Below are 72,089 nucleotides of genomic sequence, written 5' to 3' on the forward strand. Positions count from 1 at the left end.
CCATTTTGGGGGTGATACTCACACTATTGGCCTATACGCAGACGACGTCCTCGTTACCCTAGTGGATACGGAGACTGCCCAGGGGGATTTTGCAAAAGCTTCTTGTTTCAAAGTAAATATCACGAAATCTGTCCTTGTCACTGCAGGGGCCGACACGCCTTAAAAACCGGAATCCCATACAATGGTCTAAAGGGACTGTCCCAGACTTGGAAAATCTTCTAGCGCCCACGCTACAGGCCACCGCATTGGTAAACTAAGACAAATTACACACACAAATCCGCTCAGATCTGCAGCGTTGGAAGCACTACCCTATTTCCTGGTTAGGGCGCATCGCAGCTATCAAAATGACTGTCCTACCCAAAATTCTCTGCATCTTTCAGACTCTCCCCCTGCAGCCACCTACTGGCTGGCAGCACAGCGTGTAGTCAGAACGCTCCCTCTTCATCTGGCAGGGCCGCAAACCAAGAATGAAGAGGATGGTCAGCTCTCTGCTGACTAACGAGGGGGGACTGGGGATCCAGACCTCACACTCTACTTCAAAGCCGCACAATTGCGGCATCTGGTTGAATGGATTCGCACTAAATCAGAGAAGCAATGGCTATTCCAGTATAACCCTGGGCGTAGTGTGCGGAGTGGGGCTCCGCGGAGCTACGCGAAGTGGGCGCACAACTACGCCCACCCGCGCACTCCGCGTAGCCCCACTCCGCGCCGCCCGCCTCCCTCAAGCCCTCCCTAAATACATAAATAAATGTAGAAAAAGCTTTTTAAAACACTTACCTTGTCTGCCGCGTCCCCGGGGCTCCCTCTCGCCGTTCCGCCGTTTGCGCCGCCACCGAATCGGATCCTAATGCGCATGCGCGGGCGGCCGCGCATGCGCGGCCGCCCGCGCATGCGCATTAGGATCCGAAATGGCGGCGCGCATCGCGGGACGGCGAGAGGGAGCCCCGGGGACGCGGCAGACAAGGTAAGTGTTTTAAAAAGCTTTTTATCCATTTATTTATGTATTTAGGGAGGGCGGGAGGGAGGAAGGTGGCGGCCGGCTACGCTCCGTCTGCGGAGCGCGCGTAGTGCCGCCTGGCTACGCCGCCTACGCAAAATGCGTAGGAGGCGGCACTCCGTGCACTCCGTGCACGGAGCGTAGCTGGCCGCCCAGGCTTATTCCAGTACTGAGCAGTGGCAGGCACTTCCCTTATAAAGGTCCCTTTCCTTAAAAAATCGCAGAAACCACCTAATCTTTAAGCCTCTCACATCACCCGTACCACTTTAACCACATAAGACCAGACCAGTAGACGATATGGACTGACTACCTTCCCCTCTCCCCTTACACCACTCTTCGACAACCCAGACTTCAGCCCAGGGGTAGGTGAGAAGTCCTTTCCACTATGGAGAGCCACTGAGCGCCGTGCACTGGGCCATTTATTCGACGTTGATAGCATCATCTCCTTCACCCAGCTTTGATCCGATTATGGCCTTCCCGAATCCGAACGGCTGCGCTACTTGCAGATAAGACACTGGCATTACACCCGGACATCAGGCAGCAGGTACACAGACATCTCACTCCTTATGAACGGTGGCTGGTCACACGGTCTTCAAATTAGCATCCTATTGGTACTACACCCCTGAACGGCTGCACCAGATGGACCCTAAGCACAACTCAGACTGATGGAGAGGGTGTGGGAAATAGGGAACGTTGGTCCATCTTCTTTGGGACTGTGAGCACTTACAACATTACTGGTCTCAAATCCTCGATGAAATCAACAAACACCTCGACACGGAGCTCCCCAGGTTCCCAGCTTACAACCTCTTAGGCGTCCTGAACCCACTCACATACCCCCTAAAGTCCAGAAGAGGGTGACAGATAGCAAATGCCTTGGGTACAGCCACACAGAACATACTAACACATTGGAAGACTATGAGGATCTCGACCCACACAGGTTGGCTGCAGCGGCTGTGGCACATACTAGAGATTGAAAAGATCTCATTCGTGCTAGCAGGGAAAGGCTTGACGTTTAGCGAGCTCTGGCAGCCATTCTTGACTCTCCTGGTCCTAGAATTTTGAGAACTAACATGCCCTGGATATTTGAACCTGCTGCGCCTTACCTCTCCAGATACACCCACTGGAGGGTTTGAACTGTTACCGGCTAAACAACCACAAGTACCAGCATGCACCAGCACCTTAAACCCATTGTGGTGTTCACCAGGGGGCAAAAAATATGATAAAGTGCAATCAACCATGTGAGCGTTACCTGGATGCACTGTTTGCCAAGGCTTACCTTTGAAAAAGGTAAAAGGATGACCGAAACGCGTCAGGACTGCCTGCGCTGCTGGTGAATAAATCAATGCCTGCATCGTGGCATGTGCAGCTCCATCTTTCCGTGAGGGGATACATTATGTCACATATATATATATATATATATATATATATATATATATATATATATATATATATATATATATATATATATATATATTACCTACTGGCGGTCGCCAGTAGGTATATATAGTTAGGATTTTTTCTCTATGGGTTTTTTGAAAATTCTATGTCTAATAACTTTGGCGTTTGTGGACGGAATTGGCTGAAATTTTCAGGAAAATGGCACATTTTGTTTCTGAGCAGCCCTTGAAAATTTGGGGGGGGTTCGTCCAGTGGGGGCCGAGAAAAAAGGGGGGTCCCAAAACGTGTTTTTAACATTGAGTTTTCCATAGGGCGGTTGGCCTCACTTTTAGCCCGAACGGCTGAATGGATTTGCACGAAACTTGGCAAAATTGTAGGGACTGGTAGCCCGATGTGCCTTTTGTAGGTCTCAATATATGTGCTCCAGTGGATTTTGAGAAATTAACGTTTAAAAAAAGATATATATCTGTAACAGCGGACCGGGCAGCGCACTGGTTCGCGGCCTTTTCGCGCAACGGAGCTTTGTGAAGCGAAGCTGATTGGTTCTCCGGCGTCTGTCAACATTCCAAACAGTCCGTAGCGGCCGCCATCTTGTCTCTCGGTAGGATCGAGAGACAAGAGGAGGTCAAAACAAAGGGGGAAATAACTATAAGGGGGCATAGTAGATCCTCGCTGACCCCCTAGGTTTGATGTGGAGGTTTTAAAAGGGCCCCGCGGGGCAAAAAAAAATAATAATAATAATAATCGAACGGCTGAATGGATTTGCACGAAACTTGGCAAAATTGTAGGGACTGGTAGCCCGATGTGCCTTTGCTAGGTCTCAATATATGTGCTTCAGTGGATTTTGAGAAATTAACGTTCAAAAAAAGATATATATCTGTAACAGCGCACCGCTTCGCGTACTTTTCGCGTTACGGAGCTTTGCGAAGCGAAGCTGATTGGCTCTCCGGTGTCTGTAAACATTCCAAACAGTACGTAGCGGCCGCCATCTTGTCTCTCGGTAGGATCGAGAGACAAGAGGAGGCCAAAGCGAAGGGGCAAATGACCATAAGGGGGCATAGTAGATCCTCGCTGACCCCCTAGGTTTGATGTGGAGGTTTTAAAAGGGCCCCGCGGGGCAAAAAAAAAAATAATAATAATAATCGAACGGCTGAATGGATTTGCACGAAACTTGGTAAAATATTAGGGACTGGTAGCCCGATGTGCCTTTGCTATGTCTCAATATATGTGCTTCAGTGCATTTTGAGAAATTAACGTTCAAAAACAAGATATATATCTGTAACAGCGCTCCGCTTCGCGGAGATAAAATTATATCTGTATTACCTAGCTGTTGCTAACACCAGTTAGCGACGGCTAGTAGGAGATAGCGACCATCTTGGGTCCCACTTTGCATGTGAGTGATATTTATCACTAATGACATGCAAAGTGGGCATGCCAAGATGTTAGCGACTGGAAACAGTCGCTAACATCGCTATCTCCTATTATCAACTTTTGGAAATATTCGAGATAAGCGCGAATATCTCCAAAAAGTAACAGCTGCCCTGAGCAGTTCTTAGCCATGTTATCCAATGGGAGGTGGATAACATGGCTAAGAGCATTAGCTCGGTAATGCATGAATATCGCTGAGTTTTCAGCGATATTAATGCATTGCGGTCGTTTTTTATCGTATTTCCGATAAACCTTGATAATAGCAAGGTTTATCTGCGATAATTTCTGACGGTAAAAAAATCGTTGCTAAGCATCGTTAGGGATAAATATCGCTTAACTTTGGTAATATGCCCCAACGTCTGTTAACGTTCGATTCGAAGGAAATCAGGAATTGTTGAAAAACATTGTGTGCGCCATCTTGTCTTTTTTCAAATGCCACACTTTTGTCGTGCACGGCAGCCATTTTAGATGCCTTGACCAGACCCACTCTGTGCACGCTGTCGATCCTTAGCATGGCTCCCCACCCTCGCAAGCATCTCCCCCAGGCAGTGGTCACCCCCGCTCTCTGTCTTATGCATGGGTAATAAACCTCCCCCATCTGCGCTGCTCTTCCCTGAGAATCACACCCTGTGCCCGCCCGACACCTCCCTTTCGCCCTATTCACTACCGCACCCTCTGACACTCCTTTTCCTCTGTGTCCGATTGTCCAGGCCGGTCCTAGGCTATCAGCTAGCCCTGCAGATGTAGTTTATGGCCACAGCTGTAAAGAATCACCCCTCTTCAAAGGAGTTATAGTAGATCAAGGCCCACACTCGATGAGATCCGTCACAGCAGAAGCGTTGCTATTATCTGAAAACCATCCTGTATTGTGATTGGGGAGGGGACCGAGCCTGAAGCGGAAGATTCCAGGGATGACTGTTTGTACATCAAAGTTTTTACAATTATGTGTCACATTAAAAATATATAGCACTCCGACAAAGTAGTAAGATTATAAAACTTTAATAATTTATAAATATATACAAGAAAACAAAAATAGTAATAACATATAAACATTTTTAGAGAAAAACAACGAAGTAGCGGTCGGCTGTGCGAATAGTCCCAACGCAGCACAACGTCCAGATTTCCGGCGTGGGGCGTCGCGGGGGGTGGGTCATCAGTAGCAAACTGTTGTGCGAATAGTTCCAAGGCAGCAGAACGCGCCGAAATCTAGATGACACGAAAGTGATGTCTAGTAAGTTGCCACCCAGCAAATAACGGCGTGGGGCGTCGCGGGGGGTGGGTCATCAGTAGCAAACTGTTGTGCGAATAGTTCCAAGGCAGCAGAACGATGGCACCAAGGTGATGTCCAGTAAGTTGCCGCACTGGTTTTGGTATCCTACAATGCTGCTCCGAATAACGGCGTGGAGCGCCCCGGGGGAGGCGGCGTGAACGGGCCTCTCCAGGTGGAGTCTCATCTGTTTTAGTGGGGCGCCCCTTTACCGTTTCAGTTGCCATTCCGTCCGCTTTTGGTCCACTGTGTCAAAATCCGCCATTCAGCTGAGTTGCGCCCACTCTTGCGGTGCAGCGATAGGCGGCTGCCACAGGACTCTCAAAATGGCGGCAGGCTCTTTCCTTTTTGGGCGTGGTCCACTGAAATGGCCCTGGGACACCTTGGAAATCGGACGCTTGTCTGCTAGGTCTTGGACCCCATTCTCGAAAGCGTCCCCTCCGCCTTGAGAATTCATCAAAAGTTTTGGGGGCCCCGACTCCTGCAGGCTTCTGGTGGGGAGCGGCTGCCATGATTGCTCGCGGAATGACCACGACGGAGCTACGAGATGGTGGTGCTCTCATGCTGACGCCAGTTTCAGTCTGAAACATCCAGAAACAAGGTGGGGCTTTCATCGTTTGGGAAAAAAAAAAAAGTTTTCATCCTATGAAAAGTGTTGTTTTTAGGTCACATGATCATGCCTTCCATCATTAGGAAACCAAAAGTAAAATGAACCAATGAAAAGTTTTATAAACAAGTCACATGACCTGTTATGCGGCATAGGGTATAAAATGCGGAGAAAATACGTTGGCACGTGAGGCGGCGTCAGTAGCGGACCGATGTGCGAATAGGCCGAAGGCAATACAACGCGCCAAGATCCGGATGGCACCGAGGTGGTGTCCAGCAAGTTGCAGCACTGGTGTGGCCATACTACAATGCTGAAAGTCGGCGTGGGGCGCCCCGTTGGCCTGTGAGTTTGCGTCAGTAGCGGACCGATGTGCGAATAGGCCGAAGGCAGCACAACGCGCCAAGATCCGGATGGCACCGAGGTGGTGTCTAGTAAGTTGCCGCACTGGTGTGGCCATCCAACAATGCTGAAAGTCGGCGTGGGGCGCCCCGTTGGCCTGTGAGTTTGCGTCAGTAGCGGACCGATGTGCGAATAGGCCGAAGGCAGCACAACGCGCCAAGATCCGGATGGCACCGAGGTGGTGTCTAGTAAGTTGCCGCACTGGTGTGGCCATCCTACAATGCTGAAAGTCGGCGTGGGGCGCCCCGTTGGCCTGTGAGATGGCGTCAGTAGCGGACCGATGTGTGAATGGGGCCGAAGGCAGCGCAACAATATTTTCTACTATATTTCCGGAGTAGAAGACACCACAAGGCGCTGAGATGCCAAGATCCGGATGGCACCGAGGTGGTGTCTAGCAAGTTGTGGCACTGGTGTGGCCATCGTACAATGGTAAAAGTCGGCGTGGGGCGCCCTGTTGGCCTGTGAGATGGTGTCAGTAGCGGACTGATGTGTGAATGGGGCCAAAGGCAGCGCAACAATATTTTCTACTATATTTTCGGAGTAGAAGACACCACAAGGCGCTGAGATGCCAAGATCCGGATGGCACCGAGGTGATGTGTAAGTTGCGGACCGATGTGCGAATGGGGCCAAAGGCAGCTCAACAAAATTTTCTGAAGAGAATACACCACAAGGCGCTGAGATGCCAAGATCCGGATGGCACCGAGGTGATGTCTAAGTTGCGGACCGATGTGCGAATGGGGCCAAAGGTAGCGTAACAAAATTTTCTGTATGGAAGATACCACTAGGCGTTGAGATGCCAAGATTCGGATGGCACCGAGGTGATGTCTAGCAAGTTGTGCCACTGGTGTGGCCATCGTACAATGGTAAAAGTCGGCGTGGGGCGCCCTATTGGCCTGTGAGATGGTGTCAGTAGCGGACTGATGTGCGAATGGGGCCAAAGGCAGCGCAACAATATTTTCTGACTGACACCACAAGGCGCTGAGATGCCAAGATCCGGATGGCATCGAGGTGATGTCTAAGTTGCGGACTGATGTGCGAATGGGGCCAAAGGCAGCGTAACAATATTTTCTGTATGGAAGATACCACTAGGCGTTGAGATGCCAAGATTCGGATGGCACCGAGGTGATGTCTAGCAAGTTGGTGTGGTCATCCTACAATGCTGAAACTCGGCGTGGGTCACCCCATTAGCCTGTGAGATGGCGTCAGTAGCGGACCGATGTGCGAATAGGCCGAAGGCAGCACAACGCGCCAAGATCCGGATGTCACCGTGGTGGTTTCATAGTTGAGAGGCACTTCATCTGCAGTGGGGCGCCGAGATCCGGATGGCACCGAGGTGATGTCTAGCAAGTTGCTGTACTTGTGTGGTCATCCTACAATGCTGAAACTCGGCGTGGGTCGCCCCATTAGCCTGTGAGATAGCTGTTCTTTGGATTTGGGCCTGGTCCACTAAAATGGCCCTGGGACACCTAAGAACTCGAACGCTCGATTTTTTTTTCCTTTCCTGTACATGCAAAAAAAGGTAAATGCCCGGTATGTTACACGCTTCATCTGCCACGATGAACTCTCCAGAGGAACCGAAAAAATATATAGTTGTGGTAACTATACCATGCATCGTCATATGGAGAGGTGGCACCAATTAATTATAGTGCTGCATAAAAGAGAGATTTGGAGGAGAACCCCTGACCTGCTAGTACATTCATTAAAGAAGTGGCACTGAGAGCTTCAGAGGCAAGGGAAACGGTCCCAAATATTTAGAAGAACTTTGGAAAGATTAAAATGACATGTTTAGATTGTGGTAAATTAATTTCATGTGGGCAGATGAGTGTTACTCTAATAAATACAGCATATGAACATCATCATAGTCGATGGTTGGTAGAGACATTTTGACTATATCCTGGACCTGCCCGTCCTCGCCCAAAATGGCGCCGGAATAAATGGGACTCGTAACTCCTTGTTGTGTACTGGTTGCACAACCTTGATATCACGAGATACGTATGCAGTTTTGAAGCACATGGCAGGCGGGGACGAGAATTGATTGAATATTTCGACATCCCTATTGATATTAAGTTCTGATGTGTTATTGATTACTGTACTGTTGAAAATTCGAATTAACGTCACCCATGGTACTTGCCCGCAAATGTATATCTAGATAATTTTATTGTAACTGGCCCTGTCGTATTTTAATTATAAAATGTACGTCCACCGATTCCGTAGCTGTTAGACACCTTAGTTTTTGCAACCTAATGGCCCGCCCGTTACGTTCCTCTACAGTGTAAATGTCTATTCATCATATACGATTACAGTTTGCTCCGTGGCAGGCCCACGTGGTTATAGGCTTGTATTTGTATAATGAAATTTTCACAATAAAGGTTTTTAAAAGAAAACATGGTAGTAGTGTATACATTGGTAAAGTTTTTAATAATAGTCACTGTTTTAGAATCAGTAAAAGGCAAGTGAAATAAAGCAGACCAATTACATGAAGGGTAAAAGGTATAATACGAAGGAACGCAGTAAAGATAAATGGTCAAGGGCTGTTGTGTTTTCTATTCCTGCAACATAAAGTGATCGATAAGAATCTCATATTCAGGCGTATCGGCGACTAAGACAGCAGGTCGACCCTCTTTTGCTCAACGGCTCCGTCATGGGACGAAGAAACGCTCTTTTTCTCGAAAAAAGAATATATTTTACTTGCAGGACAGTTGTAAAATTTCCGGGAAAGTACATTAGCCTGGAACATTATAACATATATTTAAGAGAAAATAATGTTCGGAAGTAATTAAAAGCGTAATTTTTAGGTGATATGACCAAGGCTTTCATCATTAGAATAAGAAAAGTAAAATGAACCAATGAAAAGTTTTATTAACAAGTCACATGACTTGTTATGCTTACGTTACGCGCTGCGCGCCCCGGATGACTTCCGGATGCGCTAACGCGGCGCGTCATATGACGCATTACGCGACAACGCAGGTCCAGAATATAGTCAAAATGTCTCCACCAACCAGCGGTCGAAACACAACCCCTTTCAGCAGGCTAAATAGTTCTGTTAAATGACAACAGAAGGGACAGGCAACAAGAACCATCAGTCAAAGAGGGGAGGGCTAGTTCTTCTCTACCGGGTTACATTGGGGCGCTACCGGAACTGATCGAATTGGTAGTCTACAGTGTTTCTGGATGTTTCAGACCGAAGCTGGGGTTAGCATGAGAGCAGCACCATTTCGTAGCTCCGTTGTGGCCATTCCGCAACCAATCATGGCAGCCGCTCTTTATCGTTATTTTGGGCGGGGTGGGTGGCGGAGCCGAGCTGTTTTGCAGCCATCATTGTGTGGAGTTCAGTTCATCTCACTAGTTTTGTATTTGTCATGAGGGGTTGTTCCTAATGTTTCTATTTTAGCGAGGTCAAAAAGAGATCCCATTAGTGGCCTACTGATTTTGCTCGATTCCTTTTCTTTTTTTTTACACGATTTTTCGTTATCTGCAAAGACTAAACAGAGTATTGCGACTCTGTGTTTGTTTGTAAATAGAGAATGAACCAAAGAGAACTAATTCTAAAACAGTAAATACTTGGATAACAATCAATCAAATGGAGAGAGAAGCAGGCACGACGGATTACAACGGGGGCAAAGGCCTGCGTTAACTACCTTTCACTATCTGCAAAGAGAGAGTACTCCTAATAGAAATGAGGGGGGGGGGCACCATTCAAAGCAGATCAGTGTGCATAAACACGAAAATGTTTTCACTTACCACGTACTTGACATTCGACAGCTTATGATATTTGCTATTAAAAAACCATTGAAATTCACTTAAAAAACCATAGGTTATAGACCATATATAGTTAGGAATTAGCATTTACAAAACCTTGAAAATTCACTGAAAAAACCATAGGTTATAGACCATATATAGTTAGGAATTAGCATTTAAAAAACCTTATTTTACTCACACAAAACCATTGAAATTCCATATATAGTTAGTTGCACTAACTATATATTGCGCACCCGCAATCCACTGCTGATCATGTCACATATTACATCATTCATGACATGGTCAGTGACATCACTGATGACATCACTGATGACATCTCAAATGACATCACTGATGACATCACTGATGACATCTCATTTGACATCAATGACCACATCACTGATGATATCATTCATGTGACAATACAATGCATCTCCTCACATTTTAATATAACCTCTGTTTCACCCAGTGTTAAATACAGAGTATAATTTTTGAAACCATTGACACACCAATACTAGTTACTACATACGTACTCACTGATTCCTACGTCTACACACACATTCACTCATTCACCCATACAATCATTCATACATACAATCACTCATCTTTACAACACTATCATATGCACTCATACACCTATACAGACACTCACACTCTGCCACTCATCCATGGAGTTACTCACACACCTAGTCAGTCCTGTAAAGAATCAATCACACTTCCATTTTCTTGTCTATACAGTTAAACATAGAGCACCTTACATTTTCAAACATATAGTAACACATACTTACTTTCTTATACAATCATTGATACAAGTACACATTGATCTGCACAGAGTCACACACCTCCCAGCCAGCCACACACACACTCAGTCTCCCATACAAATACTTGGACAATCAATCAATAACCCATATAGTTAATCATATAGCTACTGATCAACACATGCAGTAGTTTACAGAACAACAGACATAATGATGCACAAATTAAGACAGTTTAGTCACTAACCCATGCACTCAGTGAGACACATTTAATCACTCACTCATACATTCAGTCATGCACCTACTAAATCCTTCGTCCAGACAGTTATACATCTACTCATTCTTCAATATCTAAAACATATTTAAACTTTACAGAAACACACAGTCACTGGATGATGTCATCAGTGATGTCATCAGTGATGTCATTTGAGATGTCATCAGTGATGTCATCAGTGATGTCACTGACCATGTCATGAATGATGTAATATGTGACATGATCAGCAGTGGATTGCGGGTGCGCAATATATAGTTAGTGCAACTAACTATATATGGAATTTCAATGGTTTTGTGTGAGTAAAATAAGGTTTTTTAAATGCTAATTCCTAACTATATATGGTCTATAACCTATGGTTTTTTCAGTGAATTTTCAAGGTTTTGTAAATGCTAATTCCTAACTATATATGGTCTATAACCTATGGTTTTTTAAGTGAATATATATATATATATATATATTCGTATATGTACATACATTTAAACATGTTAAATACACATTTAGGCTCATATATTGCTTTAAACAGTGCCTGCATGGGGAAAGGTTGTTTATATTGTTTTTTCTTTGTTGCCACTCAGCAGGGGAAGCAATCAACAGCTGGTGGTGGGAGCCAGGACAAATAGAGGTGAGGCACAGGCCCAACCTGCCAAACCCCCCTCAAGAGTCACCAGTGCTCTAATATCAATTCATTAAATCTGATTTTGGGAATTCTGGTCTTAAATGTAACCTTTTGCTATTGTAATGGCATTTTATAATTTATAAACATTTTATGAATTATACGCCTGCAGCCATGACATTCAGAGCACAATGCTGATTAGAGGAAAACCAGCAATATAACTTGTGCAGACAGTGCTCCACAACTCCATACCAGCCATTAGATTAAACTTAACCTTTGGTGTATTATTTCATTCCATGACACATGTTTTGCAGGAGGATTAACCATGCTAAGTTTCCAAAAAGGCCTCCATGTTAAAGTATTTCTACTGTTCACAATCAAGACCTAAGGACTTCATTATGAGTTGCTTGGAATTTACTACTGGAAATACAACCAGTATCAGGTGCTACTGATAGCAGGGCTTTTGGTAACTCAGAGTGCCAGTATTTCCATGGAATTACAAGTTGATCCCTAATAGTCCATATGGCATGGGCAATAACAAGCTGAATTGGTTTTACCACATCTATTTCCAGATGTAAATCCATAACATGGTCAGACTTACAGGCATATTTATTTAAAAATGGATAGGAGCCCAGATATCCATGAACTGTTACTGCATGTGGAGACACTGGGTACAGTAATACTGCACCACTTGTTAGCCTGTTGAGGCTGTTTAAGCCCAGAGTGGGATTACATAAGACCTGTGGGCAAACATTTTTAGTGCAAGGAGCCAAGAGCAAACAATTCAATGTATTTTTCATATTGCAAAACTATTGGCCACCGCACATAGACTAGATGAAAGCCTAAATCTGAGGTTTTATTTTGTATGGGAAACTAGGCATCTATGTGTATCATTCCCTCATAAAGCCGCAGGGCTATCAGACAATGGGCACACTGTGAGTCAATCCGTTGGTTCAATCTTCAGAGGCGACAAGTGCCATGGTTGAGAGGCGGAGCGGAAGGGCGGCAGGAGGGGGCACAATAACAATGGACCACCAAATAAAAATAAGAAGAAGAACTTACCTTACCTCAGCCAGCCACATCACGCTCCCTCCTACTCCTCTGCAGACAGGATACTGAAATTCCTGTAGCCAATCCTAACAGTGTTCTCACAGCATGAAAGCAGCACCAGAATTAGCCTTAGCGCCCTCGATTTGCTCTCATAGGGAGACTGGAGACGGTGTCTGTCTGGAGACACCTTCACTGTGTATGGCGATTTGGCCGGCCTGAGACGGTTGGGCAAACTGTCATGTGCAATGAAGGTAGTGCAGCTACCACTCCCTCTCAATGCCTGCCACGCCCCAGGTCCCACCCCTAAGACTCATCACACTGAAGAAAAATAAAACGATAATAAAACAGGTTTAAAACCTGTTTTATTATTGTTTGTTTTACACATTTTTGCGAGGGTGCTGGCAGGGGGGAGCGATGCTTCTCCGCCATAGCAGAGGAACTACCGCTGCCATTCTTGCAATCTGTGAATAAATATAAAAGTAAATGAGAAATGTCTTGCAAAATGAAACAAAAAGTTTAAAAAACAGTTTTACTTTTTTTTCCCTTTCGCTAGTCATTTTGGGGCGTATGTATGACGCCAGTTGTGTCGTGCTTGCACAACGCAATGTGGTACATGCAGAGCGCAACTCAAAAATTAGATTTATGACACCACGCAAGGTCACCTTGTGTGGCTCTGAGTGGCTTCACAGATCTCAACTAAATCAACATGGCACAAATCGCTGTGTTGCCTTGCTCTGTGCTAGGGATGTGTTCCATGGGAGTTGCATGGGTGTTTACACGCAACTCCCATGGTTTTTTGTGCTTTCCTAGATTCGCAAGAACTGGTAAACCTGGGAATGCGCCACAAAGATACGCAATCCTAGGAGAGGTGTAACGAGGAGACATTTCTTTCTTTCTCCCCGGTACTTGCTCTTTCGATGTGTGCCGCATTCTGGAAGCACACATTTAGAGGAATATGCCTCTCAGGATTGTCTTGTTGCAAAAAGACGCCCCTTCCTGCACAAAGCAATCTTGCATGCAACACAGGCACTTTTCCACTATAGTGCAAGGGTACCTTAGTTGGGGCTAGGCAGTCAAAACGGCACCAGCAAGGGGAAAAGGTAGGAATGCGCCATATTTATTTAATTACAGCACATTCCTGCCCTTTCCCTGTCACGCAGTACAGAGCAGCAAGGACACTTGCTGCTCCGCACCGTGTTACAAATCTCATAAATATGCCCCTACATTTCTAAGACTGACGCAGATTTAAACATAAAGGGGCATATTATCAAGGACGGGCGATACATTATCGCCGCTTTTATCGGCAGGAAACTGCCGATAAAGCGGCGATAATGGGCTTGATAATATGCTCTAAGGAATTCCTATCGAAGCCCATGTTAGATGTCTTCACATCTAACATGGGCTTCGATAGGAATTCATAGAGCATATTATCAAGCCCATTATCGCCGCTCTATCGGGAGTTTCCTGCCGATAAAAGCGGCGATAATGTATCGCCCGTCCTTGATAATATGCCCCAAATTTCGGTATCTCACAATGATCGCTGCTCTAGTGTTCATGTAGTTCACTCTTGGCCCCAGATTGAGCCTCTTTTAAATACGTTTTTTTCAGCCAGGTGAGCAAACGGGTTACACCTGCGCTGGAGGTTTTAAGTGAAAGAGCTGCATGTGTCAACTTCCTAAAGAATGATTGGCACAAACATCACCGGTGTATGCTGCAGAATTTCCTTTTTTTTTACTTCACATTTTAAAAGGAATGCCGCTTTTCCACCAAACTTAAGAGCTACGCATTTTATTTTTATTTTTCATAGTGGAATTTCTAAACCTACTTCCCTGCACAGGTGTTGCAGCCTGCCTTTCTAAACAAGAAGGGACTATTTTAAAATTGTTTGCACTGTCATATTTGTAGGTGTAATACGCAGGCTAAATGTTAAAGCCATTATTGATAAATGTTAAAGTCAGCACAAGTGAAAAAGATAAATTATTTGTTTCAATATGAATATCAACTATTAGCATCTTACACCTCATCTTTGCAACAAAAAAACCCAAAGCCAATAATGCAAGCTTTGAAATGTTGCTAGGTGGACTAACACGAAAATATTTTTGTACTTATTAATATTGGAACCACTTCACAAAGCTAAGTCTACTCACACATGAATGTATTCCTGTGCCTGGGTATAAATCTCTGCCTAGCTGCAGATCCGTAGCTCTGGGCAGAGATTTACACCTAATAGTCAGCATGGGTATCCTATCCTCACCTCTTCAGAAGAGGGTGTGCGGAAATATACAACTCAAAATATAAACATAACGTTGGTATCAGTAAATTTACAAGCATATTTTAGAAATAAATCAGTAAAATGTTGTTCGACATAGAAAAGGCGGAGTTGTCCACCTACGCTATATACTAGAACTACAAAGTGAAAAGAACAGGTAAAGAGGCATCACAGAAGGAAAATTATACACACCTGCCAATCATTACAAGTGAGACCACATGTATGCAGCCCACACATGAATGTCAATTCACCAAAAACCCAGGGCTAGCGGAAGTGACATTTCACGCCACTTGATTTTTACGTTCACTCACACACACATGCATACACATACATTCACACAGACTGTCTCTCACATAAACACACTCTCCCTGCGCACATGCACCCAACATGCATTTAAAAGCATTTTTTTACTTGCCTCTGCTACCAGGGAGGATCATAATCGTGCTTTATTTTTATTTACACTAATAGCAAATAATATATTGTAGTTCACTATTAGTGTAATAACCCCTTCGCTGCTTCTGACGGCCAACGGCCATCGCGCCCACTACCACCATCATGCTGCGCATGTCCATTGGCTGTTGCGGCCCTGCCCACTGTGCTAAATTGCCGCACCACAGCTGAATTGCCGCCGCGGTTAAGCGGACAAAAGAATTGACTACAACAAGGAGGATGGAGCCCCAACCGATTTCCATAAGGACGAGCTACCACTGTGTTCCTGGCACTAATTTTGCTACCTCTGAGGCCAGAGATCGCAAGTATAGTGCCTGGAATTGCAAGGGGCAATCAAGGGGTCACAGTTACAACCCCTGTTGACCCCTAAATGATGGCCATAAGCCCACATCTTGGAATCTGCCTTCTTTCCTTTGTGCAACGGGAAGTTGTGGTAGATGATATCTGCTACTTTATGTTTTGAGTCATTGTGCCAGAGTGTGTATGTGTGTTTGTTTGGAACAGGCATCATGTTATAATGTGTCCTTCGGCATTTGTGAAAAATAGTGGTAGATGTGAGCAGAGTCATGTATTTTAAAGTCAATTAACAATTTACATATCAGTATTTTTTTAAATATCTGTGTGTATTATGTTTACAGTTTTAACAATGGGATTTGAATAGGTGTCTGTTATATCTAAAATGAAATCAACATTTTAATATTTCATTTTATTTCATTAATGTTTTAATATTTTCTAACATATGTATTTTGTAGTTTGACTAGGTGTCTGCAATATGTAAAGTTTTAAATATTTTTTTTCCTTTCATGTTTCTTAAGTGTAGGTGTTTGTGCTGTTAGTGGTATTCTCTGCCTCCTTTGATTTCTGTGGGAGTCTCTTGCTGTACCAGTGAATGTCCCCTCATGAATACAAAGGCAGTAGGCATTTTCTAGGAGTTCTGTTGTTGATTGGTTCCCATAGCACATATAGAGATGGGGACAGGTGTCTTTTCTTTTCAGCAGGCTCTCATCCTTCCATTGGCATCAAACAGGGGAGCACATTGCCATGTTCGACCTTTCAACCTTTAATTACTGCCAAGGTTTCCATTTTAACCCGTAATTTAGGGATGGGACTATAAATTAGTACTACGAAAGACATACGTTTAGTGAGCAGTGGGTACAATGTCTGCATTTCAGACAGTGGATATTTCTGCCCTCTGCCTGCATTGACACTTGCTTGTGCATATATAGTTCAGGTACTGTCATGAGAGAAGGTGTTCCAAGCGAAGATTGTAATTCATTTCTGTGTAAAAGATAAATGCATTGGAATATGCGCATGTGACACGTCCCAGCATGCCCTGGAGGGGCAAGATCTGTGCATATGTCAATTCATGCAGATGCAGCCCATTCCCAGTAGCGGCGGTGTTGTGGACGAGTGGGAGGGAGGGAGGACATAGGGGACGCCGGTGGGCAAAAAATTAAAAATAATAATAATACATAAAAAACATACCTGGAGCCAACCACGTCGTGCTATTTTGCTCCTCTTCTCGTGGGCACAGGTTCCCAGTTTACCCTATGGCCAATCCTGAAGCTGCTCTCATGCATGAGAGCAGCTTCAGGATTGGCCTGAGTGCCCTCAATTTGTGCTCACAGATGGACTGGAAGTCTGCGTCTGCTCTCGCAAACCTAGCAACGCAGCTGGGTTGGAGAAAGCTTCAATGCTCATGATGATTTGTCCGGCCTGAGACCAGGGCTAGACTGGGAACACAAACTGGCCATGTCAATTAAGTTGGGTGGGGAGTGGTGCCGATGGGAAGCACTGCTGCTGCTGCTTTTGGTACAGTGGGCCGACATTGCAGCACAGCTGCAAAACCACCCCCCAAGAACAGCTTCCAACGGTCAAAAACTGCCCCCCACCCTTCCAGCCCACCGGGGAAATGCCTGGTGCCTGCTGCGGCCCGTCCGGCCCTGCCTCAGATGGGCAGCCAAACCGCCATGCGCCATGAAGGCAGTGCACTACCACTCCTCTTTTCATCCTCCTGGCCTCACCCTCAAGGCTCGGCAGGAAAGAAAAAATAAAACACGCGTTTACTATTGTTTTATTTTTCCTTCCCCAACGTTTTTGGCAGGTGATAAGATTGAGATAAGACATTTGTGAATCAGCCCTAAGTGTTCAAAGAAGAGCTCCCAGAAGATGAAAGGTGTCCAATTTTTTAATCTGACATTTTGTGCACACCAGTGAGAGCGAGTCTCAACTGGGAGGGAGACCACTTGGTTCTTTACCAATTTGCTTTTGAGATTGAGTCAGATCGTAGAGTGGGGCAGCAGGGAAACCTCTAACACACTGCCTGCTGCAGTGCTTCTATCCTGCGTCTACTTTTCTCCAGAGGCACATCTCTAATGTACACAAGCTCAGCACATGTAAACTCATCCCTTAACCTGCTAAAGTACACTTTCAGCTCAAGAGGCCTAGAGGGGTTTCCTGGACAGATTTTACAACCTGAGCATTTCTCTGCATTCCTGAATCCTGTCCATCATTTTATCATCCTTTATATGTCCTTATATGTCCTAGATGTTTTGTTTTGATGAAACAAATTCGCCTGTTCTTGCTTTTTAGGTACTTTAGTTTTACACATTCTTGTTATTTTTAAATAATAATCCCTGGGGTTGCATTATTTTATACCCCTATAGGTTGACTTGTGTCAGGTCAGGTCAAAATAGCTTTATTTAGAGAACACATATCTTAAAAGCTGCACATTTCATATAAAATTGTGTCGTTTTTGTCCTGCTATCAGAAAATAGCGAACGTGAACAAAGAACTGTTATACTCTGTGTGTAGGGAATCTCAAACTGGTCTTGGTATATATCCCACATAGGGGTTAGGAAAATCCCACCTAGCACCCCTTCTGAATGAAGGTGATGAATAATCTTTCAAAGATCACTCTACTGAAAAATGCAGATCATATAGCAACCTTCATGCGAAATATTACATTAACAATTGAAACTTGCAATGCATGCCACTCATAAAGATCAACACAAGAGCGATTCATACCTGCCCTAAATATGAACAGTCATGACTTCATAGAACCACAAAGAAAATGAGTCAAATCAAACTCCTTCACCAACAAAATCACTTGTACGACTGAAGGAAGCATCTAATGCACCGCTATAAATTATGTTTAAAATAAATTCACCTCTAAATAAACAAGGCCACAACTCCAGTTCTCCTAAGAAATACAAACAGCCATGAAAACAATTCTGCACATCATTGCAGACACTATCTACAACAATGTACATAATAACTTACAACTACGCTTGACATTTCATTAGATAAGAACACAATGGAACATTCAATTTGAATCCTAACTAGATTCACTTGCAATATTATCAACACAATAGTACCGCCTTCAAATCATAAATCTCAAAGGACCACATCTCCAAATCATTTCTACCTTTATCAGTGTTTCAGGTCTCAACACAACTATTTATCCCTTTCTAATATAATCTTGCATCACACAATGTTAAAACAACGAGGGTTGTGTACATTTTATCTTCCACTAGTGGTTGCGAAAAGATGACAACTTTATAACTTTATGCAGTTGCAAAGCTGGTGTATTTCACATAACATTGCTGCCATCTGCAATGTAGGGTCGGATTGGCCATAGCTGGCACCGGGCATTTCACTGGTGGACCGCCAGGGTGGGGGCCGGTTTTAGACCCCTGAGTTTTTGTCACCTCCAACAACCCCCAACAGCGGTTTCGGTTCTCTGCTAAAATATACAATGAAAATGTTTTTGTTGTACAATCTTCCTATTAAATGTGTTTTTTGCAGGTATTTTCGTTCCCAAAACATATTATCATGTATTTTTCTTGATTTCACATAGTTGCTGAAGTTTAAGAAGTGGTTCATGGTAAAATTAGCCACCTTTGACCACTCCTACAAAAAGACACGTCGGTGACCTTGACCAAATACAACTGAGAACTTATTTCCCACATCTTTTCCAACTGGAACCAAAATCTTCTTGCCAAAGCCACAGAGGCCTCCTAAATGAATGTAAAGGACATTATTTCTCAACTACCATGAGCAATTGGATCACTCCATGCCTGAAGAACACTAATCCTATATGGCTTTGGCAGCTGCCAAAGCAGTGGCTTGATTCATACCCTTACCAATTGTGTGACATTTATTTTAAAAGGTCATCATACTTCTAAGCATAGTTCACACTATTCTTTTAGGTTATACTAGCACCTGCAATGCCCCTATCCCCGTTAATATGTATGTAGCTACTTCTGTGATACATGTTTGAGTCTCTCAGAATCGGAAATACATTTCCCACTTATATCATTGAAACTCAGTGGTTTCTGATCATGGGAAATGAGCCTACAATCATGCCTCGTGTGGCTCATAGGTCCATCCTGAAAAATCTATCTCCCACAAAGAAAAGTATTAAATAACCCTAAAATCCCAATTTAGCTTGCTGGAAGTGATTAATACCGAAATTATTGTGTATGTGTAGTAGTGACTAAAATACATAAACCAAAAGACCGGTTATTAATTATCTGTTTTAGTGTTTGATATATTGGAGCTTCGAGGTTGTATACTTCTCTCATAGTTGCTGGAATTAATAATGAACAACTATGTTTCTCGAGCTGAAGAATATTTTAATTAACTTATGTAAAATAGCCAAGCTTAGCTTAAGCTTCAAATGGAACCCTACACAAATAAAACAGAGCAGAAGGCACAGCTTTGATGATTTTGTGTGCCTGTGCTAGGCAGCTGACAATTGATTTTCATCAGCAATTTGTTTAGGATTATGGCCCATAGCCTTTCTGTCTTCAGTCCTGTATGGGGCATCTGCTGTAGTGAAATCAGAAAGTGCTGGGAGGCCTTAAAAGTGAAAAAGTCTAAATTAGATGACAGCGGGTGAAGATGGAATGCAGACAAAAGCTTCATCCTAAGGCTATGTCCTCTGCTATGTTAGATTTATAGTGCTGCAACCACTCTCTCATAGCAAGAAAATATCACATAATGTTGAGATTCAGTCTATGTGCACTGTGTGTATATTTGTGGGATAGGACACCCAGTGTAGGCAGACTAATTCTGTCCAGCAACCTGAAGAGATTAAATATATCTATGGAGGACAAGAACTTATCTGACTGCTGTGCTGGGCCTGGTTTCTGTATTGACTGCTGGGAGGAAATTAAATCACATGGTACAACATCAGTGTTGAGCCACTGTGCCTTCTGGGGAATTTAAATCCTGAAAGCCTGTCTGCTTGCTTTGCCAGAAAGTGCTGCAGCCCATTTTGACTCATACCGAGTAAACAGAGTTGTAACTAGAAAAACGTTGGTGACCAGCAAAAGTTGTGTTGGGAGACTGAACTGTTGCAAACATCTGCAACCTGAAGAACATGCTACACAAGTGGATAGAAGCTGATGAAGTGCTCCACCAAAGGCTGCCCGATTGCAGGATCCCAATTAACTAGAGCCATGGTAAGACTTTGAAAAGATTTTCTGGCGGAGGAAACCTCTGCAATGACTTTATACAAATGTAATGAGATCACTGGCACTAACCAAGAAGGTTAATTGACCTGACAGTTGCCTTTTGTAGGTCAAGACTCAAAATCAGAGGCTTATAGAGGACCGTGATGAACAAGTAGTATCCGTCTGCAAAGGTCTGCACTAAGTATTTGCAAAAGGTGTGAACTAAGGTGCTTTGCAAACCTATCTGAACTTGTGGATGCTTCACTTTATGTAGCCACTGTCATTGACCCATTGGATCATTCTAAACTCCAGAAACGTTTCGAAAGCCCCAAGATAAATGTCTCAAGCAATTGGAACTTGGCCCACCTTTGAGCTTTTTCAGCCACATGTCCGTCATTCACCTGCCTGCTAAGGTTCCATGATCCCAAGAATAGTTCTGTGACTCCGCAGAATCCCCACAACATGGCTCCTAATGTGGGGCATCAACGTGAGGGAGTGCACACTGTTGGAAATTCAACTGCAGCTGCAGTGGTTGCAGTGTATTCTTGTATTAGGTTCCTCTGGGTTTGGCCACTGCGCTCGGCTGATGCTCACACTGTTATAAAAGATTTGCATGACTTTGTCGGAACATATACCCTGTGTTGCTTTCCATTCTGACAAGGGTCCGGCTTTTGCCTCTAAGGCTTAATGTGATTTGATGATGTCCATGGGAGTGCAGGTGCATTTCTCGTCTCCAATCCATATAGGCCTGCGGGCAATTCTGTTGTGGAGCGGATGAACCGTGACTTAAAGCAATCTTTAACAGCAGGTGTATTAGGAACAGGGTGTGGCTGGTTAACTAACCTTTATGGGGTTCAAAGTGTTCGTAATAACCTCCCAAGAAGATCCCAGCATGGACGAACCTAGTACTAAATGCTCTTTGGCATCAAGAGGTTTTTCCAGACCTTGATGGTCTGGATGTTGTGGTGGCTGACTCAACCATTGACGTAGATGATCACTGTGCTGCTTACAGGATCTACAAAAGTGTCACAGCGCTCTGGCTAAAACGCATTTGCCCTCTACTTCGCCATCAGATGCAGCTGTTTTGATTGCTGTTTGTGTCTGGCTTCCTAAAGTTGGATATCTGGTTCATGAAAAGGTGGTGATCAAGAAAAAATTTGATTCCTCCAACGGTGCTCCTGTTCCAGTACTTGGTCTTCAGGTTCCAAACTGTGATTTTACCTCCACTACCAAGACAATCGCTATGTTTCCATTGGACATGCCAGTTATACCATATGGCCAATAGTCAATAGTATCAACCAAATAATTAATATATAAACTAACACACATAAAGATGATTAAAAAAACTCTATTTTTTACAACTATATTTAAAATGATATTTACAACAATATTCTTGAAAGCAATATTAGTTACCTAAAAAAATCAATATTCTTGACAATATTTCTGTATCTTGATGCTGTTGTGTCACTTTATTTTTTCCTGATATTTCTGCATCCGATCTAAATGTGCACCATTAGCATTTCTTTGACAATATTTACATTTCCATAAATCATTACTGCAATTGATTTGCCAATCACTTTTTTAGTGATTTTCTTCCATTATACTATATCGTTTGAATCAATTAGTCATTTTTTGCCATTCTTGAAACATTTTTCTTATTAAACCTTTATCTTTTTACTATTTTCTTTTAGACATTTAGGGCCAGATGTAGGAAGCCAATTTGCGATAGCAAACGCTGATATTTGCAGAATTTCAGCATTTGCGATCGCAAATTTGCAGTGTGCAATGTAGCCCACAAAAACCCCCTCGCAAAATAAGGATCGCAACATTTGCGATTCCCTAGTTTGCGATTGCATTTAAGGAATGGCAAATTGTGATTCCTTAAATACAATGTAAGAAGCACAAAATAAAGTGCGATTTGGCCTTAAGGAAATGCAAATTACCACCAACTTCAAGTTGGTGGTAGTTTGTGAATTCCTTTAAATAGGCACTTTTTTGCTTTTTTAAAAGTGCCATGTGGCACACATTCATGCCCTTAGGAAATGTATGTGTGCCACATGTTCACACATGCATATTTCAGGGGTGCAACAGGGTGTCCCTCTGGAACCCTTGAACCCTTGAAATTACGTACACAACTTGCGAGTAACTATTGGGTACTCGCAAATTGCTTGCACAATTCCCATTCATTCCTATGGGCATCTAGGCCCATAGGAATGAATGGGAAGGTATTCCTTGATTGCAAATCACAATTTGCAATTCTCAATTAAGGAATATTAAGAAATCGCAACAAATATTAAGATTCATACCTACATGGCAATTTTCGAGTCCTTAATAGCGATTCCCTAAAAATTGCGATAAAGGACTCGCAAAACTGCTTTAACCTACATCTGACCCATAAACTCTTTCGTTTGTTGACTGTACTGTTATTTCGTTGGTTTGTTAAACATAACACTTGACACAGTTTACCTGCAGATTGCCTTTTTGCTTAAGCCAAGCTGCTAAAAGACGATATAAGGCTACCTTTTAAAAATATATATTTACCTTTATGTGTCTTCTGATTGATCAGCTCACAAGAATAATACGGCTCATGCTGTAACAGCCTAACCATAAAGCTCCCTACAGTACTACATTTTGATTTCTTGCTTACATAAAACTAGGCATTCACTAAAATGTCAACAACATCATAGTCACAGATCCTAGGTATTAAAGAAGAAAATCACACAGGGGAGAGGAGTTGGCCTAATAGCTAGGGCGGCCGACCTAGAACCTGCGGAACTGGGTTTGAGTCTTGGCAATGAGACTGAACATCCTGTGATTCTGGGCAAATCACTTAATCTCCCCGTGACTAACAAAAAAATGAATGTGTCCTCAGGTAATGCAACTGGTGCTATGTAAAGCACTCTAATACCCGATTCAGGTCAAGTTTGCGCTATATTAAACTATATAAAATAAAATTAAAAAAATTCCTGGACGTTTCTAAATTCATGTTTGAAAACTATCACTTTTAAAAACAAATACTTCTGAATGCACTGCTATAATCTGCTTTACTAAGGTGAAACAGGTGAAAGGGCCTGGCCCATTAGATCTAGACCTTTTGTAGAGACATACTCCGATGGTTGTTTTTCACAGCATGAAAGTGTAAAAGGGAGAAAAGTTGTTAACAGATAGTAAAATAGCCAATAATTCTCTCAGATGCATAAGAACCCACGGACAACTAAGTGACGTTAGTTCGTTTATTATAAAGCCAAAAATAACTGCACATAAAGACACCTCAGCACAAGGATATAGAAATACAAAGGAATTAGCATAAAGCCAAATCTCCGCATCCAATTTAGGCTGTGCGGCATGAGCAAAACTGATAGTTCCAGAAGTAGGATACAAAAAGTTAGGAAGCATGAGTGCAAATTTCCCTGATTTGAGATTGAGGGTTGATAATGGAAAAGGATTAAATCTATCCCTACTCTAACACTAAGGTGATATCCCTACATAAACATTTTCAAGAGGAAGGAGGAAAGGTGTCAGTGAGTGGAGTCTTCCTAGAAGCCCCTCCACCATCAATGGGTCAAGTAGCGTAAAGCCACCATCACAAAGAAAGAGCTTGTTCTGGGATGCTCTCTCTCTGAAGACAAGAAAGAAGTGGGGTACTTTCCCTAGGTTCACAAACAGTTATCCACTAGTAACATTCCCATCATGCACCTCGAATCCCGGCAGTCATTCTGGGGGCAGCCCTGAAGGTACTTTTCCACGATATTGACTGTGTACCTGGCTCGCAACAATTTGACCTCTGTTTCCAGGCTTTCTCGTATGTGAATCCCAAATGTGCTTCCTTTATCGACCCAAGTCACATGATTGTAACTTCTTCTCTCCTTGCCTAACTAGTAAAACAAAGGCATTATTCTGCCTAAAAAAACGCGTCTTCACCTGCAACACAATGCGCAAGAAAGAACAGATTCCACAGCACGCAAACAATTCAAACTATTAAAGCAAGAGTTTTCAGGGACACTTGCATTTGAGGCCTACAATTTCGGCAAATATAAGAATGGAACATGTAAGCTTTACAAAATCATTGGGCAGTAAACAGGAAAGCAATCTGAAAGCAAAACTCAACAGGGGCAGAGTCTTTATTTTTTATTATTCCTACCCTACCTATGATGGAAATGGTAAGCTTACTTCATCTATCTAACATTTTATGATTTTAAAAAAGCAGACGGAAATAATTCAGAGTATATAAATCCTTGCACCTCTCTGATACCATAATTCCTAATTAGAGCATTGGAATGTTGGGAGCTCCATTGAAAACAATGAAGTGCTCCAGGCTTCTGATGACTGGTAGAAACCCTGAGCTCCAGCATTCCAATGTTGTCCTTCACAGCTATTCTTATGATATGCTGCCTTTAGATATTGAGGTAATGAGTTTGTACCAGTCATTAAAAGGAATATCTCAGTTTTACAGACATTGACCACAGTAACCAGATAACATGGAGAAGTGAGAGAATATCCTAAATACTTGGTCAAATAAAAAATACCTTCAGTGGGTTGTTGTTATATTTTGAGTCTGACAGCACATCGATGCTAGCCTGCTGAGTTGCTGAGTAGTCCTGCATTGGTCCCAGTTCCTGAACCTGCTCCTGCCTACTCAGGTGTGGCTGGAGCTGAATATCATTCATACCCCTAATGGTGGGATTACATTTCTCCACCTCTGTATTAAGTATTGCATTATTTTCCTTTGCAAAGACCAGGAAGATGTTCCCCTGAGTTAATTCATCAAGGCTCCTTAAACCCATAAGGCTTATAAGTGAGGCCCTGCTGTCAGCAGCAGACAGCTTTGATGAAGATAAGGGGAGTGCTTAATTTTTTTCTACCAAGAGTATCCTTTGCCGTGATACCAGCATCATCTGTGGTGTCCGGGTTATTTAATTTAGCAACTTCCAAAGCTCCTAGAGTCTTCTGGCAACTTGTAAGTGTGCCCCTGCATATGCCCATGTAAACTGTCAACAATTGGCCTTCATGGGCTTCCTCCCAGCAACATTATAACTTTTTTTGAGGCCACAGTTGAATGAGAGAAGGCCTGATTGTTCCCACAAATCCCATTTGTCACTTCTCTTTCTCCAAATGTCCATCGCAATTTGTGGTAGAGACAAAGGAGATATATCCGTACTATCGGCATTAGTGGCTTTAGCGCCGGCAGGATATCCAGAGCCTTAGTTTGGTACCCCCTCCATTATAGATTTTTGGAGCTGGAGCAATGCTTTTGGTTTGGACAAAGTAGAAAAAACATCTTTCCTTAGCATTAATGGTTTAGCACTTTTCTTTTGATGGAGCAGCCAGAAACCTTCTTTATCAGGCTCACACTTAGCTTGATCCTATGCATTTGTAACTTGGGAAGAATGCTTCCTTAAGAACACTGCAAAGTTTGATATACAGCTAGTTACAGGGGAAGTGGAGGGTGGAAAGAAGGAGTCAGAGTCACTTACCTTACTGTCAGATGGTTGCATTTGCAGTTCTCCTCCATTAGCCGGAGCAGCCACCCTATTACATACCAATTGAACAGTTTGGCTTAGCTTCCTGATTTGCAGATCTTAGGATCTTGAATAATGTTTATTGAAGTTCTTTGCCTGCCTTACCTGCATTACCCTAACTCTAAGCTCCCTGGTAGACCAGCCTGGCAGGCCATGATTACAGTGCCCTCTTGCTTCACTTCACTGCCACGACTAATCTGTCGATGGAGGGGGAGTAATAGACACTCTGTCTCTTCCTACAAAGAGCAGAAGCAAGCTCAAATTCACAGAGAGAATTAACATAATAATACTAATAAGTAAAAATGGTCCGGAGCATGGCCAAAGACTATAAATTAGGCCAAGTACAGAAACAAGCTCGTGGTGGGCAGCAATAGCAGAACACACAGCCATGGAAAGAGCAGCTTCTGATGGGTTTATGCTCAGCTAGGTTTATGCTCAGCACAGCTTAGCTTTGACTCTCTGCACCCTCCCTCTCAAAGTACCAAGAAGATATCAATCACCAGAGTGCCAGAGGTCATGGAGGTACATCCGTCCTTTTACCGGTGGGACTATTGTGTAGAGCATGGCATCAGGGCACACATGGGCTCAGCTGCAAGTATGTGGTATTTCCCATACATGTGGCCATACTCACTGTTGGGGTAGTGCTACATTACCTCATAGCTGTCAAAGTTTCTGATTGCTATGTGTGACATGTCCATAATTTCAGTGTAATTATGAGTGACATTTAAATGACTATGAGTGACACTTTCTCACAAGCAAAATCAAGCAACGAAGATGTGTGAAACATATAAATATCAGAAATTACACCCATGTGAGCAAGGAGAAACAGTGTTAAAGTTGCCAGGTGTCAGTAACAATAAATAGAGCCAGGGTTAGGGCACAGGCAGAAAATTTAACATCCAACCTGCCACCGCATAGTTGGAGACCTGTAGCCTGCACCAACCGGGCCTCAGTAGCTCCTCCCTGCCAAATAATCAGTCAAATTAATGGCATCATTCATGACACACAGCATCTGTCCAGGTGGCTCTCTGGCAGTCCCACGTGGGACCCGACAACAGGATGTGAGAGGTCCCAGCATGGAGTCTGATCAGAGCTGTCTGATAGGTGTGCTTTCAGGCCGCAACTGAGCTGCAATTTTATTCATGGTGTTGCGTCAGTCACACGCACTTAATAGTAAATTGAGAGGAGCTCCTACTTTCAGGAAGCACCCTCACATAGACTAAGGTCTATGATCATCTGTGGGATATAGAAGTATCAGAGACCTTCATCACATTCTGTGAGCGTGACTATTATGTGTTATACTTCGGCCAAGTGTCTCATTACATCAGCTGTAACCAGCTGATGTACCCCCCTCTTGACACAACTGAACCCCAGACCACTGAGCTGTAACCAGCAGCTACGTAACCTCCACGTTCTCACAACCGCAGACCTAGGGATTGAAGGTACTAGCTGACACTTAGGGGTCCCTTAGGATGACGGGCGGACTTAGTCCGCCCGCCATACCATCGAGGATAGGGACCCCCCGCCATAAGGGCGGGGGTCTCATGGGGGGTATTATAATGCGCCCGCCACAGTGGCGGGCGCATCATGCATGTTTAACATTGTGGTGCGCGGTGCTCTCAGCACCGCCCGCCACAATGCTAAAAATGCTTTTGATGCATTTGCATACACAAAGCGGCAGGCTCCGCGCGGTGCCTGCCACTTTGTGTATGCAAATGCAGGGGGGTACCACAGGTACCCCCCATGTGCACCCCACCTCGCCTTCACCATGGGGGCCCGCAGGGGGCCCCCAAAGTAAAGACCGCATGCCTTTCCGTGGCGGCAAAGGCATCAGAATGAGGCCATTATAATATGGTTGACGGTGTCTGATAGACACCGCCAGCCATATGAACCTTTTCCACCCCGGCCGCAGGTCGTCCGGGCGGAAAAGCGGCGGATGGTGTTTCCCTCCGCCGTTGTCCCCCCCATTGTAATATGGCGGGTGGAAATAGGTGGCGGGCGGTCACGGATGTCGCCTGCATGTCAGTGGCGATCCGCCCGATATCCTAATGGACCCCTTACTGTCTCTGTAATGAGCAGCGCCGTCTTGGAACAGTCCATGCCTGAGAAGACTCCCCCTGCACGGGCTCAACTGCGGGAAGGGGCCGCGGTCCAGGACTCAAGTCACTCGATGACCAGGCCATTCTGAAATTATGACTGCTCAGTGCAACATTGGGGTTGCCCGTGGGTCATCAGAGTGTAATTTACGGAACATTGGGCACAGCAAATAACTTGTGGTACGAACAATTGCAGTTGGATTGCGGCTGCCAAACTCAAACTGTCTGCTGCATTGGCCGCCTGCCTATGTGTGTGAGTAACAGAGTGTCTGTTCTCTCCTGACTCTCTCGGCAATAGCCAATGGGCTGCATTTGCAGACTGACCCACTCCGTGGCACGTCACAGCAGTGAATCAAGTTCTGCAGGGGAATGAAGTCAATTGTTACATTGTAGCCTGCCTAAGCCAAACAAGATCAAGCGAACCAGCCGCCCCAAGGCTGCCGCAAGCAGCATGGATTCTGTACTGCAGCCAGCTTTCTGACAGTAGTGCTAACAGCAGAGGAGGCGCTATATAATGCGTGACTTTGCATTTCAGTGCTGTGATCCGGACCACCACACTGAAATGCATTAGTCTAACGCTGGATGCCTGGCATTTGGCAGGGCTGTTATCTCTGATCTCTATGGATCTTGGTTGGAGGCCTCATCAACTGAAACGAAGTAAGGTATGTCATCAGCATAGGTTTGAAACTGGAGGCACCATCCCTGTACGATGTTAATAATAGAGTGCAAATATAATTTAAAGAGCCTAGAATATAACAGGGGGCTATGGGTGACTCTACAGTCATGTTCATAAGCCTTAGAACAATATGATTTCAATTGTCTTATAGGTTTATGCACTATATAGGGAACATTGAACTAATGTAACAGCACAATTTGTGCTGCAAATCATTGAAATGTATGGACTGTGGTCAGCATTTTAAACTTTCTCATTGAGTCAAAAAAACATTCCTGATGAAGTAAAGTAGATCATATTTGAAATTACTCAAGAAAAAAATCCTTCACACATACAATCAAACTAGAACTCATTACTCAAAATGTTACTTCATTGTCGGCATATTCATATAATAAATCAGTAAAAGAAATGCTTCAGAACACAGAGGTATTATGAAAATGTCACTTCATTGTAGTAATTGGCAATGCCTCAGATGAAGGGATTTTAACAGCTGGCAAAGGCACAAAAGTCCTTTTAAGTGAAGTGCTACATGCTTCCTCTTCTAAAAAGGTGGGATTAAAATGAGAAGCAAAAAGCACTGCTTCCATTGAAAATGAAATTCCATAATAAGTTTGAAAATGTGTTTCGTGTATTTCTTTGTTAGTCAGGTTTGGAACTTAACGCATTCGAATAGGAAAGAAATTTGAAGGAAGACTTGCCTGCTAGAGCAACACGTTTGGAACTTGAAAAATACAAATGCTTTTTATTTGATTTAGTCGAAAATCTGATCATGGGTATTAGTAAGAAGGTCATAGTTGACATAACAGGATAAACCCTATGACCCTTCCTTTTCCCCTGAGAAGCCTCTTGTTTTCTTTATATGCTATATATTTTACGGCTGTTGGTATATATATGCTAGAGGCTTTACTTGTAGAGGGTGACAGGCATGCACAGCAGGCTGCTCTATACACGAGCTTAGAGAAGTTTAAAATGTAGGTATTTAATGGTAAAGTTGAGTTAGTGCCCTTTTCAGGAAAACTTTGGGGCATATTTACAAAACCCTTTCGCCACAGGAACGTCACTTTTTGTGACGTTCCTTTTGTGATATGGGCTTTGCCTTATTGGCAAGGCAGAGTTAAACCACCTAACGTGGCTTAATGCTGCCTCGTAAATAAGGCCCCCTTTCATGCTACACGTAGTGTAAAAGGGGCGGGCAATGGCTGTTGTGGTGGGCGGTCCACTCCATCACCCATTGATTTGGACACTATCCCATATCTACAAGGGCAGCGTAAATATGAGGCAGTTCCAAAATTAGGACCAGCGATAACGTGGTCTTAAAAAGGGCCAATGAGAAGAAATATTTAATTTCTCTTTGTTTTTGCTGTTTCTATCTATGCTGCGTTATGCAGCACACATAGAAACAGCAAAAGGTCACTGATTGTTTATGTGCAGGAAGGTAACCCTTCGTTCACATAAACAATTAATTAAAAAAATTACGTTTTGCAACTTCTTGAAGGAAGTGGCCCGTTTAGGATCACCCAGGTCACTTGAGATTTACAACCGGTACACCAGCAAAACCCAACAAAACATTAATTTGGCCAGACAGACCCGCCCCAGGGACTAGAGAATGAGCAATAGAACTATTTGTTGCACCTGTATCCACCAAATTCCATTGTTGAGCCATGCAAATCCGCAATAACATAAGGACCACGCTGATCTACAAATATCAGAACTGGTCACTCACTCTGTCCCTGGCTGTCCTAGCTATAAGACAGTCCTGTCACCTCATCCGTGTCATAATCATCATGATAGTACTGCCCACCCCGGGGGTCATAAAAATTATTATTATAAGAACGACCCTGCGAGGCTGCAGTGTTTTGAGCCCTATCCTGTCCACCAGCTCCACGACCCTGTCCATGTGAACCTAGTCCACTAGGGACCACCACCTTCTGCAAAAGCACTTGACGCTCGCTACACCAGTGTTCCTCCTCTTTACAATATGCATACTGATTCAGCCCTACAGACATAATATTCGGCTGCCTGCTAGTGCGTGGAAGCTGTCGGGCCATACCGCCACGCCCTCTACCATTCCCTCTAAAAGCCTGCTGCAGCAACACCTTTGTCTTCAAATTCTTGTGCTTCTTCTCTGTCCTCTCCTTATCCTCATTTTCTCTATGTTCATACTAATATGCCATATTCAAAATGACAGAAGGGTAAGAGGTGGACCAGATACTTTCGGAGACCTGCAATCGAGTCGCAATTTCAGGAAGCAAATTTGAAACAAATCTATTAACAATTAACCGGACACCTCCCTCAATAGACAGATCCTGCCCACTATAATCCAAAAACACATCTTCAAACCGAGTGCAAAAATCACACACTCTCATCTTTCTTCTGTCGACAAGCCGATAACTTGTCCCAATCAACCTTTCTCGGTGGAATAAGAGAATGTATGCACATGATAATGTGGTCTGGCAAACGCAAGTATCTCTGCCTTAGGTTTATCACCCAGCTTCCTTTCCTGATCGCATACTTTAATTTGATTCCATGTACCACCCAATTTCGCAACATGATCTTGTGTGTGCACGTGCGTGTAAATATCAACCTGAACCAATAAACCACAGAACCTTTCAATATCTGCAAGTGTCATTACTGTTAAAGAGGTAGCTTCAGTCAATTCTTTATAATATGCAGTGTGATGTTTCCAAGGGTCAGGTAACTGAGTAGTAAGAGACAAAACTTCACTCCTTTTCCATGGATTATAAACCCATTGTTCTTGGAAATGGGCAGCAACACCTGGTCTAGTAACAACATCGTATTGATTCCTTAGATCTGGCATCTCAGGGTGATATATAGGATGAACCTCTCGCATAGTAAACTAAGATACCGAAGTGGGACTCTTTTTGAATATAAATCAACAAAAGGTGGCTGTGGGTCTAGCATAATCCTATCTAAGGCATGTGGTCAACAATTCTGAAACTATGACAGAGGAAGAAAAATTATCCTACTTGAAAATGGCACAATAAGATGTCTCTGGGGCATGAAGTATACCCATCAGTTACCGACCGATACCGCCCTTGTCATCATCTGGGTCTCCTCACACCAAGATGATGCCATAGATAGGATTATGCTAGACCCACAGGCACCTTTTGTTGATTTATGTTTCTGTTTGGGGGCTGTGTTGTTGTGCAGGTCAATAAATATGCCCTAGGACCCACTTTCTATCATATGTTGTTGATACTCTTTTTGAATAGCCTATCCCAGTAAGCAAACAATCTTGTAATACTGCCAAAAGCTTGACCATAAGAACAACATATACATTATCTATATTATCACACGAAATCTGTGGTGCTGCATCTTTGAAACACTGCTCCCAAAGACTAATCAGAGTAGCAGACATATGCTTAAGCGTATGTTGTTGTACAAAGGGCTAACAATCTTTAATCAGATTCCACACATCTCAACACTGTAAATGGGATTTCGAGCCCACTGGGCAGCCTGAATAGCTACTACTCATTTCTCTTCATCTCTCACCTCAGACCGTACTAACACCTGCCTCATACGTTCCTTAAGTTACATCCAGTCTCTATCCTCAAATTCACGTTCCGGTGTCCCACTACTCAGTAATGTCGGGGATGGGAAAACAGCATGGGAGCAGCAACAGAAGTAACAGGTACTAACGTCATTGCTGGCTGCCTCGTAGGTGTAAGAGCTGGAAAAAGGAAAGCTGAAATAATAGGTGTGGCAGGAGCACTAACAGTCATAGTTGCCGCAGACAGCGACGACACAGGGAGTACAGTAGGTGCCGTGGCTAAAGCAGTCTGATCAACAGGAGCAGGAGCAGTAACAGCAGAGACCGAAGGAGTGGGTGACTGAGACTGTGAGGGAATAGCAGGACGTATCTTCTGCGGGGCATATGGAGGTGGTGGTCGAGCATCTAGCAATTCTTCCACAAAAGTATCTTTTTCTCCTTGAGCCACATAAGATTTATCAGTATGTTATCGAAACCACCTATCTTCATGTTCAATCCCTATTTCTTGTTTCTCTCTATCATGTGCTACAGCTTTCTGAATCAATGTTTGCATTCTCCCCTTCCGGGCCTCTTTCTCTGCTTTCATTCGCCTCTGTTTATCTTCCTTTTGCCACGTTCGAAGAGAATTAAACATTGACTGCCTGCTTCACTTCGCAACCAATTTTTCCTGCAAAAACACAATTCTTTGGCAATCAAAAGTGCCCGTTAACGGCCACTGCAATTCATCATTTTCCATCGTATATTTGTGCCATAATGTACTAAACATAATAGGGCCAATACCATGTTTCACATACAAATTAGGAGTGCCATCTGGAGGCACCGGCTAAGCTTCTTCCAATTGAGTACCTGCAGAACAACAACAAGAAACCAAAAAGTGACTAATTGCAGGCATTTTCAAAAGGGGTCCGAATTTGTTATTTTGCCTGGCAAAGCAACTGCAAGTGCTTTGAACCCAAAGACGGTCCTCAGACCGTATCAAATACAAACCAAAAATGGTACCATATCCACAAAGAATCAAAACTAACTCACCTGATATATGCAAGTCAAGCAAATTTATTCTCCACTGCCGACTCTTTGGATCAAACGGTCAGTTTCAAGGGTTTTGCCGTTCAGGACTCCAGTCGGGAAGACGACTGAGCGAGGCACCATCCGGCGGAACAGAAGGGGCAGCTACGAGTACGAGAACTCTCTCATGCGGGGATCCCTAATCCGTCTGTCTGACCCGACAATGGCCCGACCTCCCCTCCCACCACGAGAGGTGATAGGTCACTCACCCGAAATAGTCCCTGTTGGGGCGCCAACTGAAGGAAGTGGCCCGTTTAGGGTCATCCGGGTCACTCGCGACCACCTCTCAGCCTTCCATATCAAATGAAGAGTCGGTCAGACAGTAGAGAATACAAACCAATGTTTATTCAGATACACTAAAGCGGAACCTGGTCTGCCCAGTCTCTGAGGAGTGCTGCAGAGGGGACTGGTATTAGCAAACATAGCGATACCTTATGTACATTTCAGAACCAATTAAGGCACGCCCATAATGGAATTTTCCAGGCAGATGCAGCTAAACAAAGAAGTACAGTAGCATAGGTTTCGATGTCTGGGGCCAGGCACACACTATCTCCTACCCAAGGTGGCTCTGTCTGTGTCCGCCACTACCACTAGACTAGTGGGAGAAGGCCTACATCTGGTGGGAAAGGTATACGCTAATAAGAGCAGTGTATTCATTAGCAGAGCAAGGCCTTGGAGAAATGAGTCTCAGCAGAAACTGTTTTGCAGAGAGACAGACTTTAGTTTCGATCATGGTTCAAAATGGCGGCAAAACATAAAATTATGCCGCAACTGCTAACTTACATCAACTAATGCACAAGCAAAGAGAACAGAAACAATTTAATTCCAACATTCTATGTGTGCGACTTTAAGCAGCACACATAGAAGTTTCAGATTGTTTATGTGCATGAAGGGACACCTTCTTGCACATAAACAATCTTTCCCTTCAACGCCGGCACCCTTGCACTATGGTGCAAGGGTGTCTGCGTTAGCGTTAGGCAGCTAAAATTAGTGCCAGCGCACGGAGAAATGCAGGACTGCACCGTATCCTTGTAAATACGATGGAACCCTGCGTTTTGGAAGTGGCGGAGTGCGGCATTAAGTCAAGGGGGCTACGCCGCACAATACCAAATCCTAGTAAATATGCCCCACTCTGTTCTTTTGATACCTAATGATTTAACTCGGCAAAAGACGATGGGTATCAACAAGTGCAATGCAAAACAGCTCCTTTTTCAAGAATGTAAAGATCAAAAAAGGTTTACCTAAAAAGTACTGAGACTTATTGGCCAGCAAGCACCAACATATCAAGGAAACACATCACTAAGTGCAGCTTTAAAAATGGCAGCCCGCTGTGTTTATGGGGCTGTGATAGACTATGAATGACGTGGTGACCTTATCTTCTGGTAAAGAAACCCTCCCTCTTGGAGTGTTAAACCATTAGCACCATTATACATAAAAGTGATAGAAGGAAACAATATGTGTTAATAATAGCACCTAGACTTCAGCTGAAATTTAGAGACCAAACTACTGCCTGATGACCGCAAATACCGTTGAATTCTCCGCAAACAGCTTGTAGAGGCGTTCAGTGTGCTCCTTTCAGTGGTCTTCTAGACTACAGCTATACAGCAAGGCAGTAACATTCTGCTACTTTCCCTCTTTGACACACAAGGACACCCATCTATAACTACATTGTGAGGTTCATTTCACTCCAGCTCCAAAATGTGTCTGTCTTTCAAGAGTTATATTTGGTCACTCCCTAGCAAATACAGTTATATTTCAGTTCCCACATTCAGAATTCACCTGGAATCCCCTATCTATTTATTTATGTATTATCATATGAGGGAGTCTGTTTATTTATTTAGAATTTTTTTTGTGGATTTAACTTTGAATTAAGTCAAGTCTACTCGCTTTACTAATTGCCGGTCCAAATCAGGATGGACTTGGTGAATGTTACAACGCTTTCCTACCAGTTCAACTCAATGAATTCGATTGTCTCTGACCAGTTGTGTGGAATTAGCCACTTACCTCACCCACGCCACTGAACTGGTAGGTTAGAATGTTAGCTTTGAATGGGTGCAGACTGAGTGAAAACTAAAAGAACACAGACAAGCACACAGCAGCGTGGCAATTTTCAAGGGCATGATTGTAGCAATCTCAGTTCTATCTAGTATCACTCTCTACCTGTGTGGCTGTAGCTCATACCAGAGCAGGATACCATGTTGTCGTTTGAGTCTGGCAATTGTGCAGGATGCACAATCATAGGTGGACAATGCACACCTGTTTTTTTACACATTGTAATCACATATTTACCATATTTTTAGCAATTGCTCAAAGGCTGAAAGTTCTGGCATGCAGACCTCGGTACGAGCTATGCCCGTGCAGGATAAACAGGTGCACGCAGCATTTTCTATTTACTTCTTGTTGACCATATTCAGTGCTTCTAAGGAAGGCCAACACTCCCACAATCACTAGTTGGCATATGTGGCCAATATGGACCCGTTGGTGGTGCTCAATATGTTAACCACATGATTCTGGTTGACCAGACTAGAACTAAGGAGACAGCCATAACTCCCTTCGGAATGCCATTCAGTCCTCTGCTCAATGCCACTGTTCTACTCTCCTTTCTGGTCAGGCATCTGTTGAGTCCTGTAGGGCCTGGTGTCTCCTCAATGTTTTTTTGATTTATATTAGTTGGAAGTGCAAGCCATTATTGAGACCTCTGGCTGTAAAATACACCTTTATGATGACAATACTCAGCTTTTGGTGAGCTTCCCTCCCAAAGCAGCAATATCACTTAAGTATTTCTCATGGTGTGTGATGGCTATGAGCACAGAGAGTTGCACAAACAAATTACAACAGAATTCCATAGACAAGGAGATGATTGTATTTGGTTCTAATCCTCATCTTTGAAAAACACTTCAGTAATCTCTACAGTTTAGTCAGTTCACTAATTCAGTAGAACCATGAAAAACTTGATCTAATCTTCATTACTTGAAGAGAGCACAGAATGATGTGCCAAATATATTCATGTGTCTATGTCACACATTTGCAATGTAAAAAAAAAAGGGGGGACCCTGTTGTTACCATACAATGGTTTGTTGTCTGTATGCCACCATATAATCAAGAGATCCTTACAGTATTCATCCACACCAATTTGACCATATATTAAAATAAACAGCAAAAAACCTTTTCATGCATTTATATCATTTATTTCCTTTTTGCAACAAATTATACTAAACAATTAAAGTGCCTATTTTAAAAGAAAATTTTTGTATTTAAACATTGCTTATATACATGTGCATTATTCATGAAGTGATACAGTTGATACCAAAAACAGTTAAAAAACAAAGTTTGTAGATAAACAAAGTGTCTGATTCAAAGTAGTTAAAAACAAGTTTGTCGCAAGTAAAAACCAAGTTGTCGACGCAGCGTTTCGGTATTTAAAAATTGACACCTTCTTCAGGACAGGGTTCTATTTAATAAAGAAAACATGAAATTAGACTCCATTATTGTTTGACATCTTATTAACATATTTCAACATCTCACTATACTATTGGTACACAACATCATTTGTTTAGCTCTACTAATTAGCTCATATTCCATACACATTTTTACAGGCACATTCTTTTGGGTGGTTTTATGGATCCTTGAATTATATGGGGTCAGTCAACATATATACATCGTCTCAAGATTACTTCAAGAGAGAAAGAATTGAGTTTCCTGGGTCTATACAGGGCGTAGGGCAATTTATACATTTATTTCCCCATTCGCATACCTTATTAGCTTGAAGCGTTTTACTTAGCATTCAGCTCTGGAAATCTGTTTTCAATTCAAGAGATTATCCAATCGGTATTCAAGATGCTTATATCTTCATTTAGTTGAGCATCTTTGGCACAAGGATCCTCTCTGTGGATTGGATCATTCATTATATTTAGATCATTATTCTAAATATTTATATACTTTCTTCAGCTACCATGATGAGGTATGCATACAAGGTCCATTCATTTTACCTTTTGTTTGGAGAGATCTAACTTCTGCCGTGGAGGACAAGGGGGCCACCGTAATTTAAGGTTGGATCTATGTTCACCCTGTGGTCTATGTTTTTCCAAAGAGAATTTCAAAGAAAGGAAGGAAGAGAGGAAAAGAACCCATCAGTTTATTCTCTTTTTTTCTCCCAACTATACTGTCTCTTAACTTTTCTTGTTGAAAGACACTTACCCTTGCCATCGGGGGTTATGTTTTCAAGGCTGCACGTGACTGGATTAACACTGTGTCCCTTGCTTTTGGCGGTATTCCTCAATTTACCGTTTCTGAAATAAATCAGGTTTTTACATTATTTTACATGACCTAGGTTCTGTTTAGTATAAATGTTCCGGTCACTTTAAATGTCTATGGTTTGTTTGTAGCTCAATGTTTTAGGCATCCGTTTATTCTCATTTCCCCGTGTCTCCGTTAAGTTTCACCGGTTTATGGGAGTTTAATTAAAATATTCACTCCATTTTTCGCCCGCTATGAATTTGCTTAAACAACATACTATTTGCCCTTTCAAATAATGCCGCTGCTAAACGGGTAGCGTCTTTTCAATGGCATGCTCGATGTGACTGAGGCATCACTCGTAAGACCTACTTTACTTTTGCTAATGCCGGGTGGACCTCAGCGGCTGCTAGCTGTTATCCCTCGTTTCCACACGCATTCTCGCTCTTTCAATATTAAGTACGGGAGCCGCCTGGTAGTCGCTCTTACCTTTGTTCTAGGATTCGGCCTCCCTGCTCCGCATGTCCTCCTTCCGTTCGGCTACTCAGTCCGTTTGGGTTTAACAATTACATTTTTATCCCTGTGTGCTGCGCGCGCATTTCTCTACTCTCGCGATTTTAGATGGGCAGCCTATTCCGGCGTTTTAATTACGCGACGCGGACGGCGGACTACTCGTGTAGTTTTCTGCACATCTTTCTTAGAACTACTGTTGTAGTTTCCTCGTTATATCCGGTTCGCGTCTCTAGATAGATAAACGCTCTGGGCTGATCTCATTGTTATTAACACTAGTTTTATACTTAGAGCTGCTCATATTTTTATTTTTATTTACACTTTGCACACAAGTCAGCAATTCGGACGCACAAAAAAGGTGCGCCCCTAACAGAGCATTGGCAGTCAGCTAAACACACGACCAATGATTTGGTATGGTGTGGTGTAGAGAGTATCTACATGAACTCAAGAGGAGGGAACATGGAGCTTAAAAGGAAGAAACGCGAACAGTTCTACATGTCCCTTTTTAACACAGTAAAAAACGGTCTGAATTGCAAAGAAGACTGGGACCGCATTCTCTAGTCATTATCAATAAAAGGAAATTCAGTGCAAAGTGTAAATAAAAATAAAAATATGAGCAGCTCTAAGTATAAAACTAGTGTTAATAACAATGAGATCAGCCCAGAGCGTTTATCTATCTAGAGACGCGAACCGGATATAACGAGGAAACTACAACAGTAGTTCTAAGAAAGATGTGCAGAAAACTACACGAGTAGTCCGCCGTCCGCGTCGCGTAATTAAAACGCCGGAATAGGCTGCCCATCTAAAATCGCGAGAGTAGAGAAATGCGCGCGCAGCACACAGGGATAAAAATGTAATTGTTAAACCCAAACGGACTGAGTAGCCGAACGGAAGGAGGACATGCGGAGCAGGGAGGCCGAATCCTAGAACAAAGGTAAGAGCGACTACCAGGCGGCTCCCGTACTTAATATTGAAAGAGCGAGAATGCGTGTGGAAACGAGGGATAACAGCTAGCAGCCGCTGAGGTCCACCCGGCATTAGCAAAAGTAAAGTAGGTCTTACGAGTGATGCCTCAGTCACATCGAGCATGCCATTGAAAAGACGCTACCCGTTTAGCAGCGGCATTATTTGAAAGGGCAAATAGTATGTTGTTTAAGCAAATTCATAGCGGGCGAAAAATGGAGTGAATATTTTAATTAAACTCCCATAAACCGGTGAAACTTAACGGAGACACGGGGAAATGAGAATAAACGGATGCCTAAAACATTGAGCTACAAACAAACCATAGACATTTAAAGTGACCGGAACATTTATACTAAACAGAACCTAGGTCATGTAAAATAATGTAAAAACCTGATTTATTTCAGAAACGGTAAATTGAGGAATACCGCCAAAAGCAAGGGACACAGTGTTAATCCAGTCACGTGCAGCCTTGAAAACATAACCCCCGATGGCAAGGGTAAGTGTCTTTCAACAAGAAAAGTTAAGAGACAGTATAGTTGGGAGAAAAAAAGAGAATAAACTGATGGGTTCTTTTCCTCTCTTCCTTCCTTTCTTTGAAATTCTCTTTGGAAAAACATAGACCACAGGGTGAACATAGATCCAACCTTAAATTACGGTGGCCCCCTTGTCCTCCACGGCAGAAGTTAGATCTCTCCAAACAAAAGGTAAAATGAATGGACCTTGTATGCATACCTCATCATGGTAGCTGAAGAAAGTATATAAATATTTAGAATAATGATCTAAATATAATGAATGATCCAATCCACAGAGAGGATCCTTGTGCCAAAGATGCTCAACTAAATGAAGATATAAGCATCTTGAATACCGATTGGATAATCTCTTGAATTGAAAACAGATTTCCAGAGCTGAATGCTAAGTAAAACGCTTCAAGCTAATAAGGTATGCGAATGGGGAAATAAATGTATAAATTGCCCTACGCCCTGTATAGACCCAGGAAACTCAATTCTTTCTCTCTTGAAGTAATCTTGAGACGATGTATATATGTTGACTGACCCCATATAATTCAAGGATCCATAAAACCACCCAAAAGAATGTGCCTGTAAAAATGTGTATGGAATATGAGCTAATTAGTAGAGCTAAACAAATGATGTTGTGTACCAATAGTATAGTGAGATGTTGAAATATGTTAATAAGATGTCAAACAATAATGGAGTCTAATTTCATGTTTTCTTTATTAAATAGAACCCTGTCCTGAAGAAGGTGTCAATTTTTAAATACCGAAACGCTGCGTCGACAACTTGGTTTTTACTTGCGACAAACTTGTTTTTAACTACTTTGAATCAGACACTTTGTTTATCTACAAACTTTGTTTTTTAACTGTTTTTGGTATCAACTGTATCACTTCATGAATAATGCACATGTATATAAGCAATGTTTAAATACAAAAATTTTCTTTTAAAATAGGCACTTTAATTGTTTAGTATAATTTGTTGCAAAAAGGAAATAAATGATATAAATGCATGAAAAGGTTTTTTGCTGTTTATTTTAATATATGGTCAAATTGGTGTGGATGAATACTGTAAGGATCTCTTGATTATATGGTGGCATACAGACAACAAACCATTGTATGGTAACAACAGGGTCCCCCCTTTTTTTTTATACTGATTACTCCTTGTCCCTAAACAGATTTGTGAGGAGACCTCCCTTTTTTTTGCATACACATTTGCAATGCCCATTTGTCTCTATGGAGCATCTCTTGGTCAACAACAATATAAACCAGAAAGCTACCATTGAAGATAGTTTAGTCATTTGTTCAAATGCAGGTGGTGCATTATATCACCAGGAAAAGCCTGAAGTCACATCCATGCTATTTGCTCACCACTTTATGAGTGAGGAAGGCATGTAGTGGTGGTAGATCCTTTTCATATTTAACAGCTACATGTTAGAATGTACTCATGTTTACCTGAAAGCTATTTCAAATTGTATACTTTTAGAAGAGAGATTAAAACCAATCTGTTTCCAAGTTAGTGAACTTTTGTGTTAAAGTTGCAGCTAGATGTTTGGGGCTAGAGGCCAGGTTCTGCTGAGAGTACAGTTTAGAACTTCAACTCTCAAGTTTCTAGCAGCCAGTCACCTCTTATTGAACCATCTCATTAACAATTGTATTTTGTAGTTGTTACACCACCTACTCCAGCTTCAAATTATGGTGGTGGAAGGCAGAACTAGAAAAAGTGGAGCTATGGCAAAAATCCATGGAGCATAGTCCACACAAATCAATCACTTATACAGCCAGGACATTACCAGGTTCTGTCGTGCCACAGTGGTGCTGGAACACCACAAGCAACACTCTGTCCTTCCACTGGCAAATTGTTAAGGGGCATGGGACATTAAAAAAAGTAGTTTACTGTCACTGAAACTATCTGATGAGCCCATTTAGAGATTTGTCATATTTCACCTACATTCTTAGATAGAAAAAGTACAAATTGGTGATGGCAGGTGAGAAAAATCTCCAACTGTGGGATTCTTTTGGGTAAAGAATGATTCAGTCCAGTTTGAATCCATTCATTCTCAATGCCTTGTAGTACCCAATTCTCAGTAGGAATGCCTTTTCTTTTCACATTCTTTTCTTGGTGGTTTTACAAAAGCCTTGTGTCTTTTCTTGTGCTCTTGCTTTTCATTTGGGTACATCCCCTCTGTCTCAATCTCCTCACCTTAGGAGAGTTGACTCTTTTCTCATTCTGATGTTCCTTTTCTCCTCAGCTACTTTGCATTTATTATGCTTTTCCTGCTGCAGGACATCAGGATGTAAATGCCACCATGTGAGTAAATTGAGAGCAATTAGGCTAGTGTGATGAAGGGACTGATTGATTTGGAGACATAGGACCTCAATTGTGGGTATTTAAAGAATGGTGTTGGATAGGGCCTCCCTATAAAATGGTTCATCCACATTTTTCAGTGTTCGGTTTCAGGTTGTTCCTTGGGCTGATTCAAATGTGGTTCAACCCTTAACAACATGCAGGCTTCAATTACTACATACTGGACTGCTCTACAGCTTGCCCTGAACTCAAGACTTTCTTTCTAACATGCCCACTCCAGTTCAAATGTTCCAGTCTACACCCTACCCTGTTAAGGTCTTCAACAAATATTGAATGAAACTTTCAAAGGCAGACATAAAGGAACACAGTCACATCTAGGCAACCCTCTTTTTGATTCTGTTGTTAATAATTCCTGGACCCTAGAGATATTACTCTCCTCGAATCACCTAACATACTTGAATAACAGCAATGATTTGGTTGCTTAAAGTGTCTGGTGATTGGTGTAAAGTCAGCATAGATAAAAACTGCTGTTCTCACCTCCATTCCCCTTTCGCAAAGAACCTAGTGGTATCCAATTACGCTCCACAACAACAAAAGAAAGAGAATATAAGCTCTCATCACTAAGCAACAGTGACTTTCATGTGGAAGAACTGATATGCAAGGATTGTGCCTTCTCAAGAAAAGGCAAACAAAGAGGAGTTAGGTCCGTAGCGGGGCTGAGGGAGGGCTGGACCCTATATATTGTAAACCAACAAAATGTGCCCCCTCACTCAATCACTTCAAAAACTATTTCAAGACCAAATAAACATATCCATTAGATCTGGTCTGGTATCTTTATTTATACCTTGTCTGACTGATTAGTCAGACAAGGTATAAATAAAGATACCAGACCAGATCTAATGGATATGTTTATTTGGTCTTGAAATAGTTTTTGAAGTGATTGAGTGAGGGGGCACATTTTGTTGGTTCTCAAGAAAAGGCAACATAAAACTTGTTTGAAATTAGTATAGAAATCTTGGTAATGATTTGTTTTATTATGTCTAACTTTCTTAATACAGTGAGGCCATCTAAACTGTGGGCCTCCAAATGGAAACAAAAGGAAACATAAATTGAATAAAAGATATGTTGCATTGCGACCAGAGGTTAAATAAAGAATGCTATATTTATCGTTGCATTGATAACACTGACCGTGTAATAAGTGATGTGATATGTGAGGTCATAAGCTGTTAATAGCAGGAGCATACGTTATAGTTAGCTCAGGTGACTATAACTGCTGAATTTCACTGATTTTGTATGAGTGAAATCTAAGCCTTAGCAAACATGCGGAGATGATGGACGGAGCGCGGAAACTTTTCAGACACTCACCCCAGTCACATATCTGGGTTGAAACCATCATCGTTCTTTAGCTCACTTCGCCACCTCAGTTCATACCCAGCTATATGCAAATCAGTCTTGACCCTGTGCCTCATGGGAATAGTCCAGCCCAAATTGCCAAGCAAGGTCTTCCCTGAACCGAAAACAAGCATCCTGGGACCAGTTTCGGGGTAACACCCCATATCAGCCAGACTAGCATGAATTCAGTCGCAAAGTGAGCAAGGGACCCACGTCTGGGCATACACTGCCAAATTGGGGCAAACAAAGCAAACACAAGGAGATGATGGATGTAGAACTGGAACTTTTCAAACACGCACCCCCAGTCACAGTTCTGAATCACAACAATAGCTATCAGTTGGAGACTTCAGTATCTATACATTTTATTTACATAAAGTGTACTTTGGGATAGCTCCTTTCTCATGATTGGATGATTTTGTTGTCTATGTCACCTCCCTAATCTTGGTTATGTGGTTTTATCTCCAATGTTTATCTAGCTCCGTTCAGGATATTGTAGTCTCACAGTGTTTTGATTTGGTGAAGTATTCTTAGACTGCTGATGTAAGACTTTGCATTGCAGTGAGTTTCCTTAACCTGCCTTTTATCATCACCCATCCAGCGTCCTCTAGACCCCCAGCCTTGTGCTCTTTTTTAGCTGTAAGGCAAGCTATTGGCAGACAACCATCCTAATTTTTTTAAAACAATGTCAAGATGGTCGTTTGTACATGCACACACATGTTCAGTCAGCATCTTCAAATGGTTATTTTAATAAAACCATAAAAATGTCTGACACAGATGAAGAGTCATCCATCTTTAAACGAGATTTATAAAAAAAATTAAAAAAGTTCCTGCCCACATGTGCATACACAGCAGCCATCTTTGAACAGGTCTTTAAAATATTACAAAATAATTTAAAGGATGACTGCTGTGAATGCAAGTGCATACATGGTGGCCATCTTTGAATCAGTAAGTACCTTTTCTGATCAATATTATTGAATTGCATTTGTGAGTTGAAATTGAAAGAAAACTGTACAATACCTGGAGCAGAAGATGTGTCTTGGCTCACTGAAATAAAAAATTAACTTTTACGAAAAAGTCTAAAATAGTTAGAACTGTTTAGTAATCGCTGAGATAATGAACACTCTGCAGGAATTTATTTTAGAACATGCAACACCTTTTAACTTTAGAAAATGTATCTCGGTGTATGAAAGACCTAGAGGCCCACTGTTGGAAGATAACACTTCTTAAGATATCACGCTGAGCTATAAGTATGCTGCACTTAATGCTGAGAAGGGCGATTAAAAAAAAGAAAAGCGGGTCCTTAAAGGCGTGCTGTGGTATTGGGTGCAGGAAATATTACCTAATAGTTAAAATGTGTTTTAGTATATTTTCAGGTGAATTTAATTTGTCAAGACAAGTTTTGCCAGAGATGCTGTGTGGGAAGTGTACTTTAAAAAATCGTAAGTGTAAAATGATTACCTTTAATGTCTGCTTAGAGTAAACTTGTAGCTCTGAATTGACCTTCTCTCTGCTGGGGACTGCTAAACCTGTTCAAAAGTAAATCAGCTGGTGTGTGCACAAGGATTTTAGGCATATTTGGACTGAATATTTTGGCTTCCTACTCATGCTGGTGTCTGGCTGTATTGAATGTAAGATGGTGGACAAGACAGGCCTACACTACAACTTAGAGTTCAAACAGATTACCTGCACAAGAGGGCTGAATAATGGAGACACAGATAGTAGGAAACATGCTTTTTGCCGGTTTCCCACCACTTTTTCCCCCCATTTTGACCATTAGCTTTCGACTCTGAGAGTGCACTGAAGCCTGCTAACCAGACCTCTGTGCCAGTGTTCTTACCCATTACAAAGTATATGTCGAATTGGCTATCCTCAATTGGCAAGTACTGACTTATTTATAACACCCTAGTATATGGTGCCCTTGGTAGCAAAGGCATGTAATGTAGAGTGTTCACCCAGAGCTGCAGAACTGATTCTGCCACCCTGTGCGTGACACTGTAAAAAAGGGCCCCCAGCTTGCCATTGCAGACTGAAAGGTTGTCACACTGCCAATTCAACTTTGCTATTACCATTCATGGCAAAGCCACCCTTTCCCTAAACAATATATGTTAATTTCCCCTAAGGAAAGCCTATAGAGCCCTATGGCAGGGAGATGTATATTATTTAGTAGGACATGTATGTTTATGTATTTCAGCTAGCAAAACCCCTCAAATTGTCGTTTTGCTGTGGAAAAGTCATTAGCCCCATTGGCTAATATTGGGTTTCTGGCAGGCACCACCCATGATTAACTGCTGAATGGGACAACCTAACGGTACTGTAAGGTATCAAATTAATCATGGCATTAAACCCGACCTCGTGTGTAAGTCGAATTTAACATCACTATTACAGTAAAGCAACTTTTAGAAAGTTGCCAATCATGACCCAGCTGGTCCAGTAGCCTAACACGGGTGCTGGCCCACGACAGCTTTCTGCCTGAGGAGTAGTTTAAACAACTCTCAGGCTTGATAACAATAGCAGCCCACTGTAGGGAGAGGTGCCACCTTCCACTTGCAAGAAGCCACTATGGGTGTTAGCCCAAAAGGCAAGTTCCAAAGGTGAATCCACTTTTGTTGGGCATATGGCGATAGCACTCCCAAGGGACTGTCCTTTGTTTAGGTAGACATGACCAAAGATGGAAGACAAGTGTCCAAACTGTTTTTTCCGTGGGTTTGTAGCCCCACCTCTAGGGCTACTAAGCTCCTCATAGTCAGGGAAAGGTTCAGACATCTTGAGAGTGGCCACAATGGTACAATCTGAGATTGTCAGATGCCACACATTGCTGGAAAGTTGTCACCAAGAGGGAAGGAACTTGGTAGCCCATTGACTAGTGACTATGTTGTTCCATTGGGATCTTTCCCGCGTTAAATATGGTACCTCTGGCACCCTGAACATCAGAATAAGGACCAAAGAAAGACTGCCCTGCTGCCCCTTGACAGCACGAAAAGAGGTTGTACCATCTGTTGGATTGCAACTTGTGCACTTTTGGGCTAGTAAAGTTAGCATTACGCCTGTGGCTCCTGGTTCAGGGATAAGTGATCAGGGTTGGACTGGCCACAGCAGGCACCGGGTGTTTCTTCAGTGGGTCTGAAGGATGGGGGCTGGTTTTGGACTGGTGAGGGTTGTTGTTGTTACCTGGGGCCGGTTTTGCAGCAGTGCTGCAAAATTGGCCCCTTGTAACAAAAGCGCATGTAGCAGCAGTGTTCCTGCCAGCATCATTATCCTCCCCCATGCCGACCCTCCCGGGCTAGTCAGACCTAATTGTCAGGGCTGGTTTGTGATCCCAATCCAGCTCTGAAAGCAGTCCCCTAGACCCAAACTGAATCAGTGACTCCAAGGGTCAGTTTTCACGGCCCCTGGAACAGCACCAGGGGCATTAAAGCTGAAGAAGCCCAAACTGGCAAATTGGTAGCTACTTCGAAGGAAACACCATTGACTGCTGCTGAGCATCCAAAAAGATCAATCTTCAATGGTCAAAAGTTGCACTCAAGTACGCTGGACTGGCAAGTGTTATCAGAGTCCAGATTGGTCACACAAGAGGGATACTAGCCCTCACTAAAGGATTGCTCAAGGACCGTAGTGTACGGAGACCGTAAGCCCAGATGCAGCTGGCCTTCAAGGTGGGGTATAAAACAGGCCCCCACACCCCCCGCGAAGCGGGGGATCCCCGAGCTGCAGGGGGCTCCCTCAGCACAGTACTCAGGCCTGAGAGCTCCAGATTAAATCCAGAGGACTTCGAGGGACCTCAACTTCTGTGGCTGAAGTCACTCCCCATGACCTGTAAACTGAGGAATCACCATAAAAACACCCCTGTTGACCGCACCATAACCAGAGCATTTTTGTGCATCTTTTGCTCCTGTATCCTCAGCATCAGGACCACCCCATTGAAATCAATGTTGGTCATGATGCAAAGTTTGGGACTGGACTGGAAATTGGTTGGGTGGCCAGGTAATTGTCCAAATCCACCCCATTGGCCCCTGAGACCTTCTTCCTGTCAGATTTGGTTGCCCATGCAGGCCTTGAGTAGCCAAATAACTTTCACAAACTTTTGAAAACTTGACCAATGCTTGTTGGTGGTTGAAATAAAATGTGATTACACCTTTAAATCTCTGGAACCCTTCGGTGGATTTCGCTTATCAAGGACTCTAAAAATTCATAAACAAATATTATCTATTTTTATTAATTGGTGTTGTGTTTTGTTTGTATTGTGTGGCTTTCTTATTTTTTTGTTTGGTTCTCTTAAATGCTTTTTACTAAGTTCCTTTGTTCAAGCCTTGCTGCTCGAACCCATAGCCACCCAGGATTGAGCTTAAGGTTGTTCAAATTAGCCTGACTGGACCCAAGACAGTTTCTGCGAGTGTATTTCATGGTAAGGCTCCACAGCCACACCATATAATACACCCAAATCCTCACACAGATGTACTGAAGTCTAACATAAAGTACGTGGACAGATTGTCTTATTATTTGCCATATCCTAAGAGCATTTGATTCCGATTCACAAAAGCAGGTCTTGTAGAATTTTACTTCTAATTATGGATGTGTGCATGCAGAGATTCTACGTTGGGTGGAATTTACAGTTACACCTTTAGGGCTGAGGGCAACTTGTGGGTGCAACTGATTGGTTTCCTTCCAAAAGTATTGAAACTCCATGCACAAACCCGTACCTTTGTCCGTATCCACAAACACCTTGAGAGAGGTTTCCAATTCTATGAATTCATTTACTACAGTTATGGGTGTTTCCAGAGTGGGAAATGGCAGGTAACACCCCCTATTTAAGGATGTATCAGGAAGGGTTTCTCTCTGGCAATATTATTTTCCTAATTGAGAGATAAAAAACAAAAATGTAACCTGAAAATGCAAACTTGAATTAATGTTATGCATAAACATGGTTGAAAATGTGCAGGTGTAAATTTGATGTACCTGCTCTAGACATCGGTGGAAGCGGACCTCTACAGAAATTAGGAGGCATTATATAATTCAATGAATAATATGGAAAAGGCTAGTAAATATTAAAGCCTGAAGATAAGAGGACTCTCTTGAGCAGAACACTTACATGGTTTCTTTACAAGAGGAGAAAGAAAAATGGAACTCCGAGTTTGAGACTGATTGTGCTGTAGATATGCCTAACAAGCAGTGTTTCTACAAAAGAATTTTGTGAGGTCTGTGCAGTACATAAGAAGTACGTAGCGTCCACGATTTGTTTGAAGAAAAGAGGTTCCATTACATCATAGTTTTTGCCCTGAAGAGGTCCCATGCAAAAAGGGACGAAACGTGTAGGCTGTTTCCATCATGGATTTGTCTTTCTGTTGAATCATGAATTTTGATTAATTAAAGAATAAAGATGCTGAAAAACAATCCAATTTTGAATGCAGCATTTGTGCCATAAGACTAAGGAAAGTCTGTTGCTGTCTTTTTTAGACTCTTTTTGACAGAACCTAAATATGCTCCTCATAATTGTAAAATTATCAGTTTTATGTCTGTTAAAACCCATGAAAATCTATCACTGGTATAGTGTTCTAGTACTGCTCCTTAATTGGGAGAATAATGTTTTACATTAGCTCCAAATGGAGGAGCATTCCTAAGGGAGCACATTGTAAACTTCCATATCTTTGTTAGGTATGTAAGAGCATTACACTGTTTGCTTTCTATAACTATACCTAGGTGTAGCCCAGAAAATTAGCAAGGCAAGCTAATTCCATGGTGTTTCTTTTTTCATAGGAACAATCACTGGAAATGCCAATTGGTCTGGCTTTAACAGAATGTTGTATTGTAATATGAAACATTATAAGTAAATAACATATGAATAAATATGTATATGTGTGGAAGCAAAGAACTGCAGAATATTATTAGTGTAGGTTAAAATGTCAAGGGACAGTTGCACTGTCAAGCAACACTGAAAAATCAATGTAGGTTAATGACTGCCCCCTTTTCATTGCTGCTGCGGCCAGTGAAAACTCCCATAAATTATCTAAGTAACTAAGATGATTTAAGAGTATTACAGTGCATTGTGTGTGCCCCTGAAATTTCAAGCTCAGGCAGCTGGGTTAATAAAAAAAAGATAACAGGTGTTTGAAGTCAAGCAGTTTTTTTGCAGAAGTGCACAACTTCTGCCCAATCAAAGCATGTACTCTTGACTCCTAACATGTGGGTGGAGCCAAAGTCCTTCTCAAGTAAGCCTACATAATTGTCCGGTACAAATTACGCTGTCAAGCCAGACGATAAAAAGAAAAGGAGCAGAGCATTCAAATTAGGACATTCTCCTTCGTCACTCCTGATCCCTATTTCTCATCCAGCATACCTACTGCTCATCCATCAACCTACTTCTCTTCCCTAGTTTGTGTTGATCATTCCTACTTCTGTTTACTACATGCTATCTATAATCTCTAATTCTCATCTCCGCTTAATATCCATCATCCCTAGGTTTCTTCCTTACTTCTCATCCATCATCCAAACTTCTCATCCATCACACCTGCTTCTCAGTCCTACTTCAAATTTATCATTCCTACTTTGCATCCATATTCCCTACTGCTCATCTATCATTCCTACTTCTCATCCATAATCTCTATTTCTCATCTCTACATCTCATGTATCTTCCTTATTTGTCATGCATCATCCATTATCTCTACTTCTCATCCACCATCTTTATTTCTCATCCATCATCCCTATTTCTCACCCCTACTTCTCACCCATCATTCATCATCCTTATTTCCTATCCCAACTTTTCATGAATCATACATTATCCCTGCTTCTCATCCTTCATTCATCCTCCTTTCTTCTCATTCCCATGTTTCATCCATACTTCTCATATCTCATCCATACTCCCTACTTCTCATTCCTCTTGCCTCAGTTATATCAACACACTTTCAGGAACCAATCAGAGTTATGAGAGAGGAGTGCATTCTATTGGTCTAGCCACTGAAAAACAGTAATCTCACTGCACACTGTCCAGCTTGCTCACAGTGAAACCAAGGTTGTACAGCATTTCATGATCTTTAAGTGTTTTTCTGTTTACATAGGCTCTGCAGAAAGCTTTTATGATTTTGGAAGACATGCAACCTTCTGGTTTGGGTCATAAATTAACACTCAGAGAAAGGGGTATACAGGTCATCATAATCTTTGTCTGGTTTCACTTTAATATGTAACAAAGAAAATGTTTTAGTCCAATGCCACCTCTAGCTCAAGTTTGGGCAGAGCTTTTACATATAAAACTGAAACTGGAAAAAGTTTCTGATGTACTGTGTAACCCTCTCTCCAATTGTTGATTTATGGCCTAGGTGGGAGGCCCCTTGCCTGATGAGATGAGTAGTAGGAATGATGGATGAGAAGTAGGATGATGGATGCGAAGTAGGGATTATGGATGAGAAGTCAGCATGATGGATGAGACGTAGGAGTGATGGATGAGAAGATGCAAGTCTTTTTGTCAGCTACTCTATGTATGCAGTATATCAAGATGTTTGAACACCTAACAAAATTCTCTCACTGGCCCCTGAATAAGTGAAGATCTCTCTTCTGTCTGGTCAGTTCCCCAATGTCTCACAGGGGGCAAATGCCATTGTAATGCTCAGCTCTTGAAATAGGGACCGCCTAGATTTGGGTGTGTCCATGGACGGCGTCTGGGTCATGCTGCACTATACCAGCCCCAGTCAGACCCAGCCCTAGCCCACACAAATGGTCTGGCAACCAGCAGAAGGCCCATCAATTGCATATTCAGCAAGAGCAGCACCCAAGGGCAAGAAGAGGGCCGTTGCAAAGACGGGTCCAGGAGTAGCTGGTCAGCAGGAGGAGCTTACCACCAGCACCACTGACAAAGGCTCTCCTAACCACACCACAAAGACCACCAGTGACGCTGGCTTAAGTAGCGCTACAGGAGGAGAGTCATTTAAGAGGAGAAGCGGCGACAGGGAAAGTCACTGCTGTTGTGGTAGTCATGCAGCTCCCCCCCTGAGTTCTTCCATCCATCTGAAATCTTTTTGAAATAATATTGTGAGCGACCTACCTACCTGCCATCCGCTGCTGATCGGTCCGTTGGGGCCACCACGCTGGGCATCAAATTCTGCACGCCGAGGTGCCGGCGAGGGGACTACATATCCCAGCATTCCCCCCGGAAGCGCACCACATTGCATCATCAAGAAGCGCCTGGGGGATCCCACAGTGCGGGACGTGCGCGGGCCAAGCCCGGGCAAAGGGCAAAGGGCAGGCCTGTCTGAGCCCATCCGAGAGTGGAAGAGACCGGGCTGGGCCAGACCTCTAAGAGCTGGGACTTGAGGTATTTAAACCTGTATAAGGCTCTTTTGATCAGTTGCCCCGTTTGTGTCTGTTCTCCTTAACTTCATTGTAACTTGAATATGAGTAAACACAAATACACTACAGGGCAGGGGGTGGTGGGGACTTTAGATGCGTTCATATTAAGAGCTGAGTCAGCTCTGATACATGAGATCGAGCTAATGAACGCTGGCTCTCGTCCCTAACTAAGTTAACGCTTAATGTCCCTCTTGTAAATCCTATACAGTGTGACAATTTAATTGATTCCCAAGAAAACTCAGAGTTAGGTACTGTTACAGAATGTACGTCACCTTTAGAACTTCAAAATGTAGGAAACTGCCCTTTTTCTATGGCTACCGGCCAGGAAATTGTTATTACTCATAACTCTACCCAGGAACCACCTATTAAGAAGAGGAAGGCTAGGGGCACATAGAGAACAACCTATAAAGCAGATAGTCTGAGGATAACTAGACGAAAAGCTAAAAATAAAGGTAAAGATATTAATCAGGGTTCCACCAGCCAACACCAACCAAAGGTAACTATTAGTTTATCATCGTCGACACAGGACGATGACTTCTGGAAGAGAATGGAGACGATGATATCAGTTCTGTTAGATCCTTTGGCTCAGAAATTGGCTTTAATTGAGGATAAGCTCATAAAATTGGAGCGGCCGGTCACAGATATCATCTCTGATATGAATAAGATAGCTAAGGGAGGGGAGACTAGGACTGTCAAGGGACTTATGGGAGATAATCTCTTGGTAAATAAGCATGCGGCTGGGCTATCTACTAACCAGCGGTCAAGCTCAACCACTAAACCAAATACTGACTTGAGCAGAGATAAGGGTCAGAGGCAATCTATCACCCAAAGACCTCAGCCCCCCGTACCTCAGTTATCTAATCAGTCACTCCCTGGTGGATTAAATTCTGGAAGCAATCAGGGTCCTACATCCTCCGCTACGGCTCCCCTAACAATAGTTGGAGGCTCCATCATGATACAGGTGGCGGGAGCATCTGTACCAAAAAAGACTCCCAGTTATAACCATGGCATTCAAACTAACCTAAACATGACTTTAGACCTTCCTCCAGCGGCCACTCCATATACAATTGTATTAGCCAATGTTCCACCCATTCTTCAAAACAGTGTAGAACATTGGTCTACCTTACGGAACAAATCATTACACCTACTATCTACCAGGAATGGGATGACTGACATTCTTTTTATAGAATTTAAAATGGTGTGGCATATACCCTGGGTTGGAAAGTCACTCAAGTTGTTGGAAGGTGACTGTGTGGTTCTAACCTTTAGATCGCCTAGATTAGTGCAGGCTGTTCTCAACATAGCAGGTCTTTAGTTTATTTCTACTCTCAATATTAGTATATTGCCCTTAGGGTACTTTTACCAACCATGCAGCCTCTCTGGAAGATTCCAGAGGAATAGCCCCGTGGGTAAATTATACCCAAGCAACGCTTGGTGTAGCTATTCCATCCCAGTTAATAACCACTATGGTGTTCTTGGTACGCTAGACAAACAAGATTGTCTTGCTCATCCATTAAGTTTTACTATAGGAAATAATGGCTGTGGTGTTAATATGCACAACGGCAATAATCCTATAACTGAGGTAGATTACTCTCCCCACATCACGGAGGGCCAGTATATGGTCCCTACGAACTTAACTAGCATGACCATTTGTGAATCTAGATCCATTAATACTCTTGAACCGCCTCCAATAAGCGGAGATAGTCTAGTAGTGAGCCAATTAAACATTCCAGCCCATCAGATCCCTGTAGAGAAAATATGTTGGTAAATAGTGTCATGGAACATCGCTGCCTTGTGATCTAAACAATTGAACCCGTTGTTTGGGGTATTTATAATTACCCCTACTATTATATGCCTACAAGAAACCTGGGCAAAGGAGCCAATCCACATCCGTGGCTTTAAGCATTTTATACTGCAGCTGTTGCAGGGCTTAGAGGTAGAGCGAAAGGGAGTCTGGGAACATATATCTTAAATAGGCTTGAAATAAAAAAGATAGTACTTTATGCTGAGGAACACTATTATCGAGTGATTTTATTCCATGGTGACGGTAATCACTGTATATTGCTGGTTAACTTTTATAATAACATACCGCTACCCTTGGTGAAAGATGTTTTAACGCAATTATATAATAATCTTCATTCTCTATATGGGAAAAATTATAGAGACATGATGATAATCTTGGTAGGTGATTTTAACTGTGCTTTTTGTTCAAGAGAAGGAGGCAAATTTTGTGGTGTTGTGCTAGAGGAAGGTATGAGCAATACGCATTTTTTTCTCACTCCCCTTTGGGTGATTTGTACAATAACTAGATTTTCAGTATGAATCTGGGTTTTGCTAACTATTTAATTAACAAACCGATACCTATGCCCATTACCTTTAATGGGAGGGGATCTCATACTACTATAGATTATATTTTAATATCAAATAGCCATGGCCCATAGATTGAACCTGTTCTACGTGGATGATAACTCTTTGAGTGACCCTTTTCCGCTGGGTCTCTCAGTTTTATCACCAATCAACAAGCCAAGTAGGCATGAACTAATAGACCAGATTCTCTCAGAAATTTCAATCAATAAGATAAATGGCTACAGCTTGCGATGGTCAAAAGTGGGCCCTGAAGCCATTACTAGAAAAGTGATAGGCAAGTGTAGACCAGCCATCGACACTTGCCTGGATTAGTCCGCTTCCCCAGTTGATGTTCTTTCCTCCTTTGAGCTAACTTCTGAGGCAGTTAGAGATTTGCTATCTGTCTCACTAAAAAAGAAAAAAAATCGTCATGGTAGGTTTGATAAAAAATGCTCCCAGGCCTATTCTAAATTAAAAAGGGAATTACACAAGTCTCCTAAAAACGCAGATAGCATAAGGCTGGTAAGAGGTGAATATAGAACTGCCCTTAGGGAACGTAAAGCTACAGTGAGACATGAGACTTGGGCATTGCTTCACGAAGCATCTCTGATGGGTGACAACTCGGCGTTCTGGAGGGTGATAAAAGCCCCCTTCCTGAACGCTGGGGAGGGCCCATCAGAAGAGATCGCTATTGCTGAAAATGAATGGATTAATTACTTTTCAGAGGTGTATAATGTTGACGAAACCTCTAACATTAACCCAGAGGGCGCCCATTGGGAAACTGTTAGCAATCCTGACTCCATGTACTCTGACCTTAGGTTTACACTGGAGGAGGTGAACAGTGCACTTTCTGCAAGTTCAGGGGGGAAAACACCGGGCCCAGATGCTGTCCCCATAGATCTCTTTAAATTTAACATCGACCTATGGGGACCAATCATCACTCAGGTCTTAACAGCTAGTTGCTTTGCTCCTTTTCCAAAAACATGGGTGGAATCAACTATTATCCCAATCTTTAAAAAGGGGGACTGCCAGGATCCTAAGTGTTATAGGCCCATTTCGCTATTAGACGCCATGACAAAAGTGGCTGGACGTATATTGTTAGAACGCTTAAACGACTGGGCTGAGGAAAATAATATTCTGTCTGACATACAATATGGTTTTCAGGCCAGTCTAGGAACAGTGGAACAGAGCCTCAACCTATTTATCCTGCTTGGGAAATACATGCGAGTATAAAAAGGCAGATTATTCCTAGCCTTCATTGATTTAACCGCTGCTTTTGATTCCGTTAGGCATGAGTATTTGTGGGCGATTCTTGAGCACCTAGGGGTAGATGTACAAATTGTTCTCTTCCTCAGACGCCTATATATCGGGGCTAAGGCACAAGTATGTTTTGGTATAGGTGGGGATCGAACGGACTCATTTCCCATTAGAAAGGGGGTCAGGCAAGGGTGTGTCCTGGCCCCATTTCTTTTTAATATTCATATTAATGGCCTATATGAAGCCTTAATTAAGGATGACCACGGTTTCCCGCAAACAGCAGCACACCCCTTACCTGCACTTCTCTATGCAGATGATGCAGTTTTAATGTCCATACCCAAATAGGCTTACAAAGGGTTTTAAACAGTTTTACCAAGTTTATGGGCTAATTGAATCTCAAGGTTAATACCTCTAAGATTTACATTATGAGATGTGGGCCTGGGAGCCAAAAATGCAGGGATATGTTCCTGGAGGGTCAGAAAATAGATCACACCTCTAGCTTTGCATATCATCATTTGTATGATGATTTTCATAGTTTTGTATATATTTCTAAATTTTTACAGTTTTTAAATGATTGTATTGCTAATATGTACTTTTATGATTTTTTTATAAAGCAATCAAATAAAGTCATTTGAATTGAATTCAGTGAAAACAAAATAGAATTCCCAGGCTGTCAAGTACAGTACAAACACATACCATAGAAAACTGTACACATCTGCTTTTTGGGATTCCCTCCCTTGCTCATAGACTTTAAAAAAGAAAATAAAATAAATGTGTGCACATGCTTTTTTTTTATCTAGCCGGAAGAATGACAAGATCGAGATGTCTTTACTTATGTTCTATCTCATGACACCAGTCCTTTACTTCCAAGGCTGATGAAGAACAGGCTTATGCTAATTCAGCAGGCCACAGAAAATCCAGTCATCTATGTCCAGCACTAAATGTCAGCTTACCTCCACACTGTTCAACACTTCCTACATTGTACAAGCATTCTGCCAGGTATACCAAATTGGCAAATATTTCAGCCTGTTACCCACACACAAATGTCCAGGTCACTACATCAACCAGAAAAGCCTACTTTCTAGAACAACAAATGAGTTTCCACCCATGCATCTGTGCTGTCCGGCAGTGTGGATAAAGTGCAGAGCACTAACTCCGACTAATCTAATACCCTTCACAAATAGCACTGCTAATATCATGTCATCACCTCACTCTCCATAAAGGTCTAAAACATAGAAGCCATACTCATGAAAGGAGAAACCTAGGAACCCTACATTATTGGATCCCAAGTTGCATGCCTCATTCACAAATGCATCCTAACAATGACCTGGGCCTTTATCTGGAGAGGCAATTGTCTAAGTACCTTCTAAACTCTATCGGCCCACGCATGGGCCCACACATGGCAAGGGCCAAGGGCCTATGGCAAATGGCAACTGTTGCAACTCTTCATGCCAGGCAGATCACTAAGACCATCTAACAGTGGCAACTTATCTATCCCCAAGATTTCAAAAGCAAAATGGGGAGGCAAAGGTTTTTCCTACACTAGTGCTAAACTCTGGAACTCCTTGCCCACCTGCCTTAAAAACAAACATAACCTGCTTCAATTTATGAATCGTTTAAAAACCTGGCTGTATTATTGGCATCTTCCTAAAAATGACTGCCTACTGGTGTATCCAGCGCCTAGATACCCTCGGGTTATGTCACGCCTTATAAATCCCTCATTTAATTTCATTGGCCTTTGTTCTAAAAAACCTTAATCACCTCTATCTAAAATGGACGGCTACAGAAATAATGTTCTCTTAGCACTTTATATATAATGCTAAAAACATTGCTGGCGACAAACTATTACCCGATGTAATGATACTCGATGGATTGTTGAATGGGGCATGCCAGGATTTTAACAAGTAATTGCAGCCCACAGCAGATGTCACCTGGGGCGTTTAACTCACTGACTCCACCCAGTTCACCTTTGGCATCTTTCCAGAAAGTATGAAAACTGCCACCTCAGTAAGCTAATGAAGACATCAAACACTCCTGAGAAAGAAAGTTATCTACACAGAGACAAGCCAGTCAAGATTGAGGCCATAGTGGGTGTGCTAAACAAAACGTCAAATATGTAAGATTAGTCATTCAAAGCCACAAGCTTTTTACTTGTGGCTAGGAGGAGCATTGTGCTTAACTAGCTGTAAAATATTTGATATCCCGTGTGCCTCATGCAACTATATCTGTCAGGTAAACCAGCTGTGACAGCTAAATTCCTCTCTTTCACCATTTCGTTAAAGATATAATTGACGGTAGGGTGTTGAAATATCGATTACAAAAATATAGTTGACAAAAATATAGTTGTAAAAATATTGTTTACAAAAATATCGACACCCTATACCTAAACAGGTAAGTACATAAATATCTACTCAAAAATATCGTTGTAATAAATATCGATGTAAAAAATATAGACTTTTTAAATTAATTAATATTACATTAAATAATAAATAAATATAAGTACTATTCACAAAATACATTACATTACTTTTATTTTTTGACTCTTGAAAACAAATTAACTACACTTTTTCATTATAAACTTAATAAATGTGTACATATACATATATTTAACACATTACTTTATATAACAACAATAATACATACATATAATTAAAATATAAAATATATTATTATTTAAAACATTTGATAGCGAAGGGGTAAAAATTACTATTCCCACTCCAGAGGGTGCAACAGTAGGGAAAGCGTTGGATAGCGTAGGGGTGAAAATGACTATTCCCACTCCAGTGGGTGCAACAGTAGGGAAAGCGTTGGATAGCGTAGGGGTAAAAATGACTATTCTCACTCCAGAGGATGCAACAGTAGGGAAAGCGTTGGATAGCGTAGGGGTAAAAATTACTATTCCCAATCCAGAGGGTGCAACAGTAGTGAAAACGTTGGATAGCGTAGGGGTAACAATGACTATTCCCACTCCAGAGGGTGAAACAGTAGGGAAAGCGTTGGATAGCGAAGGGGTAAAAATTACTATTCCCACTCCAAAGGGTGCAACAGTAGGGAAAGCGTTGGATAGCGTAGGGGTAAAAATTACTATTCCCACTCCAGAGGGTGCAACAGTAGGGAAAGCGTTGGATAGCGTAGGAGTAAAAATTACTATTCCCTCTCCAAAGGGTGCAACAGTAGGGAAAGCGTTGGATAGCGTAGGGGTAAAAATTACTATTCCCACTCCAGAGGGTGCAACAGTAGGGAAAGCGTTGGATAGCGTAGGAGTAAAAATTACTATTCCCACTCCAGAGGGTGCAACAGTAGGGAAAGCGTTGGATAGCGTAGGGGTTTAAATTACTATTCCCACTCCAGAGGGTGCAACAGTAGGGAACGTGTTGGATAGCGTAGGGGTAAAAATTACTATTCCCACTCCAGAGGGTGCAACAGTAGGGAAAGCGTTGGATAGTGTAGGGGTAAAAAATACTAAATGTATTTACAATGTTTAAAAATTAACAAATCTTTATTTTTATTTAATTAATCATTAATTAAATAATTATTCAATTAAAATGTAATTAATTCACTACTTTTTCACTTAAAAATTCCACTACACACACCTAAAATTAATTAAACAATTAACATAATTAATTTACATAATTATTAATCAATTAACTAATTGAAATTAATTAACTATTATTTTTTACACTATTTATATTCAATTAACACATTAATTAATCAATTATTTTATTATATTTAAATTACTTCCCACCCTACTCCCCTATAAACCCACAACCCGCTACGGAACTATTAACACTAAATTCAACATAAAATACGTTATTAACTAATAAAATACTACAAAAAATACTACTTTGACAACCAATACTCATTAAAAACACTTAATTACTTATTATTATTTAAAAAACTATATTTTTGTAAACTATGTTTTTGTAAACGATATTTATTACAACTATATTAATGTTAACGATATTACTTACCTGTCTGTTGATATTCTGGTCAAACTATATTTTTGACATCGATATTTCTTCTTGTAGATATTTCTGCGGCGATATTAAGGTTAGTCGATATTTTTACGACGATATTCCCGCTCTGCACCATAATTGACAGCCATTTAATAATGCAGACCCTTCCTTTTGCTTTTGCCAGTGCATAATTTGTAAAAATAGAAGTGCCAGTACCCATGGTATTCCAAAGATGTGCACTGCAGCTGGCAAAACCCAAAGTTTCTTTTGCCACTGTGCCACTGTGGAATGCCATCACCATCAAAAGCTATCACCGATCACACTCTCGCATGTGTGTTATTTTGGACTGTTCCAGGGCCTCCCAAACTGTAGCGATTGCCTGGACATCCTAGCTTCATCATTTTTTAAGCTATATTAACACTTACACTTTCAACTGATTTGCTCTTTAAAAAATGTAGACTCACAGCACCACCATGTGGCAGACTCTGAAAAATATCTGTCCGTGTTTAGAAATAAACTCTGGTCCCAAGGACCTGAAAACACTGGCACAATTTAAGCATTACTTCTAGCTAATTTATATGTTTAGGTGCATAGTTGGGAAACACCCCCTATCACTGCCTGCCAAAGCACTCCAGTTGCACTCAAGTTAGAGACGGCCTAATTTTGAATAACACATTTCGGAATATTTCTGTAATAGCCAAAATGTTGATAGTTCAATATAAACTGTTTAAAAAACGTAGTGAATTTATAAAATACAGGAGAAGATTGGCTTTACACAGAAGGCTCAAGAAGAAGCAAAAAAGATGAGTTCAAGGGTGAATTAAAAGTTTTCTTCAGTATCCACAAATGTTATATACACATCATAGTTCTGCAATTTGAGTAGTGGTTGTGATCTAATTTAATGTGAACGGATGCATTTCATTTTTATGGAATATGAGCAAGACGTACCTGTGAATAGCATGCTATTAAGGGGCCAAGTAGAAGTGGGCCAAATTTAGATTTAGATAGAAACCGTGCGGCCAAAAATAAGGTTTCCAGCACCTATTTCTGTACCTAAATCCGGCTATGTGTTAATCACCACAGAATAGGAAATACATACATAGGAAATACATATGCAGACTAAGGTATTCAACGCGAAATTCTGCACGGAATTCCCAGTGCAATGTTTATTACCACATACAAAAATTACCTACTCTGAATAAGTGGTAAATTGGAGTGGTTTGCTTGTGCTCAAAGTATGGTTGGAGGAGGGAGGTTTGAAGGATGACAATGGACAGGGTACGTTGTATCAGCCAGAGGAAGGGTTCTGTGCTACCTGAGGCATATAAGAGTGCCTAGGGGGATCCTGTGGCCTGGGCCAAGCTGTACGTAGTGTCTGAGCCTCATGTGATTTTAGTTCCTGGATTTCCGGCAAGAGGAATCGGGTCTTGTCTTTCCACATCCTAGAAGTCCAAGTGCAGAAACAGTGAGTCAATTGTAATTGGGCACATATGTATCCCACACAGGGATAGTAGTGTCCTATGTCTGGTAGAGTGCTCATTGTGGCAGAAGTAAAACACTGGATGGCTTATTTGGAGCACTATGGTGATGGGAGACCTGTGAAATTTGGAAATATCTCCTTATTAATTCATTATCATCATTATTTATATTCATGATGTTATTCATTAGGGCCGTTGATGCTTTATATATTAACACTGTTATTCTAATTAGGACCTATTGTTCACCTATCTCTACTTGAAATGTTATATTTGTGAATCGGTATATTACTTTCGCTGCTATCTTCTAACCTTCTATGATATATGGTTAACTACCTATTGTATACTATCTACATCATCTCTTCCCTTGTCCACCTTTCCAATTTCTTCCTTTCAGGTTTTATGAGTATCTCAGATATTGAATCTATTGATATCTGTATTATGACTTTTGTGTTTAGAAATCTGAGAAGTTAACAACTCATAGTAATTTATTGTACGGGCATAATTTGATTTATTGTTGAATTCTCCCTTTTTTACCTATTGTTTTTATATTGACATGTACTTCTCAATAAAAAATATACAACAATTAGAAAATTTCAGGAATATTGCACTGTATCATGATTACCAGCAAAATGTTGGTGGCAATAAAGTGTAACTAAATGTGGAATATCATGCAGTGATGCTGCTACAGCAAATCACTACTTGTTTATTCGCTCATGAATTCTAAATCCAGTGATAATTCAGCAAGGTTACATTTTCATTATTGCAATATTGAGTTATTGCCTATGGAACAATGGAAGGCCAATGGATTCTGACTGATACATCAACTAATGTTTGACTTCCATTTTTGTGCCATGGAAGCCATTAACTCCAAACATTTGGAGAATGGAACTATTTAGGCTTCTAGAACAAAGATTTTCATTCCAATTTTTCAACAATGAAGTTTTATAAAGTCCATGCCCGTAAAGGTATTTGAAGCTTTGCATACAAATAAAAAGGATAGACAACTTTGGACCCCAATGCCCCATGAGGCAATGCTCAATTAAACTAAAATGTGTACAGAATCAAACACTTTATATGCTAAAAAAATTAAATCAGCTGCTGTGCCAACGACATATCAAGTTAAATACTAATTATATTCCTTTTCTGTTTTCAAATCTAGGTAAACTGCATGATCATTAGTCAATGTGAAGAGGCAACAAAGCAGAGTAAAAATGAATACCACCAATATGTTAAGTATGTAGAAGGACGATGCCTTATAAATTGCGTTTTTTAAATATTTCTTGAAAGTAATGGTCTATTTCTTTTTAAGAAGAGCAATTTTAGAAACCAATGGAAGAGCCCTGTAAATGGTGTTCTTTAATGTTCACAAGTCCAGAGAGTGTCTTTATAAACAGGCTTCACTAAGATTTACCAGGGTCCCAGTGATGCTCTGAGCACCTCCGTTTTTTTGCTGTTGGTTACACCAGGGGCATAACCCAACCCTTCAAGGGGCCCCATTCATCCCAAATGTTATGAATTTCTATGAGATTTGAGAGATTCCGATGCCCCCTCTTCATATTCTGCAGGTGTGGAAAGGTAATTTTCCATTATATCTCTGGGTTACACCTTTGGGAGAAAAAAATCACAGGGCCTATGGTGTCATTGTAGTCCCCATAAGGTGCCTTGGTGAAGGCTAAGAAATGAATGTTTGGCAGCATAGTGTGACTTTAATATGAAGGATAGATTTCACAAAGAAGTAGACGTTGCACCTAAAAGTATATATTGGAAATTGGGATGATGGCCTGAGTAAACATGTAAGGAAATTGAAGTTAGAAGAAAAAGGAGAAGGATAGAATGTCCCTGTGGTGATTGTTATAATAATCTGTATGTTGATCTCCGTTCTAAGAAGGTAATTATGATTAATAGATAAACATTGTTATTTGATTACCTACACTTGGGGCAAGAGGGTTATTGTATGAAAGATGGTGCAGGAGGCTGACTTAGTATATGGTGCATGCTTTAAATGGGTGATTCAACTTGCATTAATCCAGGCAACCCTTACAGTGATTTTAATGGTCTTTGTTAACCTTGGGGTCTCAAATGGGTAGCTGTGGAGAGCAGCCTTCTGGCTTAACTTGAAAGAGTCTTAAGCAGCTTGTTGTACCACATTTATTTAACAGTGTAGATTGGATGAGAAAGAACCACACAGTGTTTATGAAAAATAAGTATATTTATTAACAAAGCTCAATAACTACTACCTGGTATATTTCTTGCCCGGAGATATCAATAATACACATAAGAATACTCAAAAGAAACAGGTAAGTAGCACAAATATACACTGGTCTCCAGGGGGAGACCAAACTATATACTAAAGAAGTGGACTGCAAACTACACAGGAGAATGGGACTTGGACCAAATGACTCAGAAGGGCTTGGAGAACCAAGAACCACCAAAAGCAAGTACCCAGAAACCCCGAGGAGGCTGTGCGCAGTGTAGAAACGCAGGTGCATGATCAATGGAAAATAGGGTTTGCAAGTCAGTAATAGGTTACTGACTCACAAAATAGGGTTTATACATAGCAGACACATTTTAAGCGGGCGCAAATGGGCCGATTGCCCGTTTGCGACCACTAAAAAGGGTCGTACATCTGGCCCCTAAAGGGATGCGCCACTTGGTGAAGGGTCATGTGATTTATCATGGTATCTATAACGCCCGTCCTGTGTGTTTAGAGATAACAGCAGGATGTGTCAGTCATGGCATTACTCCTAACCACTCTACAGTTTCCACTGCACATGTCTGAAATGCAGAGTAGAAGGTAGGACAAAAGCTGCTGTTTATTATCGCACTACCATATTGCCTGCACTACAAATACTATGCGTACTGTCTGCCTTGGCACAAGCTTTTTTACCAGCTCGGTCTGTGACACCAATGGAAGAGGAGGAGCAGCATGGTACAACAGCACTGGTCGCTGCCATGTTTAGAAAGCGGCAGATCCGCAAATCACTAGCATCTTCCTGAACTTCCTACTTAAACATAAACACCACAAGCTTCTCCCCGCTGGCACCCACGAGTACAGAGAACAGAGATTTCTGTTTTTTGAATATTTGATTTCTTCATTTTTTTCAATTTTTAAGACTGTCAATGTGTGTGTATTTTTTGATTGTGTTGTAGAGGAAGACTGAGAGCTACGAGAACTCCGAAGTGGAAGGCAAATGCTGCATCTGTTTTGTTGAGTTCAAAATTTCCTGGCAACCATTGGGCGTACCTACCATCCGAGCCATTAGATGTCAAGAATAGACGGTTAACAAAGGTCCACATAGCCTTTCCATTTAAATGCACTTATTTTTACAGATGCAGGACTAGGGATTAATCAGGACGGACCAGAATTCCGCAGCCAGCGGAACTCAGCGGAATCTTGCAGAGTTTTTAGATAACCGCGGAATCTGCGAAGGAAAACTCAGTTAGTTACACCCACCCCTACTGCTTACCTGCGCATTGGTGGGAGGTTGACACAAGAGTTCTGCAGTCAGTGATTTTTCTCTCTCTTCTGGGACTTAAATAAGAGCTCAAAGAGGGGTAGGTCGGCTGCACACCTTTTCGAATAAGTGAGCAAGTCCACCTCATGGTGCAGGCATGTGCTGGCAAAGAGAACACCTGCACAACTGACTAGGATGCAGCTTGTGCAAAACAGAACCATGCTATGATGTGTGGTATTTGCTGGGGTAATTTAGTTGGTCCATCACATATTACCTGTGCAGATAATTCCTTCTCAGGTATTCCGACTTTAAAGTAAGCAATTAAGCAGTGCTTAATTTGTAAAAAGTGCCAGGGCTCTCATCAGGAGGCCACTGCAGCTTGCACCACTCATTGCCCCAGCCATGCTGACAATGAGAGTCAGAACTCAACTACTAACCATCAAACTTCTACAAGTGTGACAACTTGGACCATTCAAGACCCCTAAAGCTCTAAGAATGGCTTAGGTGGCAGGTAACATTCATTGTAATTTACATTGAATTATAATTAACTGATGTTGTGGTCACCTCTAACTAAGCCAGACAATGCCACCTTGAGGCATACTGTCACAAATGCCAGTGTGGATAACTGAATGTCGGTGCTGAGCACCGAAAACCACCAGCTCAAATTAGGCACTGCAATTTAGCTACATTAATTGATATTCACCTGTAATTAGGAACATTTTAGAGGAGGCAGCACTTTCTTGTTCTCAACTATCTTTCTGTAATCAAATTATAGGTTCTTACAGCCTGATTCATCATTCTCCCGTTTTGCGAGCCCCTAATAGCGATTCATAAGGAATCGCTATTAAGGACTTGCAAAACGGGATTCATGTAGAAATTGCATAAAGAAATGCGATTCCTACACATTCCTTATTTGCGATTAGCAAATTGCTAATCGCAAATAAGGAATAACTCCCCATTCATTCCTATGGGCCTAAAGGCTCATAGGAATGAATGGGGAGTTATTCCTTATTTGCGAATAGCAAATTGCTAATCGCAAATAAGATAGCGATTTCAAGGGTGCCAGGGGTGTCCAAAGGACACCCTGTAGCACCCCTGAAATGTAATCTACATTGGTGTTGCGCACACACATGTCCAAAGGACATGAGTGTGTGTAACATGCAACTTAGAAAAATGCATTTAAATGCATTTTTCTAAGTTTTCGCTATTTACCACGAGGTTTGACCTCGCGGTAAATAGCGGCCCAAAATAGCGATATCGGTATTTTAAAATGGTTCATGAATTGCATTTAAGGAATCTCAAATAGAGATTCCTTAAATGCAATTCCTCGCAAATATGCGAATTCTTTAATAGCGAATTTTGCATTTGGGATGATGAATCCCAAATGCAAAAATTGCACCCGCAAAGGGCCAGATTCTCAGAATCTGGCCCTTTGCGTGCGCAATTAAGCTTGATGAATCAGGCTGTATGAGTCTTACCTCCAGGCTTAGGTGTCAGATCGACCTGAATATTCATGTCTGATTCACAAAAACCTTTTTTTCAGTAGATGTGTCTTTACTCCAAGCTTAAGTATGACCTACTGTTAAACTTGAGGAGAAGGAAATCCTTTATCACAATTTCCATGAAGAGGCATGTCTAATGCCTACAAAACACTCCGAAAACACTTTGGAGATCATTGCTGGTTATTCAGGTGTAACTCATATTTAAGACATGCCTATAACACAACCACTCATAGAAAAGATTTAGGAATCAGACTGAAAACATTTAAAAGGAGAATCTGAGGTGTTTGAAAGGCTTCCCTGCAGTGCTTTAAGTAGGATTAAAAGGGTGGGAGATCTCAAAACGGGGCATGGCCAAAGAACCATAAAGGATTCCTCCCCAAAAGGCATGGCATATGTAATTAAGAGTGTGGCTTAAACCAAGTAAACTAAAATCCATTCTTACTCATATATCCCCAGACCAGTGTTTGAGCTCATTTCGGTGAATTTGATGTTATTCCTTGCAGACCTATCACATACAATGATTTGCCTGTAAAAATGTATTCTAAAAATATGCGACTTATAACACCACTAAGGGTCTGTGAAAGGTGGAGTTATCTTTGGAGTGTCCTAATGACTCTTAGTAGTCCTTTCATATCATTTTCCTCTGCAATCTCTCACTCCCACCTATATCTTTTCTGAAATCTTCCTTCTTCATATTCCCCACAGCAGTAATGTCTTTTCTCTATATTCTTATTCATGTATTGCCTTGGACCTACTTCCTTTCACCATGCCCTCTATCCTCCTATCTCTCACTCTCTCACACACACACACATACACCCCTATCTCATTCCTTTGAGACTCAATATTTCAATAGCTACACACCTCCCTCACACACTTTCACATAGCATGTTATTTACAATTACATTTCTCTGAGAGTTCTGCACTGGGACCAAGGATTGGATAATAGTCTAAACATCTTTCCAACACGCTGACTGACACTGTGAGAAACTCGTACTGCTGCCGGTCTCAGATCCAGAGCTATCAATTCAATACAATGTAGCTTTATTCGGTGCAAATAAAAACAAACACCATAAAAGCATACTAATACTCAAATAATCAAAGAGGACATTCCTATATTACATCAAAATTAATAATCACAATTAAATTCAATTTTTCACGTTGAGCTTTTTGTGGGGATAGTATCAATATAAATATAGTAAAGTGCCAAAACATTAGAGTACCATAAATACAGAAGTACAAGCTGCCACAACAAAGTGCTAGTGCTTATAAATAAATTATGATTAGTCATCCTGTGTTTGGTATGACAATACTTCCAAACGTGCATAATCTTTTCTTTTCCTAATTGAAAGTTGTACAAAACGAATGACAGAGCTTATTGTTTTCACGTTATCCAGACTACAAACAAAATTAAACACATTTTTATAATTAAAAAGTATGTTTGTTAAAAAAAAAGGGTTTTAAATCTGATTTCCAGATACACGTATAAAAAGGACAAAATTGTATAAAATGCAGAGTAGATTGTAAAGTTTTACCGTCACATGGACAAGGTGATAATATATGACACCATTTTTCCATTCTTGGAAATGCAATTAAATAATGTAAGGTACCTATCCTTAACCTAGTCAGGTAGAATCTATGCTGGGTATTCCTTACCAGTGTCAAATATAGCTGGATGCCCCTCATGAGGGGACGTTCACAATAACTAACCATACTCTGTTTTTGACTGGCAGCCCTTTCCTGTTCCATTGCAGTTATGTATCTTAGTTTCAAATCACTTTTACTATATTCCTTCATGGTAATAGGGTTATTTTTTATCAATATTTTCTTAGCATTGCATTAAAAGATTAAAAATATACTCCAGCCATGGTATTTTTAAACTATGGTCAAGAGCTAGGCAGTCCATTATTACATCTTTTATGAACTTTGTTTCTTCCTTTGCCCAAAGCCCTTGCCAAAGTGTGAGGCCTGCCATATTTATAGTGTCACTTATATATGGCACAGATAGTTCTTTGTGTACAATAATGTTTGCAGTAGCACTGGGAACTGCCAACAATCTTTTTAAAAACGTATTTTCATTTATTTGTAATGCGGCCGTGTTTGCTCTACCCCATATCGCTGCTCCATAACAAACCCCTGAGACACACTTACTCCTATACAATGTTAACATTTCTCATATGGGTTAGTTTCCCAATTTTGCTGCAAATCTGAAAAGGTTCTAAAAATGTCATTTTAAATGATTCGATGTGCTTGTTCCATGTGCCACTCTTGCAGAATAGCATCCCTAAATAAGAGAAAGTTGGCACTCTATTAATAAAAACCCCACCCACATGATACTGTCTATGCTTTGGCCTCTTGCCCCCACATGTCATTACAAACATTTTCTTTAAATTTAACTGCAGGTCTATACCAGATATATATAGGGCAACATTTTCTATAAGGCATTGCAGGCCATTTGCAGTCCTAGACATTAAGACAGCATTGTCTGCGTATAATAAAACTGGTGTGTGGTGTATTCCTACTTTCAGGTCATTGCTACAAATTTTTGTAAAAACGAGTCCACGTTGTTTATATATAATGAAAATAAAAGGGGAGCTAAAACACATCCCTGTCTAATACCACGGTTTACCAAAAAGTCAGGCGTACATTCCCCCATTTTACCACTGTACCTTAGTAGTTAAAAAGGCATACATTTGTGATAACAATTAGATTATTTCAGTGGGATCCCCTAGCACCTTCAGTGTTTGCCAAAGTTTTTGATGGTTAACTAAATCAAAGGCGCTAGTGAGGTCTACAAAACATAAGTGAAGTGCCCCCTCCTTGGCCAGTGTATACTTCCCTACTAACAATTCTAAATTTAAGCATTGCTCTACCATCCCAATACCCCTTCTGAAAACATGTGGTGCTTCTGTTAAAATGTTATTTTTGCTAGCCCAGTCTTCAAGCCTTTGCAACATAATTCGGCCCATCAACTTATAAGAGGAATCAAGAAGGGGTATTGGGCGGTAGCAATTTGCCTTCCCTCTGTCCCCCTTTTTAAAAATGGGTACGATAATACTTTCAACCCAAGTGGCAGGTAATGCGCCTCCCAATGCAGCATTAAATACATTCAATAAAATAGCTATCCAAAAATCCATATTATACTTAAAAAACATCTATGGCCACTCCTTCTGGTCCCGCAGCTTTTTCATTAGCACTTTTTCAGAGAGCTAGTTTGATTTCTTCTGCAGCTATTGGTAATATTTTAACTGGTTCTATTTTAAACTTTTCTGTTTTACGATCAATTATTTGTAGACCTTCTGGGTTAAAAATATTCTCAAAATGTGACACCCAGTCTTCCGGTGCAACTACAGTGTCAATCTGCACTTCATTATTTTCTTTAAAATATTGACGATTAATTGTCTTCCAGAAAAGGGGTGCATCTTTCAGCTCTGCTGCCTGGTTTAATTTCTCCCATGCCCCCTCACGGATCTCCCTTTTTCTTTTTTCCAAGGTTTTTTTATAATCTTTCCTTACGGTACTAATCTTATGGGGGTCTCTAGGTTTTGTTTAAGAGCCATTTTCAATTCCCCATTCAGCCTTGTACACTTATGGCTAACCATCTTGGGTTAAAATCACAAAATGTCTTCCTTCTTTTAGTTGTTAAATTCGCTGCAATTTTCTTGGTGATATTAGAAAAGGTAATTATGGTAGCTATTTCAGTAGAAGAGCTATCCAAGCAAGTTTCTAGGTCTTTTTGTGTTTTCTCTTTAAGGTTTTCCATAAATATAACTGGATTAACACCCGTCCATTTTATGGAGACACCATTATTTCCTTCGGTATCAATGTCACCAGCTGCTGTCTTACCCTGTAGTTTTTGTGACAAGTGTATTTTCAGTATCACACTTAAGAGGTGATGATTACTAAACAGGCTGATATTTATCAAAACTTTTTCAACCAAGTTACTACCATTTGCTGATATTATAAGGTGATCTATATTTGATGATGACCTTGTTCCTACAAAAGTGTGCATATTTGTTTCCCCCCCTGGTGTATTAGGTTCTAAAACAATTAGATTGTATTTACGCACTACCTTATTGATAGCTTCCCCAGACATATCATGCAAAAAATGTGGAATCTTGTAATCAAAATGATCACAATACCCACAAAATTCGCCTACCTCATAATCGCATTTGGCACAATTAAAATCCCCCGCCCAAACTAAAACATAATCCCCTGCAACTCCCTTTAAAAAAAGGTCCACATCCTTTTCTAATAGCCTGATTACCTTACTCTTTGTATTATCGAGTAGATAGTTATACAAATTTATAACAACAATAGCCTGATTTCCATTGGAATAAAAATATAAAAACTGATAATAATTGTGATGTAATAAAGGTGTTCTTTAGAGTCAAAGGCGAAGTAACTGCAATTAGTGTGGCAGGACCACCCTTCGCCCTTCCCATCCTAGACGGAATGGCACTAGTACAAATTGTCTGATGGTCATTTATACAAAAGGGTTCGGTACACCATGTTTCTTATAACAATACCACCCCAAACCATCCAGCGTTTGTAGCCAATGGGCATCATGAATCTTATTTTTAATAACTGCGATGTTCCATATCATGATTTTCAGAAACTCTCTTTGATGTATTCTGGGGTCGACTTTCGCTAAATCATTAATGGTTGTACTATTACTATAATCATACACAGGTACGTCTGAAATCTCTATATGGATTAGTACTTTTAGGTTTTCCATATAGGTATTTGAATTACAAGAATTGACATCTCCCATGGTACTGTAAAGAGGCTCTTCCAGACCAATTTCCATGGTGTAATCTGTACTACCAACATCTAACAAACCATAGGCAGTTACTTGATCCTTATTCCCATATGATTGGTCGGCAATTGTATGTCAATCTATTTCGCTACATCTCCACAGTGGCGCATATCTGTTCTGCAGTTGAATACACAAGGGCGGATTAAATCTAGCATTTGCAATACTGCTATCGTAATTTGGCCTATAAAAAAAGCCTAAAGGAACAGCCATTATAGAATTAGTATCATCCAGACAATCCCCTTTTACACAATACATAAGGATTTTCAACAAGTCCCCCACTCATTTTTTACTTCGAAAATTTACCACTATACAATCTCCCTGACATGATTTCCTAGATTTACCCAACCAGTCAATTCTCCTTAACATGATAATATCCTGATATAAAATATGCACCCTAACATTGGTGTTTGTGGAAAACCAATAGACCACTTAATTCTTCATGGTATCATATGTTTCCTTCAGGTTTGCCAATCGTTTAGGCACATTATTTAAAACTATAACATATCGTGTTGCTTCACTTGGGAGATTCAATGTCCCCTTGATGTTATTATCAGGATATATAGGGCTATTCTTCATGTGTATTGGCGGATTTTTAAGTACTGTTGTAACATGATAGATATCATCTTTATCTGTATTGGGTCGGCTTGTGACTTTTGTTAATAGATTAGTATCCTTTATTGTATATGTAATAGTCATCTCCGTCTCTCTTTGTCTAGTACTATTAACAAGACTTAGTTTTTCTTTTACGATTCCCATTTGATTTTGTCCTGTCATAGAGGTATTAGATGTTTTATCTATTGTTTTAAGGGATAATATTTTGGTAACCATGTCCATTAAATGTGCCACATCCCTCTGTATCTGCCTAATCTCCTGTGTTAATCGTCTTTCGATGCAGTCCATTTTACCATGTCATTTTTTACAAAGGACTTCAAGATCTGGAGGTTTCTGTTTTATAAAATCATGTTCCTTTCTAATCTGCCCAGGATTACATCCTCTTTTTGTTGCTTGGCTAATAGTTTGCCCTTAGGTGTAATCTTCTGCTTTTCCACTGGGCTATCTACAAATTGGCCTGGTGGCTGGTGGAGATATCAAGGAGATATCATCTGTTAATTCTGAGATATCCAAGGATAAAGTTAGGACACGTGGATTAAGAGATTTATGATTATCCAAACGTTTAGGTACACTTACTACAAGTCTATCCGGCTCTGCGTCCTTGTCTCTCACAGTATTTTCAGAACTAAAGGTTACGGTTCCATTTCTCCTTCTGGTATTGACTCCTTTAAGGCCGCATCAAGGTCTGTCTTTGTTGCTGCCAATTGCTCCACAAAGTGGATAATTTCATTATTAATACCCACTGCATTTTTAGATATTTCGTTATTGGGGCATTCTTTATGGTATTCATGGCTTCTTCCCCCTTCTTGCGATAACTTCCTCTTACCCAGTGGCGTAGCTAGAGCTTGTGG

At 41.6% G+C, this 72,089-nt stretch overlaps 2 long non-coding RNA genes across 2 annotated transcripts; one reads left to right on the top strand and one right to left on the bottom strand.

Annotated features, from left to right (window-relative positions):
• Window positions 1-36,757: 36,757 nt before the first annotated feature.
• On the bottom strand, window positions 36,758-38,369 carry LOC144771872 (uncharacterized). Its single transcript, XR_013599526.1, has 5 exons — window positions 38,291-38,369; window positions 37,766-37,857; window positions 37,558-37,642; window positions 37,323-37,453; window positions 36,758-37,019 (listed from the first exon to the last, which is right to left on the bottom strand). It is a non-coding gene; the product is annotated as an uncharacterized LOC144771872 (long non-coding RNA).
• Window positions 38,370-39,166: 797 nt separating this feature from the next.
• LOC144771873 (uncharacterized) lies at window positions 39,167-40,778 on the top strand. Its single transcript, XR_013599527.1, has 5 exons — window positions 39,167-39,245; window positions 39,679-39,770; window positions 39,894-39,978; window positions 40,083-40,213; window positions 40,517-40,778. It is a non-coding gene; the product is annotated as an uncharacterized LOC144771873 (long non-coding RNA).
• The last annotated feature ends 31,311 nt before the right edge of the window (window positions 40,779-72,089 follow it).

Source organism: Lissotriton helveticus, chromosome 8, assembly GCF_964261635.1.
Source record: "Lissotriton helveticus chromosome 8, aLisHel1.1, whole genome shotgun sequence".
In the NCBI taxonomy this organism is placed as follows: domain Eukaryota; kingdom Metazoa; phylum Chordata; class Amphibia; order Caudata; family Salamandridae; genus Lissotriton; species Lissotriton helveticus.